We start from the raw sequence: 72089 nt of genomic DNA on the forward strand, positions 1-72089 counted from the left end.
TTGTATGGAAACACAGAAGATCCCAAATAGCCAAGGCAATCTTGAGAAAGAAAAACGGAGCTGGAGGAATCAGGCTCCGTGACTTCAGACTATACTACAAACCTACAGTAATCAAGATAGTATGGTACTGGCACAAAAACAGAAATATAGATCAATGGAGCAGGACGGAAAGCCTAGAATTAAACCCATGCACATGTGGTCACCTTATCTTTGACAAAGGAGGCAAAAATATACAATGGAGAAAAGACAGCCTCTTCAGTAAGTGGTTCTGGGAAAACTGGACAGCTACATGTAAAAGAATGAAATTAGAACACTCCCTAACACCATACACAAAAATAAACTCAAAATGGATTAAAGAACTAAATGTAAGGCCAGACAGTATAAAACTCTTAGAGGAAAACATAGGCAGGACACTCTATGACATAAACCACAGCAAGATCCTTTTTGACCCACCTCCTAGAGAAATGGAAATAAAACCAAAAATAAGCAAATGGGACCTAATGAAACTTAAAAGCTTTTACACAGCAAAGGAAACCATAAACAAGACAAAAAGACAACCCTCAGAATGGGAGAAAATATTTGCAAATGAAGCAACTGACAAAGGATTAATCTCCAAAATATACAAGCAGCTCAGTATCAAAAAAACAAACAACCCAATCCAAAAGTGGGCAGAAGATCTAAATAGACATTTCTCCAAAGAAGATGTACAGATTGCCAACAAACACATGAAAGGATGCTCAACATCACTAATCATTAGAGAAATGCAACTCAAAACTACAATGAGGCATCACCTCGCACCAGTCAGAATGGCCATCATCAAAAATCTACAAACAATAAATGCTGGAGAGGGTGTGGAGAAAAGGGAACCCTCTCGCACTGTTGGTGGGAACGTAAATTGATACAGCCACTATGGAGAACAGTATGGAAGTTCCTTAAAAAACTAAAAATAGAACTACCATATGACCCAGCAATCCCACTACTGGGCATATTCCCTGTGAAAACCATAATTCAAAAAGAGTCATGTACCACAGTGTTCATTTCCAGCACTATTTACAATAGCCAGGGCATGGAAGCAGCGTAAGTGTCCATTGACAGATGAATGGAAAAAGAAGATGTGACACATATATACAATGGAATATTACTCAGCCATAAAAAGAAACGAAATTGAGTTATTTGTAGTGAGGTAGTTGGACCTAGAGTCTGTCATACAGAGTGAAGTAAGTCAGAAAGAGAAAAGCAAATACCGTATGCTAACCCATATATATGGAATCTGAAAAAAAAAAAGTGGTTCTGAAGAACGTAGGGCCAGGACAGGAATAAAGATGCAGACATAGAGAATGGATTTGAGGACAAGGGGAGAGGCAAGGGTAAGCTGGGAAGCAGCACGAGAGTGGCATTGACATATATACACTACCAAATGTAAAGTAGATAGCTAGTGGGAAGCAGGCGCATAGCACAGGGAGATCAACTTGGTGCTTTGTGACCACCTAGAAGGGTGGGATAGGGAATGTGGGAGGGAGACGCAAGAGGGGGGAGGATAAGGGGATATATGTATACGTATAGCTGATTCAGTTTGTTATACAGCAGCAACTAACACAACAATGTGAAGCAGTTATACTCCAATAAAGATGTTAAAAAATAGTATGAGTATGTTTTCTACAGATGAGGAGGAGGGATGTCAAGGGCACGAACATATGAAATTCAGGCAGGCTGTTAGGGAACGAGAAATGACAAGAAGTGGGAGGAGAGATTAGAGAGGTACCCCAGGAAGAGAACTGAAGGCCCTCAATGCTGTTCTAAAATATCCCGCGAAGGTGATATGTATATTAAAACAATTCTGCCAGATGAAAAATTTTTTACCCTTCTCTATATGATTGACTTCAGAGAAAGTAAAAAAACCAGATTCACCGTTTTTCATTTGGAGTTTGTAACCCCAAGTGGGCCATCCATCTACATTATCCAGCTTGGTCCTCCTTTTTATTCTCTGGATATCTGACTATTTTCAGACATCTGATTCATTTCTGAAGAATAAAGATTTATTGCAATTAGAAATACTCAGAGGAACGTACTGAGGACTCTGGACAATCTGAAAAAAAATATTTTCAGCATTATAGAATTGATAGTCTTTCTAGGTAACTGTTAGGAAGAGGATAGCATTCATCTGTATGTAAAGGCTCTGGTTTGTGTAATCAAAAGCCAGCTTAAATAGATGAAATTGTTCCTTAGTCAAGATAAATTGTATTCTACCACTTCTTGATGAAAGGATGCATTACAGTTCTATATGATTAATTGTTCTGAAATGAATTATTTCAGAATGGCTTTGGTCTATGTATATTACACAAATATGTGAATATGCATGTGTATGTGTAAACAATTCAGAAACCTGAAAATATTAGCTTTATATATATATGCACATACATACATGTATACATATGTATGTGTATGTATATATTTATTATAAGGATTTGGCTCCTGTGATTATGGAGGCTGACAAGTCCCCAGATCTGCAGTCAGCAGCCCCAGGAGAGCTGATGGTGTGGTTCCAGTGCAAAGGCCAATTGGCTTGAGACCCAAAAGAGTCACTGTTTCACTTCGAGTCCAAAGGCAGGAGAAAATGGATTTTTCAGCTTGAAGACCATCAGGCAGGAGAAATTCTCTCTTATTTGGGGGAGTGTCAGCCTATTGTCCTACTCAGGCCTTCACCTGATTGGATGAGGCCCACCCACTAGGGAGGGCAATTTGCTTCCCTCAGTCTATTGATTGAAATATTAAAAACATCCAAAATCACCCTCACAGAAACACTCAGAATAATGTTTGACCAAGCATGAACCTTGTGACCTATTCAAGTTGACGCATGAAGTTAACCATCATATCCACTTAGAAAAATGTGACCTAGATGGAAGTCAGACCACCTCTATAGGACCTGAGCTTTTCCTGAATTACTTACTTTTTGCTCCCAACAAATTTGCTTTCCAGGTTGTTCACCTGAGCCAGTCCTGCCTGCTCCGTTAACAGAGTCTGAAGGGCTTGAGGCCAACCAGAAGACTCTTCATGGTGAATCATCACCCTCTGTTGTCATCTGGGGTTCCAGGATCTGGCACCATCATAAAGGTACCCAGAAAGATAGGGTGTTCACCGCTGTCTGGCAGTGGCTTCCCTGTGCTCCCCTCCATGGCTAGCCTGCTGCTTTGAGAAACGTGGTCCTTTGGGTGTAGAGGAAAGATGAGTGAGGCTGGAATCAGTAGACTTAAACCCCAGTTCTGCTCCAATTCTTTGTTTCCTTAGACAAATAACTTTGTAGTCTCTTTTTCTCTATCTGTAAAATGGGAATACCCACAGCCCTCATAAAATTTTGTGAATCTTAAATTAGCACAAATCATCAAAAACTATACAAATGGCACTTCCTGTTATTAATTTTTAGTAGCTAGAACTAAAAGCATTTGAAAGAGTCATCAACTTATCACTATTTTTACATTGTAATGACTGTTTGGACTGTGAACTCCTGGAGGGCAGAAGCCAGACCACACAGTTGTATAGTAGCTAGGCAGGCATCATCCACAGATATACGCTTAGTACAAATGTAACTGATGACAAAAGAGTAGTTCTCTGATCTTTTTCAATTGGCTTAAAATTTCCTTATTTATGGCACACTAAATATATCTTCCAGAAATAGGACTGCCAGATAAAATTCAGGATGCCCAGTTAAATTTGAATTTCAGATAAATAATGAATACTTTTTTAGTACAAGTATGCCCCATGCAAATCATTTGCTTTTTATCTGAAATTCAAATTTAACTAGGCATTCTGTATTTTTATTTGTTAAATCTGGCAACCTATCCAGAAAGGGAGTTGGCAAAATTTATGTTAAAATTGAACATTAACATTTTCTTAGGTGATGAATATTTGAAATATATGATATGAAAAATATTATATTTAAGAGTTTTTAGTTGTTCATACATCTGTTTGGCATTTACTTAAAAAGCTAATGGACCTAAGTATATGTTATAGCCTTATTAGTTTCATTCATACGATGAGGACCATAATATTTAATGTACAGGGCTGTTTTGAAGTTTACCGGGGATTACATGTGAGAAAGTTCTTGGTAAACAGACCCAAAAACAGAGTCTCAGAGAAGCACGAACGTTGTTGTCTTTGATTGAGTTTCACTGTTGCCATTTATTGCTGTGTGAGCTTGGAAAAGCTACTTAACCTCTCGGTGCCTTGTTTTCTCATCCATAATATGAGGATAATAATAAAAGTGACCAATAAGATTTTTATGAGAAGGAAAAAAGAAAATGCATATGTAGTGTGTAGTGCATAATAAAGCACTTCATATAAACGTTAGATTGTATTAAAAATCTAGAAACTGTCCCTTTCTAGAAAGTCGCTAATACGCGGTAATGGGAAGTTATGGACCTGACTCCAAGTATAAGCTCCTCCTGTGTCTGAGGGTTCCTTAAAGCAGGGCACGTGTTGCTCTTGCGCCATCAAGTGCCCAGGCTGTGCTGTTGGCGGGAAGCGCTAATACAATGGCGCTCGTGCTTGAGGTTCTCACCGCCAGTCTTCTTCATGAATACTAAGGATGGTGACTCTCTTCCTACTCTGCACGCGTCATTACAGGCTTTCATGAAAATGCAGCAAGCCCCCAAAGGTTTACATCAGTTCAGATCATTGTTGTTTTAACTTCGTAAAGAGCATTAACATCATCATCAAGAAAAATACGGCAAGTTTTACAATTGCTGCCTTAACCTTAGAAATCAGCCTGGTGGGGCAATAACAGTGGCGGTGCAGCCATGCTCTTTCTTATCACTGTCTTGGGTGTGCTCCTTCTGCAGAAAGAAGCTGAAAGAAATCATTAAGCATGAGAGGTCCACCTGTTAGGTCAGGATCTCAGACCGCTAGGCGGAGCTTAGTGAGGCACTGGGTACTGTAATGGGCTTGTCTGTCTCGGAAGGGGGTTGAAAGGTCAGGTTTTTTGTTTTTGTTTTTGTTTTTGCGGTACGCGGGCCTCACTGTTGTGGCCTCTCCCGTTGCGGAACACAGGCCTCCGGACGCGCACGCTCAGCGGCCATGGCTCACGGGCCCAGCCGCTCCGCGGCACGTGGGATCCTTCTAGACCGGGGCACGAACCCATGTTCCCTGCATCGGCAGGCGGACTCTCAACCACTGTGCCACCAGGGAAGCCCGAAAGGTCAGGTTTAAGAACAAAGATTACATGGTGAAAGGCTATACGTCTTTTTTTTTTTTTTTTTTTTAAATCAGCACAGCCTTGCTTTTACTGTGTTGGAAAGTTCTAGGTTCCTCACGGCTGATGCATATTTACATTAAACTCATGGCCAATGAATATATGCTCTCGAATGGTCTCTCTGGAATTATTCAGCTTTTCCTGGTGCTTCATGAATACAAGGAATGATTGGGTCACAGTCCACCTATTTTTCTCCCAAGGTTCAAGTTTATTTGGTTAATTAGGTGATCAACAGCCGTTTGTTCCATTAATTATGTTCTCTCTGTTGACCCTGTTATCTTAAATCCCACATTTTAAAAAGTAAATATTACTACTTGGGCATAGAGGCATGCTTTATTGGATGAATTGCCAAGTTTTTAAAATGGGACTTTTTTAAAAAAAGAAAGGAAGATGAAATTGATAAAGTTAAGACAAAAAGGGGTGTTGGACTCTCTAACTCGTTTTTTATGGCTAGCTCTGCCTGATGGCATCCTGCCTTCTCACACCCCCTCACCCCCGCCCACTCACATTTCTCTGAGCAGCTGTGCCAGGATTTCATACAGGAAAGGCTTTATGCCACACGGCCCTTTCAGACGTCACATCTAAATCATCTTCATTAGCCTTGAAAACTTGGATCCCTAGCGGGGTTCCTGGCACCCCAAACAGCGGAAGCCCTGTATGTGAGCTGGAGGCATGAGGCCCCAGAGGCCATGGCATCCTCTGGTTGAAATGCATTTTCAACAACTTGTGTGCCACTGAGCTGCTGCTTCTCTCCTTTTGGTGAAAGGAAACTTCAAAAGATTTGGTTATATGAGATTTACAATGCATGTTGAACAGAGGAAATCATGCATCCTTTAGACGTTTCCCTGTGTTTAAGGACACGTGCGGTGGTCATGGTTTCTAATGTAAATATCAGAACGCTTGACTGTATATGTTGACGTAAAGGGACAGAATATCTAAAATCAGAATTATACGTGGTAAGCACGCCTCTCAGGAATCACTAGACCAATGATCTTTCTTTGCTTCAGGATCGGCTAGGAACTCAGTCCTCTCGTCTCTTCCCAGTTCTCTCCTGATTTTCCTAGTCTCTCTTCAGTGCTTTACGTTTAGAGAGACTCTTCTGTTTTTTTTTTTTCTTTTCCCCCTGAATTATTTGTCTATAACCCAGGCCACAGGGAGAAACATCAAGATATCAGCATCCATCATGCTGCTGGGAACCTTACTAGTTAAAAAACTCATATGGCTCCCAAACATAAATGTGGCTAATTTGAGCAGATTCTATATTCCATGAGAAGCACTCTCTAATCCTAGACTCAACTCTCTGTTCCTCATTCAATGCCAACTCTACTTTTACCCTAAAAGTATTCCTTCTTCAGAATAATAGTAGTAATAATAATACTGATAATGTTAACAATTGGTATTTAGCCAGAGCTTCCTAAGTTCTGGGGGACTTACTAACTCATTTAAATGTCCACATAGCTTCCTTTAAAGTCTTCCTGGGAGTCTTGAGAGCTTCCCTCTAAGGATAATCTTTTTTTAAATTTAGGATAAAACTGTATTTTATTATTAGAAACAATACTTAGAATTTTGAGAGAAAAAAATCAGAAAATACGAATAACCAAGACAAAAGGAAGTGTTGAAAGCACCCTCCACAGAATTCACCAGCAAAGTCCCCAGGGAAGCAGTGCTCCTCCAGGGCAGAGGTCAGGAGGAGACGCCCTTCTGGGCAGTGGGTCCACGGGTCCCCATGGGCTCTGAGCTTCCCAGGCTTTGAGCACTGAAACCTGAAATCCTAGCCTTTGAGCTTAATCCTCCATCCCCTGCACTCATCCTGCCCCCCACCCCCAGAAACCTGGAAAAGTTAGGGAAGGGGCAGTGTGCCAGATGTTTGCACAGGAGGAGTTCAGGTATAGGAGGCTAAAATGTATTTGCAATGGGCAGCTGGGGAGCTTGTCTTGAAGCTGCATTTGCACACAGGCATACTACGTTTACTCAGAATATTTAAGAAATGGACATAACTGATGTTGGATGCTGACAGACTGGTGGGGCAAAAATCCTCCTATGATAAACCTTGACATTGGCTTGTGATTGACCCCACTAGGGAAAGAAACTTGAAAGCACTTATGCCCAGTGAGCCAAGAGAGAAAGGGCAGCTGGGGCAGAGAAAGGGGCCCAAGACAAAGGCTGTTGTCATCTGCTTGCCTGGGGCTGGTTCCCCCAGGACCCAAGCAGTGCAAACTCAGCTTGCTTTCTTTGTCTTTATTGAATTAGAAGGAAGTCAAGGAAGCCTGTATGATTGTAAGTCAGGGAAATGCGAGTGGCTATGAAAATCTTGCAACATCAAACTTTCCCATTGGAACTGAGCCAACCCAGGGCAGATGTGTCAAACGTCTACTTTGGCTGCTTTGCTTGCTCACTCCAGGAAGTGGCGGGGTGGGGGGGTGAAGCAGGAAGGGGGTGCAGAAAGATGCAAATATCGTCAGTAATGTTGCATTCAGTCCTAGGGTGGGAGACCTGCAGGTAAACAGAGCCCCACTTATTGCAGAGAACTGTCTGGAAAACAAGAACAAAGACAGAAAACCAAACAGTTCTCTGCACAGGAATGAGGGAGGAAGGGGGCGAACTTGGTGGAACGTCAGGGCTGCCTAGAGGCAGAACAAATAACCACAGGCTGGAAAAGTACAGTGGAGGGGAAATGTGGGCCAGGCAGATTCCTCACAGGGCTCAGCGCAATTTTCCTTGGCATTCTATCAGTTCTGTTGCTGTTGCCTCTAGGAATTGGACCATCTCGTGCTCTAAGTAAGCACATTCTCCATATTTTCACAAACGGGGAGTGGGGAGAGCCTTCTGAGGTCCACAGGAGGCCCAGAAACCATAAAGGAAAAAGGCCGACAGATTGGAATAATTAAGCCAAAACTTCTGCTTGGCAAAATCAGCTCACATGAACAAATTTAAAAGTCAGATGAAGACTGTGGGAAAATATTTGCAACACATAGAAAAGACAGAGCTAATATCTATCATAGCTAAAAAGCTCCTCCAAAACAGTACAAAAAGACAAAAGGGGGAAAAATGGGCAAATGATAAGAGGCATTTTAGAGAATAAATTACAAATAGACAATAACATTTGAAAAATCCCCAAACAGACTAACAGGTACAGTAATTGAAATTAAAACAATAGTTCTTTTTTTGGGAGGGGTAAGTCGGCAAAAATTGAGTAAGATTTTGATGACATATACGATAAGAAGACAAAGCCCTTTATAGTTTTGTTAATGGATGTGACCTTTTTTGAAAGACAATTTGGTAGATTTTATCAAGTTTAAAATAAACACATTTTCCAACCAAGTAGTCCCACATACAAGATTCTGTTTCAGAAAAGCTCTGACTCTAGAGGGAAAGGTATGTGTGTGTGTGTGTGTGTGTGTGTGTGTATGTGTGTGTGTGTGTGTGTGTGTGTGTACACATTGTAAGCAAAAAACTGGAGACAAACTAAATACCATCAATAGGGAAATGGACAAATAAGTCATAGAGCATTCACGCCAAGGAATATTCCAGGACCACTGAAAAGATGAGATGGATCTGAATGTACTGACATACTAATATGTTAAGTGAAAAAAAGACTCAGAAATATATTACATATATATTATATATATAAAACACATGTATAATATATATGTGTGTATATAGAGACATATATAATATAACTCTATTTTATGAAAATGAAAGCAAATATATTATCTCTGTATGTACAGTGAAAAAAAAAGTATGTACGTAGAAGACACACACACACACACATACACACTCCAAACCAATAAAAGTGGTTGAATGTCAGTGGATGAGTCAATTAAGTAACAGAAAATTGGTTTTTATTTGTTATATTTCTGTGTTGCTTGAATTTGTTGCTACAGTCTCTGTTACTCTCATAGTGAAAAAGTACAACGAAGCGATGTAAACAGAGACACACATGCATTCCTATTACTCTCCTGTTGTAAGCAACATGCTAGTTGTAGCGTAAGAGTGTGGTGTACAGACAGGTTGCCAACAAACACATGGAAGGATGTTCAACATCACTAATCATTAGAGAAATGCAATCAAAACTACAATGAGGTATCACCTCACACCGGTCAGAATGGCCATCATCAAAAAATCTACAGACAATAAATGCTGGAGAGGGTGTGGAGAAAAGGGAACCCTCTTGCACTGCTGGTGGGAATGTAAATTGATACAGCCACTATGGAGAACAGTATGGAGGTTCCTTAAAAAACTAAAAATAGAATTACCATATGATCCAGCAATCCCACTACTGGGCATATACCCTGAGAAAACCATAATTCAAAAAGGGTCATGTACCATAATGTTCAGTGCCGCTCTATTTACAATAGCCAGGGCATGGAAACAGCCTAAGTGTCCATCAACAGATGAATGGGTAAAGAAGATGTGGCACATATATACAATGGAATATTACTCAGCCATAAAAAGAAATGAAATTGAGTTATTTGTAGTGAGGTGGATGGACCTAGAGTCTGTCATACAGAGTGAAGTAAGTCAGAAAGAGAAAAACAAATACCGTATGCTAACACATATATATGGAATCCAAAAAAAAGAAAAATGGTTCTGAAGAACCTAGGGGTAGGACGGGAACAAAGACACAGACGTAGAGAATTGGCTTGAGGACATGGGGAGAGGGAAGAATAAGATGGGACGAAGTGAGAGAGTGGCATGGACATATATACACTACCAAACGTAAAATAGATAGCTAGTGGGAAGCAGTCGTGTAGCACAGGGAGATCAGCTCGGTGCTTTGTGATGGCCTACAGGGGTGGGATAGGGAAGATGGGAGGGAGACGCAAGAGGGAGGGGATGTGGGGATATGTGTATATGTATATCTGATTCACTTTGTTATAAAGCAGCAACTAACACAACAATGTAAAGCAATTATACTCCAATAAAGATGTTAAAAAAAAAAAAGTATACAGAACAAAACCCTTTCCTGCTCCTTCAAGTTTGCTGACTGGAAGTAACGGGTAATTGTGGAGACAGTTCTAAACTGAGGACAAAAGAAACTGGATGCCCTCCCCCTGGGATGTTAAGATGAGGCACTTTAGCAGAACCTCTGAAGCAGCATTCTCCACATCCCCATCTCAGTGTCTCTAAAGCAACAACAAAAAAGTCACCTTCTTTAGAACTCCCACCTCATTAGTGTCCTTGTGAGGATTCACCGAGATAATATGTAGAGCATTTGAAAAGCAGTTGGCACACAGTAGGTGATAAGTAGATTTTATTATTACTGAAGTGGTCAGTATCCCTTTCTATCTCACCTCCCAGTGTGGAAGGAGGGGGATTTCAACTGCTTTCCCAAAGCTGAAGTCGTCTAAGTCTTCCCTAGTGAAATGTGGGAAGATGAGCTAAAGGGGAGCCTGGCATCTCCTTCCTCCTGGATGGTTGCAGGTGGTGTTCCTGGAGTGTGGGAAGGGGTTTTAGGGAGAGTCAGAGAAGGGGAGGGAATGGCAAAAGGCAAGGCTCAATCCCCTGGTTTCTCATGAAATCAATCCAAAGTGACTCAAGAGATTTTTCGCTTTCCTAAACCCGGACCAGCTGCAGAATAAGAGGACACAGCAACCCACTGGTCATTCCGTGGAATTTCCGATTTAAGTAACAAATACAAGATGAGAGGGAGAAAATGGCACTGAGAAGTGGGATCCCCAACATAGTGAGGACCAGCGGGGCCCCTGATTATCCACGATGGAACTGGCCAGTGGCTATGACGGATGTAGAGTCTGGCAACCTGAGCTTCTGGTTGCCCTCCAGCTAGGAGTCATTATTCTAATAAGCCGGCAGATACCCTTTCCTTCCCAGCTTCTCACCAAAAGGTTAAAACTAGGTGGTGGAGAATAGGGAAGGAATCTTGAAATAAGAATATTAGGGGGTTGAAATTATGAAGTAGAATTTTTATAACTGGATTGGACTAAAAAATATCACCATACTAGACTAAGTTTAAACTGGAATGAGAAAAAGTTAAGGACTCTGTTCCAGGCTGATTTTGCAGCCTGTGTCTATTCCTAGGAGGAGGAGGGCTTGCAGAAAAAAAGGGTTAGGGGTTTGGGGCCAAGAAAGGTACATGGAGTTCCTGAAATAAGAAGGCGATATGCTCGCACTTTTTTCCCCTTCTTCCATCTGCCATTCTCTATTCCTTCCTTTTGCTCCTAAGGAGACATTTCCCTCCCCCTTTCATGGACTCATATAGATTGAAGGGGTCCCAGAGAAAGGAATCAGCTCACCTTTAAGGTAAAAAGAATCAGGAGGCCTTTTTGTTATTGTTGTTGGTTTGTTTGTTTAAGGCAATATACTAGAAAGAGCACTGAAAATGGAATTCAGGAGATCTAAGGGATCTGGGATAAATATCTTAACCTCTCTTGGGCTCAGTTTCCTCATCTATAAAGTCTGGCATTTGGTACAGTTAGATGGACTCTAAGATTTCCTCTAGTCCTTATGTTATTTCAGCTTTACTTCATAGAACTGAAAGGGACCCAGGCTGGCATCTAGTCAAACCTTTACCCTAAGTAAGTATATTCGATGGGAAAACTCAAGAGATATATTGAATTTCATGACTTGAGTGTCTTTCTGTCTTCGAATAAATTGGTACTTTCCTTGAAATATAAATTATCTAGATTCAAACAGTGGTTTCCTCCAGCCATGTTACCCATTCCTTTTGTGTGTGACCATAGCATTTATTCATCAAGGACACAGCTGGAGCCCCAGGCTGAGTTTCCCAAAAGTTCCCTAAAGAGGAATATAATGGCTATGGACCATTGACACACTTTAGCAGAGACCAGGGATGCTCGAGGATAAACACTATTAGGGTTAGGTTATGCTAGTGGCAGCAATGGACACACCCCTAAATCTCAGGGGCTTAACAAACACAAAAGTGTATTTCTTGCTCATGTGAAGTATGTGGGTCAGCAGGGCTGTCTGTTATCCAACGGCTCAAGGGTCCAGGCTCTCTCCATCTTGTGCTGCCAGCATCTCAATATGTGACTCCGAGTTCATCCTTCAGGGGTGGAGACGGATGGAGAACGCACACTGACAGTTCAGAACCTAGGGTCAGAAGTACCATATCCCTTCTGCTCTCATTCTTAACTGCCAGGACTCAATCATAAGTCCCCAACCCAAGTGAAAGCCCCCCGGAAAGTGTCAGAGAGCATGTGGATAGTCAGTGAGCACCAGCTGTCTCTGGATAAAGTGATGACTCAATCAGGACATAAAATCACCAAGTGAGGAGCTGTTCCCTGCCTTGTGTGTTTGGAATGGGTGACCAAAAGCCTTGGTTTTTCATCTGTGGCTTCTTGAAACTATTTATTTTTCTTCTCAGAAAAAGATTTTAGCTTGGGAAAACTGCAGCATCTTGCTAGGAAGGAGGTCTTCTCACCTCTACCTCATCCTCCCTAGAGGTGGGGCTGCATTCAAGTGGTGGCATCACACTGTTGATTCACAACATCTTTAAGACAACTAAAATCCTCATGTCGTTGTTCTGAGGAGCTGCTGCCAAGCCAGGCCTTCACATTTTCTAATTGTGCTCTTCACTTTACTTTAAACCTAAATGTAGGACTTTCCATTTATTCTGTTCAGTGTCATCCTTTTATGTTCAAACACTTGCTTCAGGCTTCTGAGTTTTTCATTGTATCATTTATTGTAATAGCTATTTCTTCAGAATTTGCATCCTACACCAATTTGATGAGTATGTCTTCGGTGTCTACATCCAAGTTCTCGAAAAAAATAGGCCAAGGGCAGAGCCTCCAGTGGAACCCCAGAGACCACCCTGAGAGGCATCACAATTCATTAATAAGCACTAGCTTCAGATTTGTTCCACTAGCTTCAGATTCTCCTTACCATACCATTAAGCAGTTCACATTTCTCTGAGTTCTCAAGGATTTCTTGAGATTTCACGACCTGCCTGGGTGACACTGAATTCCTCAACTCACTCGTACTCCTTAATAGTCTGCTGGTTGATGGCACCGTCCAGCCCACATGCCGGAATCCTGGGAACAATCCCCAATCCTCCCCCTACTTCACCTCCCTCAGAAGTGAACTGGTGTAAAGCAGGAAGGTGCTGCCACTTCTGGACTGGCTGCTCCCCTCTTGTGCCTGGGCAATGGCCTCTAAGCATCTCCCCAAGTCTCTGGTCTTTCCTCCTCCCGTCCTTCCTCTTCATCCTCACTGGAGTTCTTTCAAAACTGCAGGTCATATTCTATGACACCCCTGAATAAAACCACCCAAATTCTCCAGTGTAAGGACAATATTAAAAAGATTTAACAAGTAGTTGAGCATGGACAGTGACCAAAGAGAAGGCCAGCAGGGCTACTCCAGATAGAAAGCAGGGTACCTTCCATCCTCAGATCCCTAATGTCTCCCAGCCCCCCACCCCCAGGCAGGGGTTTCAGCAGACCCCACATCTGCATCTCAACACTCTAGTTCTCCTTTCTCCATCCTTTCAAAGCTCCTTCTCCTTCTCAGAAAAGGCCTTGTCTCCTCTGAGGCTGTAAAGCTGTTTTTGCGTCATCATGCATTTTGTCCCACTCCCTGGCTTTTGGTAGAAACTGGCTAGTGTTTCAGGCTTTACTCTGTTGAGTCAGAGCCAAGGTTTTAGCATTCAAAAATAAATAAATAAATACAACAAGAGCTACCCCCCATCTCCTCCCTCCCTCAAACTCCAGGCTCTTAGAAGTGAAAGCTTTCAAGGCTTTCTTTTTATATTCTCAGCCAGAAATTCGATGCTGTTCTGACTGGATCCTTTTGTGTCTTTTCTTTGCGGGCAGTCAGCCTTCGTCTCTCGGCCTGGTTAAATGGTGAAAGAGTCACAAGGTAAAAAAAAGATTTTCTGAGAAAGAAAAAGACTTCTCATAGTATTTCCAAATATTATCACAATTCTTTGTTGATATGGCCACCAACTCTACTAAATTCAGCTCCATGTGGGCAGGGACCAGTGTTTGATTGACCTCTGCTTTCCCAGTGCCTGAGACATACTAGACGCTCATTAAATGCCTATTGACTGAGTGGTTAAACCAGTGAACAAAGGGTAGACCATATCTATGGCATTTTGCTAATCTGCCAGTATATTAATTTTATAAAAGAGGAAATGGAATGATTTGACTTAGTTCCTGTTTTTGCTTGGCTCAAACTACAGGAGTAGGAAAATGTATTGCGTCCTTTGAACAGGATTTCAGAAACCACAGGGATTTCAGGACCACATCCGTGGCAATCAATTTTTGTAGGAAAAAAAAAAAAGGATGTGTGCATAAGGAAAGAGAAAATTTAATAACATAGTATTTGCAGATAATAGCTAATTCCTGTGTACTGGGGATGCATAATTTTTCAAAGAGAAAAAAATACATTTTATTGTCTTCTCACCTTTATGGCTGTTTTCTCCTATTATTATTTAATTAATGTAACTTTATAAAAGCAAATCAGTGATTTTGTCTGGATCCCTCTTTTCAAAGCCTGCCCAGCTTACTGGACTCCCTAGCCCAGAACCAGGCCTTAATAATGGGTATATGAACATAACAAAAAGTAAAATTATATTTCTAAGGTGCTAAGTATTAGACCTTCTTAATTGTTTGTTTCTAGAGGGCCTATTTTTCTCCTTTATGTGATTCCCTCCTTCCTTTTATGTGACATTTAAAACTAAATTACCATTGACCTTGCATAGTCATTAACAGATTACAGTGGCTTAGTGCCACTGATGGGTGTCCACAGCTGGTGCCACATCTGTGGAATGCATGTGAAAGCCATCATTGCTGTGCTCGTAGAAAGCCATATAACAAAGAGGAGGTGAGTCGGTGAGTTCTGGATCCAGAGAGCCTGCTTTGAATTACTGCTCTACAACTTGCTCGGAGGGAATTACTTCTTACTCAGAATATGACTGGAATATTTTATAATAATGATGAAGATAACAGCAAATCTGTTGATTACACTGGTGACTCACTACATCCCTTTGATCTCACCGAAAGAAGAGCTGGATGAGAAAGTGGGTGTGAGACTAGCCCATGGCACGAGCTGTCCAGATGGCCAGGGCTGCCCTAGCCAACCTGGCCTGCTGGGGCAGTGACCTCCTCTTTCCCTCCGCTCTGTGTGCTTTTCTCAAAAAGGTGCAGCCTTTGCAGCCAGAAGCCCTTCCTGAACCCCCTGAGTGGTTATGCTTCCCCATCAGATGGGCCTACAGGCTCTTAGGGTCCATCCCTGGGTCAGGAGGCCTTTTGTTTCCCCGTCTCCAAATGCTGGATCATCACACAACCAGGCAAGTTATGAAAAGTACAGGGGGAGATTTTCTTAATGCATTGCATGGCTACTATATTAGCTGTGTGTGCATGTGTGTGAACAACTAAATATAGTGGGTTTTCTTTATCTCCTGGTTCCATTTTTATACCCGGTTCTTGAAAAGACATTTTACTCATTCTTAGTTCAGAAAAAATTAGGCCCACTTCGCAGTTCAGCTGTTTTCAGTTATGTTACTCCACCCACTCTCTGTTTTTCTGGGCACTCGTTTACCCACTAAAGGATTTATAAGGCAGCCCTGTGCTCTCTCCCAGCCACGGTGGTCACCCTGCCTCCATGCACCTAATATGTACCCCCGGGAGCTTGCTGGTTCCGCCTCAGAGACTGTGCCAGGTAGAATATCAGCCCCTCTTCTTCCCCTACCCCGCCACTCCCAGACATTTGTTGGTACATGAATATCAGCCCACGGATGCTATGTTGCAAGAATCATTCTGTTTCTTCATATCTTTAAATCAGTTTAAATCTGCCCTGGGTCCTCCTCCCTCAAGGCTGGAGGGAAACGTAATTTCAGTCATTATTGGGACTCCCCACTTTCAAGGCCTGTGCAAAGGAACTTAGGTATTGCCCAGGCAACAGGTTGGTCCCTCTGGTCACAGGCTATGGTGCTTGCTGGCTACTGCTGAGATGCATGTGGTTTCAGTCCAACTGGGGCCATCAGCCCGAGCATCCATCTTCAGATTCCAGATTTCACCCTGGAATCTTAGGGATAGAGCCTCGTCTACCTAGGGCCATCTTTCCTAGATGCCCTCTACAGTTGTTCTTGGGGTCTCTTCCCCTCCTCAGGCTTCTGTCAAGGAGCAGTGTGTGATCCCCACCATTAGAGAGACTCTCTGACCTTCATCCTTCACCATCTTGGGAAATCTCTCTCCCCCTTGAGAGTTGCCATCTTTTCTCTCTTTCCTCTCTGGGACACCTGGCAAAATTTCTTCAGAGGGTTTAAGCTTTCACAAAAGGCAGGAAAGACCTTTGATGTCAAGTTTTCTGTTGTGCAAAATCCTGATGCAAGCAAAGTGTTAGGATGCTTGAAGTGAGAAGATGGAAAAATACTGCGAGTCAATTATTTGCTCAAATACAATCCTGTTTGCTCTTTTTTAAATGAATAAACTCTAGTTAGGAGAACCACCTAGGCGAGACCTGGAAGTGAGGAGAAAGGCAGGGGTGACACACAGACATCTGTAGGGGGTCCTGGGGAACAGGGATGGCTGTAATGGACCCTGGGACAGGGATGGTAGTTGCTATAGCATGTGAATTCTCACAGTTCTCCTGAAGTGAATGCTCCCATGAGGCATCTGGACTCTACTTCTATGGTGCTCCACTAGCATTTCTTCCTTTGTACCTTTCTTGTCATGTCTCTTCTTTTATTCATTGCATTTTTCTTCTTTTTCTTTCCTCAACATAATTTTAAGAGGTGCTCACAGCTATAATATGACTACCATACAGTTTGATATTCTTTGTTAAGGTATCCAGATACCACGAAGGCCTGGTTTCTGAGCGGTTAGTCACTGAGCCAACTTCATAAGGAAAACAGCCCATAATCCAGTCATTGCACTGTAATATTCAGATGACCAGATCGGGTCAAATGTGATTTGAAGGTTGAGAAATCACCCAAGTGTTTGAGCCATTTTAATGCATAACTGTCTCCTTAATTATGGAGTCAATAGCGGCATTAGCTGTTTGCTACAACCTGGGCTTCTCATGCTGTTTGCATGATTGCCATCTTCTTGCCTTCTTTCAACTTGTAGCAAAAGGGAATTTCTGGGCCATTGTTTTCCCTTTCACTTACTTTCCATATTTATGCCAGTTAAATATTTATAAATGTTTAAGCTTGTAAAAGCTGTTTATTGTATTTCTATTATCTACCTTTGTTGTAGAATATCTGTTTTTTTTCTTATGCTCATTACAGAAAAAGTTTTTGAGCTAAAAAAATATACCATAAGCTTATACAATTTTGCAGCACATCATTTCCTGTGTCCTTTTTCTATCACAAATTGCTTTTCAGTTCTTTTCTCCACATTTTTTTATTCTATGGAACAGAGGTCAGCACACTACTACTTCCCATGGGCCAAATCTAGGCCATGGATTTAGTTTTGTAAATAATGTTTTGTTGGAAGACAACCATGCCTGTTATTTTAAGTGTTGTCTATGGCTGCTTTCACATTACAGTGCCAGAGTTGGGTAGTCATGATGAAGACTGTATGACATGAAAAGCCTAAACTATTACTACCTATATTTTTACAGAAAATGTCTACTGACCCTAGCTGTGAAACAATAACCAAAAATCATTTTCATCGCAGAATCTTAAGAGTTTTAGAGCTGGAAAAGATATGAGCCCAATAACTTCCTTTTACAAAAGATAAAACAGGTCTATGCAAGAGTCAACCATTACTGAATGCTCATTATATGCCAAGCACTGTGCCTTAGCAAATACTATCTCACTTAGTGCCTACAACCAATACTATTATTTCTGGTTATTATAGGTGAGTAAATCAGGACATGAGAGCTTAAATAACTCTCCTGTGGTCACAGAGCTATAATAATAAGTGGAGATGGATTGGACTCAAGAAATAAGACTTTAGAGTCTAAGAAGAAAGCCATTGCACAATTCAGCCTCTAAGTGAAGGAATTTTCTGGAAGTCCCACAGAAAGTAAATGTCAGAACTAAAGCTAGTGCCTGGCTTCCTGTTCTCCCATGCCATCTATTAAAAGTAAAGATGTTTATTGACCTCTGTGTTCTGTGACCGAGGGAAGAAGAGGTCTTCTTCACATGTCTTTTCTGAGCCTTGACTGAAAATATACTACCCATTGGCTGGGGGTAAGACGTCTGTTCTAGCAAGACTGGCATCAGTTTTTTCCTGGGTGAGTCACACAGCTATGGCTCTGTTCCCTGGGAACTTGCTTGGGCTTTGACTTAAACTGTTAAAAGTCTTTGTAAAGTGGAATGGACCACCCATTAGAGGCCCCTCTGTTCCCATGAGGAAATAGGACTCTTCCTCCTCAAGTCAACCTGTTATGGCTTAGCATTTCCTGTGTTCAAATAGTAGAACAGGAACTGCTATTTGAGGTCATAAAATTCATAACTAACATTTCCAATAGGAACAACCTGGGGCAACAGGCTGTAAGAATGATCGATTCTGCATTAAATTAAGCTTTTGTTGATTATACTAATGCTTGCAGCTTTATGATCACTGGGGTTCCATGTGGTCAGGACCCCCAGGGCCTCAACATCCACAGCCTGGCCCCACTGCCTTAGGAACATATACTTCTCACTTTTTAGTCAGTCTTACCTTCATGTTTTAATGCCTTAGTCTTTGTAAGTTTGTTCTCTCTTCAGGTTTCTGATATTGTTCTTCCTAATTATTTTCTCCTGAAATGAAGGCCTTCCCAGTGCTAAGCCCAGCCTGCTCCACTTCTAGACAAAATGCCCCAGCTGGGCAGATTGCTGTTTCCCTAGAAGTATGGTCATTATCTTCACCTGGGTGCTTGATGTGGAACAGCCTAGCAATCTTCACTGTTTCCCTGGTCAATTCACATTCCCATTTCTCCCTCAAAATTCCCCCCAAACTTCTGACTCTCTCACTTACCTCATCAAATTGGAACTCTCCAATTTGAGTTCTACGCTGATCTGCTCTCACACCCGTTTCCTGCTTCGCACCTTGCATTTGAAAAGGAGGCCCTGGGACTTCCCTGGTGGTGCCAGGGTTAGAATCCGCCTGCCAACAATGCAGGGGACACAGGTTCAATCCCTGGTCCAGGAAGATCCCACATGCCGTGGAGCAACTAAACGTGTGTGCCACAATTACTGAGCCTGAGTTCTAGAGCCCATGAGCCACAACTACTGAGCCCGCGTGCCACAACTACTGAGCCTGTGCTCTGCAACAAGAGAAGCCTCTGCAATGAGAAGCCCCCACACCGCAATGAAGAGTAGCCCCTGCTCACCACAACTAGAGAAAGCCCGCGTGCAGCAATGAAGACCCAATGCAGCCAAAAATAAATTTTAAAATGTCTTTAAAAAAAAAAAGGAAAAAGAAAAGGAGGCCCTCCTCCTATGAAAGGTCAGATGTTCTGTAGGTTTTACCCATCACATCATGTCTCAACATCTCACGGAACCTGCACTGACCATTTCCCTATCTTCAGGTTACCTGAGCAAGCGTGCCACTTTGTAAGAGGTGAAAAAGCATCCCTGGAAAAAGTTACTGTAGAAATATAGTATCAGTTAATCCAGGTTTCCATGTGTAACCATAAAGTATAAATTGGTTCCCCTCCTACTGAATAGAAATTGAAACCAAACAAAATAAAACAAACAATAAACAAGCAAATTCTCCTCCAACTGTGAGCCACCACACATAAGTTCTTGTGATCTTTCATGTTGCGGGATGCAACCTCAGTGTTGCCACCGACACAGAAATCAGTCGGCTGACTATTGTTTGGAGTCAGCTGAACTCCTTATACCCCAAACAGTGGAAAAGCATAAATGTGTATTTGACTTCCATGAAATCAATGATAGATGAGCCATTAAAGAGAGAGCAAGAAGAAAAGTTAGAGCTGAGAAAATAACACTTCAAATATTATGAGCCATTCTGCCTGCCAGTCTCTTCACTGCTCACATGACCTACAATTGTGTTGTCAGGGAGGAGGAAAACGAATCCCTGGAGTGTGTACTGCGCACATCTTCATGATCTCATTCCTCATCACACAGACGCTGAACTCATCATTATTGTCAGCATCAGTCATCATGGTGAGTCAACATTATTACCATCAGAGCCAGGCAAGGATACCCAGGATGCATGGTGAATATTCAGTAGTATTGTTTCCCCTGCTTTGTTAAATGTGTCTTTCTCTTTATCTTGTTATCCCATAGTTTAATATACTGTAGTGTTATATTTTGCATGTGTACACTGTGTTATATCCTCTGTTTGTTTTACACATGTATATATACATGCTGTCTTAGAGGAGCATATATACCAAACCACATATATTCTATTATATGTTCAATTTAAAGGATTCTCAAGGATTACTTTGAGAAAACATGATTATCATTTTGCTCTTTGACTTTACAGCTTAACTCCCTACATATGCTGTGGCCAACTACAATCTAGAGAGTCATGCTGTTTTCTAGGAGAGAGTGACTTATTACCTAATAATTGTACCTAAAGATGTTATCTAATTTAAAAAGATCACAGTAGAAGGCAAGAATTGGAGAATAACTGGGAAACTTTTTGCCAATATGAAATCCAGGAGAAAGAACTTTAAAACATATTTTGGACAAAACCTGTGGCTAACATGTTTATTTCCATCCTTAGAGAGTTAGAGTGACCTAATAACCTAACCCTAACCCTAATCCTACCCCTAATCCTAATACTCTATCGAATCTAAAGGCCAAGAAAAGAATAGACAATAAATTATATAAAATGTTTAATCCTATATGGAAGAAGATGTCATAAACAAAGTCAATAAACAGATCAGGAAACATATCTGTAATATATAATCCAATAAAAATTTAACATATGTAATTGTATTAGTTATCTAATTCTGCAAAATAAATAACACCCAAACTTAGCAGCTTAAAACAATACACATTTACTACTCACAGTTTCTGTGTGTCAGGAATCCAGGCACAAATTAACTAGGTCCTCTGCTTTAGGGTCCCTCACAAGATTGCAGTCGAGATGTCAGCCAGGCTGCAGTGTCATCTGAAGGCTCGAAGGGGGAAAAATCTGCTGCCCAGCTTATGTGAATGTTTGCAGGATTCATTTCCTTGAGAACTGTTGGAATAAGGGCCTCAGCTTCTTATGGGCTGTTGACTGGAGGTCACCTCAGTTCCATGCCAGGTGGCCCTCTCTATCAGAGCAAGCACATGAGAAGAGCCACAGAGAGAACACTAGCAAACTGGAAGTCATGGTCTTTGTGACCTAATCACAGAAGTGGTATCCCATCACTTTGCTGTATACTAATCTCTAGAAGCAAATCACTAGATCCAGCCCACACTCAGGGAGGGGGATTATGCAAGAGCATGAATACCAGGATGTGAAATCACTGGGAGACTTTTTGGAAGGCTGCCTACCACAGTGATATACAGATTGCTTGTACATATTGGTTAGAAAAAGATAACACAGTATAAATGTGAGCAAAGGATAGGAATAGGCAATTCAGATAAGAGAAATACAAATTACATTCTACACGTGAAGAGATTCTGATTCTCTACAGTAGTCGTGGAAATGCAAATTAAAATGGCAGTGAGAGAATCACATTAACTCTCAGATAAGACTCAAATTAATTATGAACATGAGGAAACAGCACTCATACATCTATTGCTAATGGAAATATGAATTCTACAGCCTTTTTTAAAGCAATTTGTTAATATCAATGAAAATTTTAAAAATACGTTCCCTTTGACTTAGAAATCTAATCCATCAAATTAAAATCAAGAATTCACACACACACAAAACCCACACACACGCCTTCTTACTGTAGTATTGTCTTCGTGCAAACAAACTGGAAACAAAATGGATAGCCATCAACAAAGAACTAGTAAAATAAACTGTGGCATGTGTATATGTATTGAATAATATCATGCAGCCATTAAAAAGGATGAATTAGAGGAAGAGAATGCATGCCAAAAAAAAAAAAGGGAAGACAGAGGGGAAAAAAGAGAGGAACAAAAGGCAAATAAAGATGGCATAAAAGAGTATAACTATGAGAACAAGCATGTATTTATATAAAGTTATGTTTATTTGTGGCTATGTGAACAAAGAAAATAGACAGAATAACTTTTAATGGGTTAATTCTGTGTTCAGTGGAGGAATTTCAATCATATGTTTATGAGTCTACTTTGAACATTAATCAATAACATAAAGTACACATAGGATGACATAAGCATAAGGAAAGATATGGGAAAATATGCAGCAAGTTTTTAACATTGATCACCTGGGCTGAGTTTGTTAGAGAAAATGGTGGAAGAAGAAGATAGGGAGGAACCTATTTAATAAACAAAAACCAAATTTTATTTATACCTAACAGTGAATATGATTTAAAAAGCAGGTATAATCTTATGTCACTTATATACTAAGATAAATATATGTGTATATTTGTACACATAGAAGTGCAAGAAAGTCACCAGAATGTTCATAGTGGTTGTCTCAAGATTGAGAGTCCAACTAATTTTTATTTTCTTTCTTATAATTTTATATGTTGACTTAATTTTTAAAAATAGCCTGTATTTATATAATTGGAATGAAATGAAATTTATTTATAGATATATATACTTGCACACATATGGATACACGCACATATGTTATGTATAAATATAAGCTATGACTGTGAATGAGCCCGAATTGGCAGACAAGATTTCTGTCGGCATGAGAGGAGAAAGAGGGCATTTTATGTCACATACGCAGTACAAAGAGAGATGCCGACTCAGGAAAGCAAAAAGTCATACGAAGGGAAAACAAAAGATTTGATTGGCTTATACGGAATGGGTAAGAAAGTAGTAAGATTCTACGTGTAAGCTGGAACCAAATTGCGAAGGACTTTAAAGACAGTTCAGACCTTATCTAGTAAGCCTTGGGGAGCAGCATCTGAGTTTAAGGTGACATGATAAAAATCTGTTGGAAGATGAATCTGGTCCTGGTGTTCTGGACAAAATGGTGAAGAGGGCCCGGAGACAGGGAGAGCGTTACTGAAGTTAATTATATAGACGGCTTGAGGCAGTCAGGGCCGGAAGTGGATTGTGTCGGGGGAAGAAAAGGACACGTTGAGCACTACAAAAAGTGGCTTAATGATGGGGTTCCTGGCAAGGAGATTTTGAGGAACAAAGCATCTACAAGCACCAATTACACCAACACACTGCCCTTGTCCTTCTGCTTGTGTAACGGAAGATATGCTGGCATTTCTGAAATAAGTAAGAATAGCACATTGTGTATACATAGACCTTTACCATTTATTAAGGACTTATACATTTACTGTCTAGCTCTTATCGTCACAACAATCAAGCAAGAGGTGGAAAGAAGATGTGATGTCCCCCTTTCTCAGATGAAGAAGAGAAAATTTCAATATAAGCCATGTAAGCTATGTAAGCTTGCCCAGCCTTACATAGCTTAATATCAACCTAAAGACTTGACCAATATTTTCTCTTTGAGTTGGTCTTCAGCCTTAGTCTTTGGAAGGCCTTCATATAGTGTTTCTGACAGTATTTCTGATCAACAATAATTTGAACCACCAGGGTACAATAAAATCTAATCTGTGTAATGACAGTTAAACAAACAGTCCACACTAGTTGAGTTTACTATTAATAACTGAATATTCACTTTCAAATATAAGGAAGCATCCCAGACACAAAGAGAAAACCTACTTATGTGCTTTACATGTTGAAATTCTTGCAGTTTGTAAAATTCTGCCATAGCTCATTATGACTGTGAAAATCGTTAATTTTATGTAGAATAATTTGAAGTTGATTTCTAAAAATACTTAGAAAGCATTTTCTTAAAGCAGTGCACAAAGCTTCAGTTTGTGGCATTGTTTCAATAAAATTATATCTTCTATATGATAAGAGAAGAGAAGTCTTTACCTTAGTATATTACTACTAAATAGAAAAAAAAAATTAAATTCTAGGTGGCAACATCACTATTAGCAGTCTCTGAGACTAGCAGAACTGTCCAATATATATATGTATATATTGCTCCTCAACCTAAATGGAAAGTGACTACTTGGTATTACAGATGTACAGTGTAATGACCATAGGAGCAATCCAGTGGCTGACATTACTGAGAAATTGTTGTTCCTCTAACATAATGTCCAGTTTAAAAAAAATTGTCAACTAAAAACTTTAATAACAAAATTATCATACTAATTAAATTGTTGTTGGACTAGAAGCATCCATTCTATGATGAACTGAAGTTTAGAGTAGCCTTAGCTTTGTTGAAATTTGACGTGAACACTTGTCCACAGAATACTTTGTGTCCCACTGAACTACCTACTATAACCAGCTAGTAACTGTGAGAACCAGGTTCAAACCCAGTCACTGGCTTCTAGCCTTGTGCTCTTCCTTGCTAGAACACTTGCCCCCACCAGCCAGGAAAGGGATGAACACAGAGAAGCCCTTAGCTTTCCAAATTATTTGGACAGTACTGTTTCTCTTATTATCACTGTCTCCTCAAAGCCTTAGCGTTAGTAGTGAGATCATGGCCAGTTCAAGCCACTCAGAAATATAATTTGTATCACCTCCTGGAACTTTCAGTAGCTTTCATGCCCTGAGCAAAAAAGCCTAAGCGTTATGTCAGTATTAACAGACTTGGGTCTGGAAGAGGAGTCGATTCTGACTTAGATTCTTGCACAGCAACCAATAGTATTATCCAGAATAAACTCTGATTGACCTAAATTAATTTCTTGGAAAGTGTTCTAGGTATTTTCCAAAAAAGACTAAAGAAGTATAGGACGTTAGCCAGCTTGGCATTGTTTATCCAAGAAACCTGCCAAAAAACCTGCCAAAAGTCTGGTCCCATTTGCCAGTGTCAATATTCTAGTGTGCAAACATATTCTTGTGCAAGCGACATTATGTAAGCTAGAAATTAATCTAGTCATTCATTGTCCAAGGATGGATGCTACAGAAGGAAGCCCAAGTAGTTCCAGAATCAGTGTTACTCCATGGTCTCTGGTGAAGCTATGCTTTATTGACTTTTCAACAAGGGAGGGAAGCCCTTGGAGAGCTTGTCTGAAACAGTGTTGAGGACAGTGGTGTGGGGAACTGCTGGTGGAACTAGGTGGGGACCCATTGTTTTCTTCATATCTTTGTCCAAAGCACTAGAACTGAATATGTGATCAAAGACCTTTTGCTTTCAGCCAAGGTGGACTTTATTCCAGTTATTCTCTGTCTATATCACAGCAGCAATGACTAGAATGAAAGTCGATCTGAAAATGTCAGTCCTAGTCCAGCATTATTGAGCAGGAGAATATCTTCATCTCTAAGACCTTATAATTTGAATTTAGTCACAAATAGCTATATGGAGGTAAGGATAATACCATACTATCAACTCATGTCAAGACATATCATGATGTCAAACATGATCTACCAAGATGTCACTGTGAAATGTTTAGGATGATAACGTCTCAGTACTGTCAGTTACTAAGCAGTAGAATTGAATCTTCCACTTTAATGGCTATTTGGGCAAGTCACTGACTGGGGCTCAGCTGCCTTACCATCAAGTCAAGGGGTTGGGGTGAGGCTGGTCACAAATCCTAAAGTTTTGTGTGGATCATTGAATAAGAGTTTGTCCAGCTTACTTTGTTGAAAAAGGCCCCTTCCTATCCACTGCCCTTCCTTCAGGCATTGGAGTAAATATAATCCATCTCTCTCTTTATGGCTCACATTCAAAACTTAGAGACCAGAGAAGAGAAATGAGAAAAGATGGGAAAATATCTTCCCAAGGCCACAGCCTCATTTCCTTCTGGTTTGGCTCCTGGTCTTTGAGCTCCAAGGAATGTGGGCAAATGTTTGTGCTTGTGATTGACTTAATAGGAATAAAAAAAGATGAGGCAGTTCAGGTTGCTCTTGTCAATCCAGAGATCAGTTTCCAACTCCACTTTTCTACATTCTCTAATGTAATGGGCCTGCCCAAGAGAGAAGAGAACAAAGAAACTTGTATGGGAGATCATGATCTCTGTCAAGACAAGACCACCCAGTGGACTAATGGAAGGACAGAGGCCAGGCAGGGCCACAGGATAAGTATTGAAAAGGATATCTACTGAGACATAAGAAGTGCTACTCTCAATGTCTCATTTCTCCAAATACTCCATCACTTATATAACCAGAAACTCTCTTTCCCTTCATTTGTTCTACTTCTGCAGCTTCTTCTGAAACTGATCACTTGTTCCTTTGCAATTTTGTATCTTGTTATGGGTCTTTTTTCTAACACTAGACATGGTAAAAGCTGCAAATTCTGCCAGAGAGTGACTCATAAATCTCATTTGCATTAAAAATTTAAAAACTCACGGAGTTTGAGCCAAACACAAAACTACTCTTCTCGGGATGTTTGAAATCCTTTGAAAATGAAAACAAAGACTTTAAGTAGATAGCATAGTGACTAAAGAAATTAGTCATAGTAATAGCTGTCACTTATTGTGGACCTACTATTCACTTAAAGTCACCAATGACCAAGTTTCATTAGAACAGCATCTGTTAAAAGATAAAAAGATGGTCTTCAAAGCAAAAGTCTGGGTCTTTTCAAAGTGGCTTCTGTAAGTTACCTAGGGAACTGAGGAATATATTTGTGTGTGTGTGAGTCTTCACCCTGGCACTAGAGATGGAATCATAGGGGTTTTGAGTCCTTCAAAAAGTGTTGATGGTGGCCAGTTGATAGTGAGCCATGGTGACCGTTGCCAGATAGTGGTGTGGAGGGGCTGAGAGGGAGAAGAGTTGGCCCAGCTCTGCCACCATGACCTTGTGGGTTTTCACGGCCCTTAACTTCACAGTGGGGGCTGGACTTGAGAGTCCAGAATCAGCTAAGTCAGAGTTGGTAGACAATTGGATAATAACAGGCTTGAGCTCCAAGGAGGGATGGCAAGGTGCCTTTTTAGATGCTTCCAGCAACCAACCACATTTGCCATTTTGCCTCCCCTTCACTTCTAGAATAATTTTAAATAATAATGTTTAGCGTATACTCAGTGCTTGTTTTGTTCCAGGCTCCATTTAAGTAATTTACATGTACAGTAAGTCCCATACATATGAACGAGTTCCGTTCTGAGAGCACGTTCATAAGTCCAATTTGTTCGTAAGTCCAACAAAGTTAGCCTAGGTACCCAGCTAACACAATCGGCTATATAGTACTGTACTGTAATAGGTTTATAATACTTTTCACATAAATGATACATAAAAAACAAACAAACACAAAACATAAAGCAAACTTAAAATCTTACATTACAGTACCGTGAAAAGTACAGTAGTGCAGTACCACAGCTGGCATCCAGGGGCTGGCATCGAGTGAACAGGCAAGAAGAGTTACTGACTGGAGGAGGGAGAGGAGGTGGGAGATGGTAGAGCCAAAGGATTGCCAGCAGTAGGAGATGGAGGGCAAGCTGCAATTTCACTCATGTCTGTCGTTGATGGAGCGAAAGTTTGCAACTCAAAGGTTGGTATGTAGGGGACTTACTGTATTAGCTCATCCAAATAACAACTTATGAGGTAGCTAATATTATCATTCTATATTCACAGATACGAAAACTGATGTTCAGAGAGGTTTAGTAACTTGCCCAAGGTTACACAATTAGTAGGTGGTGAATCTACAATGCCTAACTTCTGGTTATGCTATGATTACACCCCCTTCTAAGAATAATTCCTTTCTTGCTCTACCACCCTGCATTCTGCCCTTTTTCCTATGTGCCTACACTATTTCTTGTGCAATTTCACCCTCTCTCGCAAGTTAACAAGTAATTGTACAATTTTTAAAGATTGTATCCCACTCGAAAAGGTCGGACAGATTATTTGAATATTTTGTGCTCCGAGTAGAGATGTCCCCTTCCCCCAGGGTGGGAGCACATAAAGTATAAACTCTTTCCTATAATCAGGCCAATCCACAATGTTTGTGAGAGTAAGAAACCCAGGTTATCCAACAATCCGGCAGAGAGTTCAACTGTAATAGATACAGTGAAACAAGATAGGTTACAATTATGACAAGAGGCACTGCAAGATCCCAGACTATCTCCTCAGTTACCAGTCTTGCTACTTATCAGGGTACTAATAATGCACATGTATTAATATAGTTCTGGTTCCAGTGACATGGTAGGTCGAGCTAACTAATGTTTAATGTTCTAATGCAGTTATATAGAAATGCTGAACAAAGAGTACAGAAATTTTGTATTACAGCAGAGCTCAGAAAAGGAAAATTTCCATGTGCCAGAAATGAAGAGTGAACCCAAAGTCAGAGCTGTGAGCAACTGATTGGCTACTTTTCTATGAGCCTTGATGCAGGGACCCAGACTCTCTGTGTCTTATGGCTCCACCATCTTCGTTATGTAATTTCCGAGGTCACTGTGCTTATTTTCGTCAAGCTGATGGAGGATAAAAGAGCACAGAGGATGGCCTGTTGGAAAGTCTTATAGGCCAGGCCTAGAAATAGCCTATACTACTTCCACTAACCTTCTGTTGAACTCACATCACAGTGGCTGGGAATGCAGGCTAGCTGTGTACCAGGAGGAGGAGGAACGGTGTTTGGAGATTATAAGTCTGTGTCATGTAAGCTAAATAGCCTTACCTTCTAAATATTCTGAATAACTGGGACTTGGAAAAAAAGATACAAACTCTTTAAGTCTCAGTGGCTTACACTTTCAGGAAGAACAGATTGAGGAACTTTTAAATAAATTAATTAAAAGTTAAAACTCTTTGTCTGTGGGTACATTCTCTTTTTACCTTGCCGTGGCTGTAGATGGATTCCATGTCTTTACACTTCTCTTTCAACAGGTGAAAGTATGATATCCAATTTTACAGCTAAGGAGGATGCTTTACTTTTCTGTTAATAAGTTCTTATATGCCTAATAAAGTTATTTCTCAATTCAGGGAAACATGTTTTCCTTTCAGTACTCAAAATTGGCATGTATTTGTTGCCTTCTGTAGCGAACTATGAAGGCATACAAATCAGGAGGTTGAAATATCTGCACATGTTTTTAGAGATAACTGAGTTCAAGGCCAAATCCACTGAATTATAGATGTATTCAGTCAGATGAAAACAGTTTTTATATTTCTGAGCATTTGCTTTATAGTCATCTCACATAAGAGTTTAGTTTTGCACAAAGCTTGAAGGTTGGCTTGATTTTTCTTAGTTTGCCCTGAAATATATAGCTCATTGGCTAGAGATGTCAATATGTAGCTCACTGGCTAGAGAGGTAAGGAGCAAGAAAGAAGAGAGTATGCATTTAGTTTTCTTCCCCCTATCTGGAAGCTTTTGCAAGGTTCTCTTTATCCATGTGATGTGGAAGTCCTTAAGACAGCCTGCCAGCCCCCTCAGGCTCAAGTAGGGATAGTCACTGCTCACTGCGCTCCAGAATCACTGTTTTCTTTCCTTCCTCCCTCCCTCCTTCCTTCCTTCCTTCCTCTTTTTTAAATTAATTGACATAAAAGATTGTATTAGTTTCAGGTGTACAACATAATGATTTGATATATGTAGATATCGCAAAATGATCACTACAGTAAGTTTAGTTAACATCCATTACCACACGTAGTTACAAGTTCTTTTTCTTGTGAGGAGAAGTTTTAAGATCTATCCTCTTAGCAACTTTCAAACATACAGTACAGTATTGTTAACTTTAGTCACCATGCTGTACCTTACACCCCCAGGAGTTACTTATCTCATAACTGGATGCTTGTGACCTTTGACCACCTTCACCTATTTCACCCACCCCACCCCGCTGCCTCTGACAACCACCAGTCTGTTCCCTGAGTCTATGAGTTTGTTGTCTGAAGATTTTTTAGATTCCACACATACATGATTACATACAGTATTTATCTTTCTGCCCAACTTACTTCACCTAGCATAAAGCCCTAAAGGTCCATCCGTGTTGTCACAAATGGCAGGATTTCCTTCTTCTTTATGGCTGAAAAATATTCCATATCTATCTATCTATATCTATCTATCTATCTATCTATATAGATATATATATCACGTTTTCCTTCTTATTACCATGTTTCCCCCTCTTCCTTGGGCCTCCCACCTGCTTTTCCCTCTGCCAGGAGCACCATCTTTGCTAATTAACACCTGTTCATCCTTCAGATATCAATTTAAACTTCATTACACAAACACACAGCCCCAGGAAGCCTTTCCTGAACCATAGGTTGGGTCAGTGCCCTTATAATATACTCTGTAAAACTGGGTATGTCCCTGTAGCAATTTAGCACACTTGCAGTTAATTACTTTGTCATGGTTTCCCCCGTGAGAATATAAGTCCTGTGATGGGAGGGGCCATCTGTCTTGTTCACCATTGTATCCCTGGTTGCTAGTTTAGTGTCTGGTTAAGATGGGCATCCATAGATGTTAACTGAACAAATGAATATTACGATTATCCACAAAAAGTTTGGAAAGCCTTGCCTGTGTCCCTTTTATGGAACTCTATGGCTTTTTATGAAGAGAGGGCTAGAATGCACCTTCACAGACCTTCACAGTTGAGAACGTCTCCTCTCAGTGGTCTCTCTCTGCTGCAGCTCACTGGTGGCTCCCATCTACTTGTCAGTGTTCCAAACACAGCTTGGTGGAATCTGCAAGAGGATGGGCAGGTATTGTCTTTGGCCAGCCATGGGCAGGTATTGTCTTTGGCCAGCCACGGGCAGGTGGTTTAAGAGCTGTGGCATATCAAACCTCTTTAATTCTGCCTAGACATGTTATTAGAGTAGGACGAAACCTAGGAAACCAGAAACTGTATCGGAAAGGCTTGAGATCCAGAGGTAGATTTGGGGGCGGGGGGCAGGCAGTCAGCCTCCTACAATAGTGTTAATAATATACGTGGTCTGAATCTCAATACTGTTCTCTTCGTAGATGGGGAGTAAAGCCATTGGGTCAGGCTTCAGGGTAGCTCAGGTCTGAGGAGAAGCATGACCCCTCATTCTCTGCACTTGGCTTCCACTCAACCTCCTGAGAGGACTTTGGGATCTCAGGCAAGGGAACGTCTCTGATTCTTTCATGATTCCATTTCTGTCTTCGCCAGAGGGCTTATGGAGGATTTTTCTCAAGACTGCAAAGGGGTTGTTTCAGGTCAGTGAGAAAGACGGATCCACTCCTTGGAGTGAGACTAAATAAAAACTGTAAAGTCAATAAGGTTGCATTTTTCACAGGGATCCCTGAGAAGACTCAGGCCATCCAGGGCCACTGGACTACCGTCAGCAACACGTGGTGTGGACCTGACCCAGGATTCCCTTACAGCTGGAGTGGAGAACAAAAGACCACAAGAGAGGTATCTTTTCTGAGATCCACAAGTCAGTGTCTGTGATTCTGCCCTTTGTTTTACATTTAAATTTTCATCATTTGGCTTTTATGGACTGACAGATGTGACACTGATCCTTGCTTTAACTTTTTCTGCAGCAACAGGTGAATAAATTGCATGTCTTTTCTGTTAAGCCTTGAGAGGGGTTCGAAACTAACCTTGTGAGGAGAGAAGGAACTAGCAGACCCTCAGCTAGTGTGAATCCTCCACTTGGCATCTGGGCTGGAACCTTCTCTCAACCAGACTCTCAGTACTGTAACTCCACAGGCCTTTCCTCCTGAGTTCTAGCTTCATCTATTGCTTTTGCCCTGTGCCTCTCCAGCATTCATTGGCTTTTATCACAGTATTCTGCAAAATTGCTTTTCACAGATGTGTTATTCTTAATACAAGCTTTCTCTTAAGCTATCTAGGAAATAGGTTTTTTTCCATGAACTGAGCAGCAGTTCTAAAGCCACCTATTTGGTTGTGTTAGGTGGATGGGTCTCCCCTGCACCTAGAATTACCTTGATCTTGCATATACCCTTGTCTTTTGTTCGTAGTGGAATCTGAAAGGGGTTGTCTGTGCATAATGCCCACAATATAATGGCATGTAACTTATAGAGTGTCAGCTGATGGGTGGTCTGGGAACAATATTAGGTCTGACTCTTGGCTTAATTCTCATATGTCCTTCTTTTCCTATGATCAGCTTTTGCAAGTCCCGCATTATCAATACATGAATTCGATAACACAACCTGTATATATTACATGCATTACCCATAGAAATAGAAAACTTAGAGAATACAAACATAGGTTCCTCAAAAGTTAGGCATTATTTCACAGAATCTTTTCAATTTCTCTCTAACATTTTCCTCTAAAATGAATTTACTGCAATATTCTGCACAGAAACTGCTAGCCACTTCCCATTACCTATGTTCTGCTTCTTGACCATAAGTTGGGTATATTGCTGCCCAGCTAAAGGCACATTTCTCAGCCTTTCCTGCAGCCAACTTTGGCTATGACATTAAGTTTCAGCCAGTGAGTTGTAAATGTAATTTTTTAAAATAGATATCACATACATGTTTATTCATTCATTTATGCTTTCAGTATATAGTTAATTTTTAAAAATTAATTTATTTATTTTTGGCTGCGTTGGGTCTTCATTGCTGCACGTGGGCTTTCTCTAGTTGCGGTGAGAGGGGGCTACTCTTCGTTAGGGTGCGCGGATTTCTCATTGCGGTGGCTTCTCTTGTTGTGGAGCACGGGCTCTAGGCACATGGGCTTCAGTAGTTGTGGCACGCAGGCTCAGTAGTTGTGGCACACGGGCCCAGTTGCCCCGCGGCATGTGGGATCTTCCCAGACCAGGGCTTGTCCCCTGCACTGGCAGGAGGATTCCCAACCACTGCATCACCAGGGAAGTTCCGTAGATGTAATTGTTAAGTGGGGTTTGGGGGTAGAATTCCCTTAAAAGAGAGTCTCTTCCATTTGCTGTCTGGTACATAGATATAATTAGAAGACTTGTGGGGGCTTTCACGAACAAGGACCACATCATAGGGATGATGCTGGGTTCCTGATGACTCTGTAGAGCCACCTCATCAGCTCTAGACTTTGTACTCCTTTTGTGTGTGAGAGAAATAAGACACACCTATTTTTTTTAAGCCACTGTCATTTTGAGATTTTCTGTTATATATTGCTGATCCTAATCCTAACTCATAGAACCATCTCCCATCCACTTAATACCATTGATTCAGGGATCCCTGAATGAGTATAGTAAGTATTTTCAATCTATGACTTTAAGGATAAAATGGCAAAAGTGAGTATGATGACCCCAATTTCAGGGGCTAAAGTAATTGCTAAGATTCAGGAATAAATAGACCTCAGAACCTTATTTTCTTTCTTGCCCTTTCTGTCAAGTGTAGGATTATTAAAGCCATTACCCAAGAGAAATATCCACTGCTACGTAGAATCTGTAGCTTCACATCCCTCATTTCATTTCCATCCTTACATCGCCCTACTTCTCTTCTTAGTACATATGAAATTAAATGGTTACTCAGTCAAGATTAGAGAACTTTTGCCATCAAAGTGTGGTTCCTGGGCTTGAACGAAAGAAATTAATTAGCATTTGTGTGTATGATTACTGGGTTCTAGAAAGGAGTATTTGTTCAAATCATAAATCAGTTCATGAAACAAAATGCCAAAAGTGTGTTTATTGTAAGAATGACATCAGAATCCTCCATTGTTTTCCAACCAGACACAACAAATCTTAAACTCTGTTCTTAGTGGTGATTGTTTGAATTATGGATACTAAAGTCACCAGGATGCCAGAAAGGAAAAGACAGAGCAGAGGCTATGGCACCTTTTCAGAAAGGTGAATAAAGAAAGAGGCATATATGTTCAATTAAGTATGATCTGTTTCTTTAATATGCCCAACTCAGTTCTCCTTTTCTGTTTACATAGAGTTGATATTAGAAACATTCCGTAGATCAGTGAATCTATTTTAACTAAAAAATATAAGGAGAAGATACTATATAAGGAATGTCTGACTCCCTCTTGGTAATATTGACAGGCATTGAAATATGTTAATTCTCTTGAGTCCATTTGTCCCCAAATTGTGTTTCTCTCATTGCAAGCATATGTGGTACCATATTATTGGCAAAGATTATCTTGTTAGAGTCAAAAACCTATAAAGAACTAAATATGTATGGAAGGAGCTTGGAATATCCTTTTTTCTAGAGTGAACTGCGTTTGAATTATAATAGTTGATAGTTTCATGATCATTCACTTCTAACCCAATTCCCAATAGCTCTGAAAGAATTGACAGAACACATGTCACCATTATATCTCAGGCCACTTAATTGATCATTATAAAATTATACTCAGTCAACTCTCCTTTCTCATTATGGAGAGAAAGGGGACAAAGATAATTCCCAATTAGAATGAAAACCAAGGTATAGTCAACTATTGATTATGTGAGATGACTTAACTGTGGTTAAGAAGAACCTTTATGCCCAAGCTTTGGTCTTTTCAGTCCAGCCAATGTCAACAGTCATCATTACTCAGCCAGTGCCCAATCATGAGCCCTACTCCTCACCTCAACCAGGGTGCACAAGTTATTCCAAAGCAACATAATGTAACAACAGCAATGATCATCCTAGGTAACACAGTATTCTACTCAGTAGCACTCAACAGGATTCTTTCAAGCCAGGTATTCACTCATTTGTTCTTTGTAATAACTCTCTGAGATTCTATTTTAGAGATAACTTCACTGAGGCAAGAGATTAAATAACTTGCTCAAGGTCACTCAGCTACTAACGGTACATCACAGGTAGTCTCACTTCAGATTCTGTGGTCCTAACCACTCTAGTGAAGCAAATAAAACAAGGAACACATGTTGGAGAACATTCTAGTAAAACCTGATCTCATCCTGCATAGAGCCTGTCTATTCTCAATGTGCAGAGGTATTAGTATCTGATTAACAATTGCCCTCAGGTGATAATTCTTAAAGGGAATACTAACAAACCTCTTTGGCCATGTATTCTACTTAGGAACTTTGCTTAGTGAAAGCAAGTGTGAGTCATGCATTTAGAATTATGTCATCCTCAGATGACTATCTCTCTCCCAATCTCCTCTCCGCCCCAAGTTCAGCCTTTGAAGGAACTTTAGTATTTATCATTCTTTGGAAATGCTCCCATCCTCTCCAAGTGTCACTGCTTGGACATTTCAAATGCATTTATCTGCTCTTTAAATGAATACACTATATGCTAATAACTCAAGGAAATATTCTATCATCTTTCTCAAAGCAAAAAAAGTCTTTGACTCTGGTGTTTTCAATCTCCTGTTCTTTCTTAGTGTAATAGTTTATAAATTATTAAAATTCAACTTTTTTCCTAGGAAGACTAAATTAACAAAAAAATGGTTCATTTGTTTTTATATAGGAATAGTAATTAGATAAGCTTAGTAAATCACCAGCGTAATGAACCTGAACCTGGAAACCAGCCTGACTTGAGTGTCATGTGGTAAACTCAGCCTCTGAAAACCCTGTCTATGAAGATGCAAAATGCTTTATAAATATTGAGTCTGATTCTATCCTTTGTTTCATAGATTGTTAGGCTCAGGGGGCTTCTACAACATAGAATCTATGTTAATCTTTTCATTTCCAAATGGGGATAGTGAAACCCAGGAAGTATGAGTGACTTGTCTAAGGTTACACAGTTATTGGCAGAGCCAGGGTTCAGCCTATGTCTCCTAGCTTTCTGCCAGTGATCTTGCCATTTCATTGTCTCTCTCAGTTAATTTAGAGTCATAGAAAAGGCCTCTTCTGAAATCGTCAAGGGGTGTTCAGGGTGAGATGAATGTTAGGAAAGTGTCATGTGCTCTGGCTCAGGAATCTCAAGCCCAATTTTCAGGAGCTAAGACAGGCATTTATTATCATTCTCTCAAGAGCAGCTGTAGTTTCTACTACTTTACCTTTTCTAGAATTCCCAGGAGAAGGGGTGGGGGTGGGTGGGAATACAGAGCGTGTTACTATGCATCATGGTTCTACTGCAGAGACACGTTGATTAAAGATAGTACCTTTTCTCTGCAGATCTCAGTTGTGCTACTTTTTGGTTTGCCGCTTTTGTTCTAGCTCAGCTGTAGTTCTTCTCAAAGCACCCTAGCCTCTGACCCTTAGAATTCCCCCAAGTCCCTGGGCCCATCCTCCTTACCCTTGCGTATTGTGACCCCTAGGCCCTACCTCCATCCCTTGCCTTGTGAACCTTTCTTCCAAAATTCTGCTTTCAATTTTTAAAAATATTTATTTATTTTTAATTAATTAATTATTACTTTTTTGGCCATGTCAAGTCTTAGTTGCTGCACGCGGTATCTTCACTGAGGCACGTGGGATCTTTTGTTGCAACGCGTGAGCTCTTTGTTGCGGCACGCGGCGTTCTCTCTAGTTATGGCGTGTGGGTTTTCTCTCTGTAGTTATGGCGTGCGGGCTCCAGGGCGCGTGGGCTCTGTAGTTGTGGCACATGGGCTCTCTGGTTGAGGTGCGTGAGCTCAGTAGTTGTGGTGCGTGGGCTTAGTTGCCCCGCGGCATGTGGGATCTTAGTTTCCCGACCAGGGATCGAATCCACGTCCCCTGCATTGGAAGGCGAATTCTTTACCACTGGACCACCAGGGAACTCCCTGCTTTCAATTTTTACAGCTACTCTATTTCTTAGCATCATCCCTTCCAAACCAATAGCTGGCTTCCTGAGGAAGCCCTAAGAAGCCCCTCTCCTTGTAGCCCCTGACATCCTCCAGCTGACCTCTCTAGACCCTCACTGGATTCATGCTGTGGATGAAACCCCAACTTCTCCAGCAATAGAAAATTAGGAATTCATCCATTTCCCTGGAAGTCTTGCTCAAATTACCTTAGGTTCCTTCTCCTCCATTTCTCTTTCTTTGGTATAGTAGGCAGAACACTGGATTTGGAATAAAAATAACTGGGTTATGGTTCCAATGCAGTAATCTCGCAGTCTTTAGTTCTGGGTGGGGGTGGGGGGCATTTACTCTTTTTGAGACTCAGTTTCCTCATCTACGAATGAGAGTGGATGACAACAGCCCCAGCTACTTCAGTGGATGATTGTGATGTCAAGTGAAATGACAGATTCTTTGTTCATAAATCAACAGATGTTGGCACCTATTTACTGTCAGGATGTCGCTGTAGTTGGGGGTAACCAACTGTGACCAAACAGGCAGACTCATTGCCATCTCAGATATGGAAACTGTTTGTAAACTGGGAATCAGCATACCATTATTATTCTGTACAAATTCCACCTCCTGGAATTTCCTTGCCCCTTCAGGCTTATTGATGAAAACCCCAGGTTCCAAGGAAGGCTTGACACTCATGACATACCTTAGAGCCCCAGGACATGTTTGGCCAGAGGAATGAAGATGCAGGCACACAGGAGAGAACTTATACAGAGGGTACCAACCCTACATCTACTCTGAGAAGCCAGAGAGAGACTTCTCAAAAGTGCTTGCAAATGGTAATGGGGTGGGGTGGGCTGATGTGGTGATGCAAGCTGCCGTCTGGCTTTGTATCTCAACCAGCCCAGTCTTGGCTTCATGCGCTGTTATTTGGATCCCACCTTGCTGCATGTTTCAGCTAGCACAGACTTGGGGGTAGAGGGAAGCAGCATCAGCCATCCTAACTACCTCAGTCTGTTTCCCAGACATCACCTTTTGGTTTATCTTAGAATACCTCAGAGAGTCTCTTTCTCTCCATTCCTGATGGTCCCTGAAAGATTTTTATTGGGAAGTATGAGCATAAGAGCAGGACTCTCATCTTCCACACCCCAGAAGAGTAAACAAGAGAAACAGCTTAGCAGCTGTCTGTCTATAACGTGCATTCCCCTGGATTTTCTAATCAATGCTAATTTCCTTGCTGCCAACACAGTCTCTATACATTTAGACACTATATGTTGAAGTTCACTTCCAAAATATAATATTAAAGGTTTTCACTGATTTTCCTGAGCCCCGTTTACAGTGAACCAATCTGTCTCAGCAAATTTTGGGACTCATAGCAAAATTCAGACTTTGAGAAATATCTTTGCAGGGAACTAGTTATATATAAGTTAAGGACCTGTTAAACTGACTGAGTAATCTTTCCTTATCCTCCAGCTTTATCTAGTGCCAGGATATTCTGAAATAAACACTTAGCTTGAAGCTGATTTTGAAGAGGAAGCATCGCTGCAATTCAGGGTTTTGCCGTGAGGAAGTCTATATCATTCCTTCTTATAAATAAATCCAATACTTATATAATCAACTGAGATCATTCTTGGAGCCGATACAGATAGTAGTGACAACAGCTGATGAAACAAATGTTTTTAAAAGGTGAGAGATGTATCAAAAGCATCCTCGTGTTATAGGCTGGCAGTGAAGGATCTGGTAATACAAAAGGTCAGAAGTATAGGCACATTCCATGCTCCAAGAAAACTAGAATCTTTCTGAGTCAAAAAAAAAGGGGGAAAAGTAACTGCAGTGGCTTTTCATTGTCTACCTCATTTCCCAGCAGAATATGCCACCTGTGCTAAGAGCTGAAGTCTTCTTGTTGTTGACAGGTTGCCAAGAAACCTAAGGTTGTGTGGTGAGGGCCCACCAGGCATGGAATAGGTTCCAGTGAAAGCTGAACTATTCTTTCCAAGGTGCTGCTGGCCTTTAAGCCAGCATATCTCAAAGGAAGAGCCTTAGGTAAAACAGGTGTAAAGCATGTAAACAACAAAGTCTTATGCTGTATCCAACCTCATGGGGTCTGTGTCAAGCTGTGGTAGTATCAACGTCCATGCTCTGACATGTGTTTTTGTAGCAGGAAAGATTATCCAAATTTTTCATATTCAGAGTCAGTAAGATATTTCAGAGAAAGGCAATGAACTCCCACATTGTTTATTGACCTTACTTAAGCATTCTTACCAGTGTGTCTGGCAGCTTTGGGAACTATTGTGTAAGTGGGGTTACCCAGAAGTGATTGCCAACATTCTGAGAATATTTCATGATCAAGGATTTGGCAAATTCAGTGTGAATGGCATTACCTCTAACCCTTTCTTTTATAAACCAGATTTCAGCTCTGAAACAGACCTTGGATAATTATCCCTTTTGAAAATGCAGCCCTGCTTGGCAACCCAAGCAATGCACGTCAATGCGAGGACCCATTTCCAACCCTCCAATCAGCTCTCCTGTTCCCACAGGCTGCCATCTCTCACTGATACCTTTGAGAAGAGTAAATCTGGGCTGATGACGAAACATTCTTTGCACACAAAGGAAAAGCTGCACAATCAACTACCTGTATGGGCTCAGGAAAGCATCACAGGTTGAAAATTAGGCTGAAGAGTGTGTATCAAGTATCAAGCCCTTTTGGGAAAACCCCAGACCTGGCCAAAATCCCTTGGCAAGAGCACAGGGCAGAGAGCCTGAGGCTTGGGCCGCCTGAGCGGCTGACTGATATTTGATTCTTTAAATAGACAAAGAATTCAAATCGAATCAGCAGACACGTCTCTAGACAGATAGACGGAGAGAGCAAGCTATGTGCCTAAGAGCGCAGGATGGGTCAGGGCAAGTTTTAGGCGGGATACCTTAAAGCCTGCGGCTGAAATGGCCAGAGATGAAATCGCTGGCCATCACTGTGGAAGGTGTTTCGGCTTCAGAGGAGAATGTAGGGCAGACTGTGGAAAGTCGGCTTTGTTGCAAACCAGCTGGCCACCTTGGGCAAGTTACTCAACCTTTGAACCACCTTGGATAACAATGAGAGCACCCTCATAGGGTTATGATGGAGACTAAATGAAAATTGGCTGTTAGAGAGTCTCAGACATAGGAAATGCTCAAGAATGGGGAGCTAGAACAATCAGGGGCTTAAGGTAATGAACGAACTCGTAAAGTGTCTCTTTAAAGCCGGATAAATAAATTCAGGACTTATAGACAGATATTGATTTATGCAGCACACTGAAGATAGGCTTTTTAATAGATGGTGAATATGGGGCAATTGAGGATCCAAATGAGAAAAAAAAATGTTGGCTGTGTACCTCATTTCATACACAAAAATCTGCTCAGCATTGATTATAATCCTAAACGTAAAAGGCAAAATTATAAAGCTTTTAGAAGAATCTAAGATAATATCTTCCTGAGCTCAGGGGAGGGAGTGTGGTGGTGAGAAGCAAGGCCATCGAGGGAGCTTCTGGGTCCTGGCAAAGTTCAGGTTCTTGACCTGGGAGATGGGTCTGTGGTTGTGCACTTTGTAATTATTCTTTAAGCTGTACGTAGATGCTTCATGCACTCTTTTCTCTGTATGATCTCTCTTTTCTTTCACATTCTCTATGGTTTCCATGCTTCCTATATGTCCCTTTAGCACGTACCATGGTCAGGCCATTTAGAGGACAAACACCATTTTTAGTGGAAAAAAAAAAAAGAAATGAAATATAATAAATATTTAAGCACAGTAAAATACAGATATTTTATATGTATGGTTGCACAGATAGGCAGGCTATAAATACACAGGGACTTTTATTTTTTGTAATTTACTATTTTATTTATAGCATTGTCATAAGTGTATTTTCATCTTTTTTTTTTTGACACAGTTCACAGTTCCATATCAGTCAGGCACACAACAAGATGTTAGCACTCTCTTCTTCTTCCTTTTTTTTTTTTTTTAATTTCATCGGTTCCTTGTGCACACATTCTGCCCAAGCTCTTTATCATGCTACAGTCCCCAGGCCTTTCCTGCTTGCACTGACTATTTCCCCTAAGTCACTACCTCTTTCCTGCTTCAAGTCTTTGTAGCCAAGTTACATCTTCCTGTTGGTGGATAAATTTCTAACTACTCTGCTTCATGATACAGTTTCTCAAATGATTCCTCTTCTTTCTTCAAATTTGCCCCTCTTTGTAGATCACCAGGCCAAAATATTGATTTAGGGACTACATTCCCATCTTGTGGCCTTATCTAACCCTCATGTGCCTATCCGTTTTAAAGCAGCAGATCTAAAATCCACATTTACCTATTTACCAGAGTCCCTTTGGGGCCTACATTAAGAAAGATTGAAATAGAATTCACAGAAAAATTGGCAAAAGAGTAGTTCTTTGTATTACCAATGTTAAACACAAAGTATATGCTTCATAAACACTTACAATACAAATTTAGGAAACTCAGCATCAGATGAAGTATTTAAAGTATCAATATGTTAATGTTCGAATAGAGACAATACCAACTGGAATCTAGGAGCCCTAAATTGATCTGCCTGATACATTGATTGGTAATTAGTGTTTTGTATGAATGCCCTTATTTTAAATAGCTTAGTTTTTAATAGAAATGCTTAAGTTACTGGATAAACATTGTATTATCTTTGTTAACTGCCCCCCTGCCTAGGAGAAACCTACTCAGTTACTTGGTCCCACTACACCATACTGACCACTGTCCAGTTTGTAGCAAAACTGTCTAGAAGGAAATCATCCATTTCTCAGTGCCTAGAAGGAAGTAAAGAGACAGCAGATGACATGCTGCTTCTTGTGACTTCCCCTCCACATAATGTCCAAAGCACACCTTTCCTGACATTATTCCTCTCACATCAGTGTCTGATCTTTTCTGTAATCCTGCTCGTAACCTCAATAACCTGAATCCTGGCTCCTCTGGAATTGATTTTTCAACCTACTCTAGTCCTGTATCCTTCTCCAGGGGGTGTAGGTTCTGGATTCATCCTGAAGACGTGGGAAAGGGCTGCCTCCAAGGTGCCCTGCTTCCCCTACCCTGGGACAGAAAGCAAACCAGAGGGATGAGAGGAGAGACACAACTCAGACAGTGCTCCGTGAAGTCAGAACTATAATACTCATACTTCAGGCAATATGATGACGCTTACAGATGTTTCTAATGCCTACAGGTCAGCTGCTATGTGTCCTCCTAGAAAAAAGTAGCCGGATAAGATGGCACTCCAGAGAGGACAGTAGATCGCAGAGTCATTTATTCATTCACTTGTTTTTTCAGCATCTACATTGTTCCCAGATTAGACAAAAATCAATCAATAAATAAAAGGAGTATAAATTGTGGTCTAATAACAGCATGAGAGAGAACAACAATAACTACTATATGAGGGTTTTTTGTTGTTGGTTTTTTTTTTGCCTTTGTTTTTGTTTTTAGGAGAAGAAAGAATTCTAAAGGGACCAGAATGGTCCAAAAATGCCTTGTGGAGAGGTGATACCCAAACTGGGACTTAAAACTAAGGATTATTAAGGAAGGTAGGGAGGAGAGGACATTTCGGAGAGAGGAAAAAGCAGAAACAAAACTAGGATGCAGGGATGTGGCTTGATTATTTGGGAACAGTAAAGGGACCAGGAGAGTTAATGATTTTAGAAGGAAGCAATGGGAAATAAAGTTGGGCTTGAGGGTGGTCTTCCAGGTAAAAACACATGGGACTTTTTCTGTGGGTAGCATGGAATCTTGGAAAGTTTTATCTGACAGCACAGGGCAACAAGACTCAAGAAGAGAGACAGAGAGACAAGCTAGGATGCCAGGCAAAGACCAGGTGAAAGAAGGTGCCAAGGAACAGAGGGAACCCTGGGAGAACTGGATCATCCATTGCCTATCCATTCCATTGTAGACTGGAAAACTGAGAAAGAAAACAAAATATAAATGGATATGAAGCTGGGGCAGTGAGACAGGAGGAGCAGGGCCTGTGGTGTGAGGCTCATTGAAGGACTGTGTACAGATGAAAGATTCCGATCATACTTAGTGCAAGAGAGCAGCCTGCTCTCTGTTTGACCACTGGTGGCTCTGCTTTCCTCAAATGCAAGTTCTAAGGTAACTGCCTTACTCTGAGGTAAACCATATGTACTATCATTCATGAAAATCCTTGCCCTAACTGATTGTCTTTTGCTAGATTCATGCCATCTTTTCAAGATGAATGATATCAGGAAGCTATCAAGATTAGTAAGAAATTTTAAAATAGTATTTATTTCATTTATCCCATCTTTATCCCATCTTTTTATTTCCATTTTATAATGTTTTATCATGTGCAAAATATATTAGAACATTTGTGTGCCTGGGTGTGTGAAATTTATAAATAAATACATATACATATATTGGAAATGCTCACCCATATATTTATATTTTTAGCTCATAAGGGTGTGTGATCAAAAAGTGTGGAGACAGCTAATGTGAAATAACCCTTGAGGTCAGTTCACATCAGCTTGAGCTATAACCACTATCTAAAATACAGCGTATATGGGAAGGTGACTCCTGTCAGTAACAAGAACAGAGCCAGGAGGGATTCTCCTCTCCTGCTCTCCAGATGAGGAGTCTAGAGGTTGAAGTGGAGCCCTCACCACCAGCAACACCAGGGCCAAAGAAAATCTTTGTTCACGGAGGCACCAGCCTGGACTCAAATATCAATTCATGAAAATCTCTGGTGAAGGAAACTTTAGTTTCTATTTGATACAAATCATTTTTTAAAACATGTTTTTCACTTTTCTTATGAAGTTTTTATGGGACACACATTTTGCATTTTTTATTATAAAAATTTTCATGTATATACGCATATATATAAAAGAGAGTTTACTTTAGTGGATTCCTTCTTATCTGTTACCTAGATTCAACAAATATCAACATATTGCTATACTTCATCCAGCCCTTCTTTTTCCCTTCTTTACTTTTTTTAGTTGCTTGCATTTTAAAGCAAGTCCCTACCATCATATTACCTTGCCCAAATATTTTCCAGATAGGAATAAAAATAAAGACATTTTCTTATATAACCAGGACAGCTTTGTCACCCAGACAAAATGATCAATAATTCTTTGATATCATCTGTCTGTCTGTCCATTTCATTTTCATATTTCTCTGATTGCCTAAAAAATGTTTTACTGTCAGGTTTTGTTTGGTATTGGGGTCTAAATAGGGTCCACATATTGATGATAATGTATTTTACTCTTCATCTCCATTCTTTTAAATATATAATGAAAAGCACAAATCTTGAGTGTACACTTCAATTAATTTTTGACAAACGCATACACTTGTGTGACTCATACCCTGATCAAGATATAGAACATTTCCATCACTCAAAAGAGTTTTCTTAAGTCCCCTCCCAGTCAGTTACTACCTCCTACCCCAGAGGCAGTCACCGTTCACAGGTTGGCTTTGACTGTTCTAGAACTTCATATGAATGTTACTATAGAGTATATACCCCTTTTGTGTCTGGCTCTTTTTGCTCCGCTTAATGTTTTTGGGATTCACCCATATTTTTGCTCCTGTTAGTTATATATTGCTTCTTATTGCTAAATTATTATATTATTCCATTGTATGGGATACCATGGTTTGCTTATCCATTTACCTATTGATTAGGTTGTTTCTAGTTTGAGACGATTATAAATAAAGGTGCAGCAAACATTCTCTTTTAAGTCCTTTTATGGATGTAAGTTTTTATTTTTCTAGGGTAAATACCTGGGATTGAAATTGCTAGTCCATAATATGGTAAAATGTATATAAACATACATTATATAAAACTACAAAGGAGTTTTTCAAAGTGTCTGTACCTTTTACACTCTCATCAGCAATGCATGAGAGTTTTGGTTGAATCACATCCTTGCCAATATTTTGCATTTTCAGTGTTTTAAAATTTTAGCCATTCTAGTAGGTGTAAGAGGTTATCGCTGACTCTTTTAATCATCAGTTCACATTCTAGCCATTATTTTTTCATTTGTTTGTTTTGTTTCTTAAAGAAATTAATTGAGGAGATCTGAAAAATGTCCCAATGTTCTGGATTTGGCTGATTGCTTTTTCATGGTGTAGTTTAACTTGTTCCTCTATTCCCTTCATTTCCTTCAGACTCCAATTATACTTATCTTTGGCTACTTCAGGTTGTCCCTCAGTTCACTGATGCCCTGTTCACTTTTTTGTAAGTCCTTTTATCTCTGTTTCATTTCAGATAGTTTGTATTTCTGTCTTTAAGTTCATTTGTCTTTTCTTCTGCAATGTTAAATGTAATCAATTCCATCTAGTATATTCTTCATCTCAGACATTATAGTTTTCATCTCTAGAATCTTTATTTCTATATACACTATGTCTCTCTTAGCATGTTCAACCTTTCCTCTAGCTTGTTGACCATGTGGAATAGTGTTATAGTAACTCTGTTAATGTCTTTGACTACTAATTCTATCATCTCCCTCATTTCTGAGTTAGTTTCAATGGACTTATTTTTTCCCTCATTATGGGTTGTATTTTCCTGTCTCTTAAGATGCCTGGTAACATTAGATTGGATGCCAGACATTGTTAATTTTGCCTTAGGTTCCTGAAAATATTCATGAGCTTTGTTCTGGGACACAATTACGTTACTGGAAACACTTTGATTATTTAGGTCTTGGTTTTAAGCTTTTTCAGTGGGACCCAAGCAACATTTAGTCAAAGGCTAATTATGCCTCACTACTCAGACAAGACCTTTATTAGTGATATATCCAGTGCCCCATGAATTATGAGGTCTTCCATTCTGACTGATGGGAATCAACACTATTTCCAGCCCTGTGTGAGTTCCAGACATTCTTCCCTTGAATCCTTTTAGTGATTCTTTCCTTGGGCTCAGGTAGTTTTCCTACATAGATGCTTTGATCCATACTTAACTGAATACTCAAGGGGGACCCTCTCACGATCTTCCAATTTCTCTCTCTGATTATGTCTCCCTTCTTTTGTACCCTACCTCATGAACTCCAGCATGGAGTCATTGGCTATTTCAAGCACCCAAGTCCATCTCCACAACTCAGACCTCTAATCTCTAAACTGCAGCCTGGAGACTTTCTCCAGGCAGTAATTTGGGCAATTGTAGAGCTCATTTCGTTTGATTTTTTTCCAATGTCATGAGACCCATTTTTCATGTATTTTGTCCATTTTTTAAATTGTTCAAAGCAGGAGGATAAATCCATGCCTGTTACACCATCTTGATCAGAAACATAAACCTCTGTTTATGTTTGTTTAATTTGTTTTAAGTCAGCTTTATGGGAGGAGCTTCTGAGACACAGAGAAGGCAAAAAACAGAACCCAAACCACACAGGCCAGTTGAAGAGGAAAACTGTAATACAGGACTCTTACCCAGAAAAGTAGCCTCATACACTTTCTCCAACACAATGTGGACTTGGAAAGAGCTTCACACATTTCACTCTAGCAAGGGCTGGGAGATAAGGATGTGACGGTTAGACTGAATCCTAGGGAAGAGAAAAGAAAGATTAAAGCAATGGCATAGACCTCAGCCTTGGGTTATGCAATTTGTATTGTCTACTCTGTCCTTCCTACTTCCAAAGCCTCTGGAAGCTTACCTTGATTTCTTTACCTTCTAGGGAGAACAGCACCTAAGTCCATCTCAGTGTGATCTTTCTGTAAATTCAGTGTTCATGCCGCAGCACAGAACATATATAAAGGCACCTGCAAAGGTGTGGTTCTCAGAGCAGGTTGTTGAATGACTTGCAAAGTGCACCCAGAGGCATGTAGCAGTTGCTGTCATAACATATGACCCAATTCAGCCAATCCATGGCAAATATTTTTATTTCTAAGTCTTTGGAAACTAATATGGGCAGTGGCGTGACTTGACAGCACACTGAACATAAAAAGGTTAACATCTATCCCCTGCCTTCACAAGGCTGAGCACAGTTAATACCACCAAAATCTAGAGATTCAGCCAGGATGGTTTCTGGTATAGAGAGGAGATGGAGACAAAAACATAGGGTGAGAGAGCCCTAGACAGAAGATTGTTAAGAAGCATGGTCTTTTTCTCAATGGTAGATATTTGTAGGATTTGTAAACTCCAAGTTAGTATGCAGATGTACTCATTATTGGGGGCTGGGGCATGAGGGTTATCCTGAATGACCAGGCTGGGGGCTGGGGCTCAGCTAGGCTGACGTGGGTGGACCATGTGAGAATATCCTGCCAGAATATCAGTTAGCTCCCAGGGAAACACAGAGAGTCTATCCTCACTTTGAGAAATCCTTTTTGGAATGTTTGTAATTACACAATTTTGTGCTATGAGAAAACCAAGTCTACCTTCAAAGTACCCCTCAGCTTACTAAGGAACAATTGGTTGTGCTTCGCTGTCTGCAGTGGTAGCTTAGAAAGCTGAAAGAATAATAGACAATCCTGGCAAAAAGCAGTTAGAGAAACTGACTCTGTTGGAGCTTAGCCACGATGCTGATTCTGAGAGGATCAAATAAAGCTACGGAGCTAAGGGCTTCCTTGGGGACCTTTCTTTTGCCCAGATCCTCAGCTAGGTCATGTCTGAAAGTGAGAGACAAATGATCATAAAAGTTCGAATTCTTCAATATCACTGTTTATACAGAAAAGGAGAGAAAGCTATGCCAATGGACTCTTTTTTCTCTCTAGAATTGTCAAACTAATCTTCCTAAAACATCTTTTGGATCAAGTCGCTCTCCAGTTCAAGATTTTACAGTGACTTGTCTCCTTACCACATGAAGGCTAGGTCATTCTAAGTCTCACTTTCAAAGTCGTGAAGAAGAGGTCTCGGCCCAACCTCTGCCTGTCTTATTGTTCACTCTCCCCAGACAGACGGAACACATCAAGTTGTGTTAAAAACCTACTACATGCAAAGCACTAGTTGACATTTACATACATGTTTTTACTTAATTTCCTTCATTTTAAGGGTGTATACATTCAAATGAAGGTTCAGAGAGCTTGAGTGACTTGCCTAAACTCACAGACCCAGCAAGAAAAAGCCAGGATTGTAAAAGCCAAGTTTGCTTAATTCCAAAACTCAGGGTCCTTTAATTGTATCTTACAGCCTCTGCACCATACTTCTTTCTTTTAATATATAAGTAATGAATGAATACATCTCATTATAAAACAGTCAAGAAATATATTACTATATAGGAAAACATGCGAGAGCCCTCACTCACCCTCGCGGAACTCTCAAATGCCTCCCACATGCAAACATTGCTAACAATTTGGTAATTCATCTTTCTAGCTTTGTTTTAGCATTTATAAATATGTATGCACAGGTACACATGGGATTTTTTTAACTTAAATGAAAAAGAAAAGTTCTCAGACTTACTGCTTTTAACTAATATCCTTTCACAGTGATATATTCCTAAGGCAGATATAACTCTATCCCAATATTTATAACACTTACACAGCATTTCATAGGTTGGATGTGTAACCTTTATTTAGTCACTGAGGGGCACTGAGGATTTCCAGATAAGCACCTTGGCAAACATGTATGAATCTTTTAGGATAGATAATCACAGGTAAAATGCTGGCTAAAGGTATATACATGTTTTGCTATCGCTGGCTGCATAGGCTAGTACTAGTTTATCTGTAGTCTGGTCTCACCTCATCGATTATTATAGAAGTTGATTATCTTCTTAACTTTATTCATCATTTGCATTTTTTTGCTCTGTGACTTGCTTGTTGATAAGTTTGGCTCACTTGAGAAGGGGGACGGTTCCTTGTCATTTTCTTATTGATTAGTAAATCCTCCCTTCATTATTATGAACATTATTCTTTGTTATATGGGCCCTAAACGTCTTCTCTCAAGTTGTCTCCTGTTTCTTGACATACCTTATAATGTCCTTTGTCAAGTCAATTTAAATTTGTAATTGTGAATGTGTAATGAGTTTAATTTAAATTTAAATAAGTTTAAATTTGTATGTGGTCAAGTTTATTAATCATTTTTCTTTATAGCATCTGGGTTTTGTGTCTTGCTTAGAAAAAAATTCTCTTCCTTTCATCCTAACCACTACCTTTGGTCAGGATAATGATATAGAAATTATTCATTTTTCCCCCAATATATATATATTTCATTTACAATTTATGTTTGTGTATGATATTTGAGGGCACTGAATTATTTGTTTCCAAGAACTGAAGGTTCCAGAGCCTCTGTTTCTAGGAACAGTAGGCTACATAATTTTGACCAGACTTTCTACTGAGAGTAACTAAAGAGAAAAAGGTTACAGTCTTAAAGGCACGAAACAACTAACTAATGGGTGGAGGAGACTATGACTTCCAAACCAATGAAGGAGGGGAAGTGGAGTGATAAAACAACATAAGTTATTACTCATTTTACATATTCTTGGAATTAATTTATTAATATATTATTTAGGACTTTCATGTCTTTGTTCAAAGGTGAGATTTGCTTCCCACTTCCCTTCTCCATGCCAGTCTTTTGTGCCTTGGGTATGAGGGTTATGCTAGCCTCAGCTTGTGTTAGGAAACCTTCCTTTTTTTCTACCTTTGCAAGAGTTTATAAAACAAAACTTATGTGTTCTTGAAAAGTTTGGCAGCTATAATCTATGGAAGAGCAGAAATTATTGCCTTTTATGGTATAGATCTTTGGGAATCTTTTCTAGTTTTCCACAGGTTTATGCATTTTTTTCTATTCTTCTTTAGCCAGTTTGGGTAATGTGTTCCCATAAAATTTTCATTTCATAAGGATTTTTCATATAGCATTTTCTCATAATTAAAAAATTTTATACCTAATTATAATTATATCTTATTTCTCATTTCTGCTTTATTATTCTAGGATCCAGTGTGTCAGTGGAACATCTTATGCCAAATTGATTCTTATTTCTTTGAGGTAACTCTAGCTCTAACCCTAAGAAAATTGTAAGATTCTCCTCTGTGAGTTTTAAGATTTTCTATCATTAGTGTCTTACATTTCATCAAAATGTGTAGAAACAAGACGCTTTCCCTATTTATCCTGCTCAGCACTCAACCTGCTCACCATTTAATGTAAAGCTCCTTTCTTCCTCCTTAGATTTTCCCCAGATCCCATCTCCATCTTGTTCTTTATATTCTCTTTTGGGATGGAAATGGAAGCTTTTAATGTACCCTTCATACCACGTAAATTTTCTGCCGTACTTCCCAAATCCTTTCCATTTTGAAGTGTTTTCTGGGAGTATTTTTACTTACTCTCTTTTACCAACGTACATTCATCTTTTGCTTTTTATGATCACATTTTTAAAATTTTCCATGCTTTTATAGAGTAATAAACTCTTGTTTGCTGAATGCAATACCTTCTCTTAAGCTTCTATAGATGTTAATTATGCTAACTTTAAGGTATTTGTCTGTTTGTTCTGACAATTTTTTTCTTTATTTTATTTTCTATGTATCTTGATTTTTTTGTACTTAGTTTTCGTCCAATGTTTTGTGATTATTAGTAGCACCCTCATCTTTCCATTTGAGACCCTCATTCATGTCTCTGTGGAAGCTGTTTCTGTTCTTGTAGCCTGTTTCTGGTGAGAGAGGAGAATGCACTGATTAGTAGGGGATGCCATGGTTTCGTTTTTGGTTCTAGGTCTGGATTCCTTTTCCTTCTGAGGGCTAAATAAGTATCTAGTCCAGTGGTTAGCAAACTTATACTATAAAAGGGCAGATAATAAATATTTCAGCTTTGTTCAGGGCCACATGGACTCTGTCTCCAAGATTCAGTTCTGTGGCTGTAGCACAAAAATAACTATAAACACTGTGTAAACTAGTGGGCATGACTGCATTCCAAAAAACATTATTAACAAAAATTGATGTCCAGCCGACAAGTTTGTCTGCCCCTGACTTAGACCGTGACTTCAAAGATGGCAGTGATGGGCCTTCTGTTATCTAGTCCTGAGTGTGATATGTGCTGACTTGTGGTGTCAGGGAATTTTAGCTAGAGAAGCCCCAGCATGGTTGGGCATTGTTTGGGGCTGTGTAACTCTGTAATTTGATTGTACTTTTCCTTCTCTATCCTGGGAGGTGGTTAAAAATATTCCTTCAGAAATTTCTTTTCTGCTTAAAATAGACAGTGAATTCTGTTGTTTGAAACTTAAAGTCTGATTTATACACTGTCCTCCTTACATTATAGTAACTCCTCTAAATTTCTGTTCAGTAAAGGTGCTTATTTTCTTATACGAGTATAAATTAATTCTATCTTTAAAATTGTTTTCTGTCGTCTTATGCATTGTACTCATTCTGTCACCTTGCTTCATTATCGCTCAGCTAGTTTGGGTGGAATTTTAAACAGTGAGTGTTTTTTCTCTTCAGCTTTTGCCTGAGGATCTTGCAACTTTGACTCTTGTAGCACGTATTCCTCAGCCTCCTCCTAATGTGTAATGCTCAACTCATTCATATATCTAAGACATGGCAGGTGTTATTCCCTTACCTTGAAAGTCCCACCTGTATACAAAACTGAGTGTCACCACCTCCATGAAGCCAACTCAGATTTCATCAGTATATCTGTGCTCTGAGTTCTCAACATGGCTAATATTGCATGAGTTGGTTCTGAATTAACCTACTGTTTAAGGTAGTTAATATAATAACAAGATCTAACATTTACTGAGCCCTTACTATGGCCTTGACATTATTCAGAACACTTCAAAGTATTAATTCATTTAACCCTCATTACTCTCTGAGGCAGACACCACTATTATCATCCAGTTTTACAGGTATAGCATAGATTAAGAGAATTGTCCACGGTCTTAGAGCTAGTAAGGAGCACAATCAGGATTCAAATCCAGAGAGTCTGGCTCCAGAGCCTTGGTTTTATTCTTTATACTATGTTATCTGCTGTGGGTTAGTTTTTTTCCCCTGTTGAATTGCAAATCTTCTCACTGCCCTCTAGTGAGCCTCGTTAGCATGATGGATCAGAATGGATATAACTTGGTTCTTGCAGATTAATTATATCACCGTGTGACGGCCATGTAGCCACTGTGATATACTATCAGTCAAAATTACTCTAATCCACCTGGTTCCTCCAAGTCTAAGCAAGAAAAATTGTCACTATTCTCCTGAGAAGTTCCTAAGACATCTGAAGTCTTATATGGCTGTGCCTGTCAGGGAGCAGCCCTGGGTCTGAAGGTATCCAGCAGTTATCAGAGGTGGCCCTCGGTCCCAGGTAAAAGACACAGCTCCCCTTTGACAACTCCCTGTTCTAACCAGTTAGTGGGCTTTGGTAGAGACCATGAGCATAAGATCACAATACTCATTGGGTGATCCTGTTTCTGCTCATTTTCAAAAGACTATGAGTGACTTGAAACTAGAAAATTGTATACTCATTCCCTTTCAACTTGCCACTTTCCGGAGCAAAAATAACACACAGTAAGTATTTAATAAATGCTAATAGAAATCGAAAAGAATCCCACTTTATTTCAGTGACCACAGAAAGATGAAAATGGTTTGAAGAACTAGCTAAAAGTCATGTGTGGCACAGTGACAGCTGCAAACCAGAAGGTTTTGGTTCCTGGGATTGATGGATGTTACACGCATCATCTCTAAGTAAACAAATGCAGACAGAGGGATTTCTGTCAAGAAACATGACTGCTCCCATTTACAGTGTGTAAATGGGAGCAATCATAAATATTAGAGACAAAGGACCAGATCATCCCTTGCCTCCTTTGGGAAATTATTAAATTTTTTGCTGCCACTTATTACCAGACTGCATTTGTTGTCAAGTTGAGGTGTGTGTATGTGGGGAGAAGGGGAGGTGAGATGATTAGGGAAAGGAGTATTACAGGGAATGGTGGACGAGCAGAGACTTCCTACAGATTTTTGTCTTCTCTCTTTCTAACCAGTCTTTTAAATTTCCAAATCTGCCTCTAATTTGTAAACATTTCACTTTTAAGCCACCATGATGCTTCCCCTTTAATTTCTTTCTATCTTAGAGGATAAATCTTGCATTTTCTTGGTATATATATATTCCTGTTTCTTGTCTTACTGTCTCCATTGACTCCTCATTGCTTTCCCTGAGGTTTTAGAAGGAAAAAGATATGGTGATAGAGGCAAAGGTCCAATAGCATAGAGTCAACAGGGACATCTCTGCTCTTGAGGATGGAAGAAAGCTCATGACACTCAGCTATCAAAACCAAGTGTAGACCTCAGGAAGACAGAAAATAGATCCACAGACACAGAAAACAAACTTATGGTTACCAAAAGGGAAAGAGGAGGAGGGGTAAATTAGGAGTTTGGTATTAACATATACACACTACTATATATAAAATAGATAATCAACAAGGACCTACTGTATAGCACAGGGAACTCTACTCAATATGTTGTAATAACCTATAAGGGAAAAGAATCTGAAAAAGAATATATATATTCATAAATATACATATATTCGTATATATGTATATATATGAATCAATTTGCTGAACACCTGAAGCTAACATAACATTGTAAATTAACCATACTTCAATTAAAAAAAAAAGAATTGTGTTACATTTGAAGACACCCCCTCCCCGCCCAAAAAAAAAGAAGATTGATTCTTCCAGGCTGCAAAACCAGAAGTCTCAAAGGCATGCCTCTGAGCATAGGCTTCTAATAAACACAATTTTGGAATTATTTCCCACGCCAGTGAAAAAAATCCTCTTCTTTGTCCAGTCTAAGAGAAGGCCTTGAGAAGAAACAAGCTACCTCATAAAGGGCCAGATGTGTACCCACATCAAGGAGCCCAGCCTCCCTGTAATCCATAGGGGTGAAATGTTTGCATTGTTTTCAAGATGGAAAATTGCCGTTAATCTTGACCTCTGAGGGAAAGGAGAAACAGGAAGCCACTGGGAACAAAACAACATGCTGAACTTTGAAATTATAACAGGAAAATTCGCTGCCTGACTTGCCCTCTGAGAGCAGCTTTCATCGTCCCTTGTAGAAAATAAAAGGAATCTCTGAAAGAGACGCTAAGGCATATATGTTTGCTCACAACGTTTACTGTAACTTGAGAGTCTGATCTCAGAGATGTTCGCTCAAGTAAGAGGGTCTGATTTAAAAAGGAAGTTTCAAATACCACTTCTTGCTTTTCCTTCTCTTCCATGTACCTTGTGTTCTTTTATTCCAAGATCGATAGCAATGTCTACTAACATCTCATAAATGGTTCCGTAACTATGAGAAGCTATATTAATTCATGTCATGCCTGCCAGTTCAAAGGACTTCTCAAACCTTTTCCATTAGCACAGTGTGGCGGAAAGGAAACTGGGAATCTAAGACCTGGGATCCATTTTAGCTTTACTAGGGATCGATTCTGAACAAGTCAAGTGATCCTTCTGTTCTACAACTTTATTTTTTTAAAAAAATAGAGGGGGTGGACTTCACCAGAAAATATAAAGTCCCTTTCAAATGACCTGATCCCAAAGTTCAAGCTTGTTGATGCTCAAATTACATAAACTTCACTGGAATATAAACCGTGAGCATAGGGTCTTAGTCTGTTTTGTTCACTACAGTATCCCCAGAACCTAGAGCAGTGCCTGACTTTTAATAACTTTGTTAAATGAGGGATGGATGAACAGATAACTAGGAGGCATTACTTCATAAAGAGTTGTGATTCGAGCAAAATTATTATGTTGCACATAGGAGCAAGGAGGATTCAGATTCCTTCATCTCAAAGGGAAGAGCCCAGCAGGAGCTGAGAATTTAAGACAAGGTTCAGTCCAGAGAAAGAGGCCCTTCTCCCAGCCTCTGAAAAATATGTGCTGGTTCTATGGAACCAAAATGGAGAAATGAGTAAGAAGAGTATGATAAGCAAGAAAGAAAGCCTCCATTTCAGGGGCCAGATGAGCACCAAATTTAAGTGTTGGTATGTAGAGTGATGGGTATAAATATGGAAAACCACAAACAGAGGAGAGCGATTAACGCAACTTACACAAGTATGACAGGAAAAGACCTGAGGGTCAAAGTGACTGTAGATATAACTAAGAAAGCAATATGTCCTGTCACTAGGAAAGCAGTCTTTTGTAACTGCTGGCATTGGTGAGATCCTTTTTAGATCCTTCATTTTTAAATGAAGAAAGGGTCTATAATGGAATAGGAGAAATAAAATATCTGGAGGAAAGAAAATAAGCCAAAGAATTCATTATTGCTTTATTTGGAAGAAACTTTCAAGTATAGAAATATAAGGAAAAAGGTTTTATAAAATTCATTGTAGAGAAAAACTTCCTGGTCCTGAAGATAACTTAAGAAATGCACAGTCAGGGAGCAGGGTGAAATCTCTTGCATTGTGCATACAGTATTTTCAAAAAGTATAAATTCATGTGGAAACAGTCTGGCAGTTCCTCAGACAATTAAATATAGACTCTCTGCATGATCCAGCAATTCCGTTCCTAGGTATGTATCCAAGAGAAATGAATACACACGTCCACAAAAACTTATACATGTATGTTCATAGCAGCATTATTCATAATGGCCAAAAAAGTAGAAATAATAGAAACAACACAAATATCTATCAACTGATGAATGGATAAGCAAAAGTTGGTATAGCCATATAATAGAACTTTATTCATCGGTAAAAAGAAAGTACTGATTTATGCTGCAACATGAATCAACCTTGAAAACATTATGCAAAGTGAAAGAATCCAGCCATAAAAGGGCACATATTGTATGACTGCACCTACATAAAATGTATGGAATAAGCAAATTCATGAAAACAGAAAGTAGGTTAGTGTTTGCCTAGGTGGGGGGGAGGGGAAACGGGGAATGGAGAGTGGCTGCTAACGGGACAAGACTTCTTTTTGGAGTGATGAAAGATACTTTAAAAATAGATCATGGTGATGGTTGCACAACTCAGTGAATATACTAAAACCCACTGACTTCTACACTTTAAATAGGTAAATTTTGTGGTATGTACATTTCATCTCAATAAAACTGTTAATTTTTTTCAAAGCGTAGACATTCATCTGGACTGAAAGGGTCTATGTGTAGCTAGGCTGAGGCCAAGAATGTACCATATGACCTCTTACCAGCTCTAGATACTATTATCCTCTGACTTTGACCCACAAAGATACCAGACTTAGATGTGATCCAAAGGATAAGTAAACTGGATTTTTCAAAAGGGTCACAAAAATCTCTTCATATAGATCATAAGGGAAGATGCTTTACTCTGAATGCCTGCACTTAGATGCTACTGGAAACCAGTTAAGACTCAACTTTTACTGTCCGGAAGTGAAAAGTCCTATATGTAGAGTCCAAGCCACATACTCTCTTTCCTAAATGACTGTCCTTTGTTCCAAACTACCCTTCCTCCTCTCACTCTTGCAATCCTCTACAAAGAGAAGACAATGTGACCTTTTAAAATGTAAATCAGAATGTAGATTCTTCCTATTTTACTGAACTTGAAATCCAAATACTTACCCTGACCTGCAAGTCTCACATGAACTGATCCCTGCTTCCCTCCCCACTCTCACTTTTACCCACAAGCTCCAGCCACACTGGCCATTTTCTGGTTTCCTGGGGGCGCAAGACTTGTTTCCAGCTTAGGGCCTTTGCCTCAGCTCTGCCCTCTCCCAAGAATGCTCTTCCTTCTGACTCTGTGTGGCTGGAGTCTTCCTTCTTTGTCCTCTAGCCTCAGCTTCTCCTTTGCATGTCAATTCCGTAAGAGGATACTGCTTTATCCTTGGGTCTTATCGTATATTAGACACTCAATAGTATGTGTGGGAAGAATGAATTACCGATTTCTTCATTTTGAGGAGCTATGATATTTACCTCCTGGAACAAGCCTAGGAGGGTCCCCATTTTATATAGAGACATGGCCTGTAAGAGGCTGCCTAGCAAGTAGAGGTGGATTTTGTTGTGAGTGAGGATAATTTATCGGGAGAGTAATTTAATGATTCTCCCTGTATTTCCCGTCTCCCACTCTGTCGAGCAGGTTGTCAGGCTTTTCATTTCCTTATGTCAGAGATTGCTGCTGGGTTGTTTGAAGGCAGCTGCTCTTCCTGTATTTGGATATCCTTCCTGTATTTCTTCCCGTTGAAGAGCTGATGCTGGTGTGCTGGCGGGGTGAGGGAGGAGGAGTATGACTTTGAAAAGAACTGATCTGAGAAGGAAAATTCCAGCAGACCGAGGATGAGACCTGGAGCCATGGAGAAGCGTGCCCAGCTCATTGCAATGGCAGGAGAAATCAAGACCTCAAAGGGACACGGTCCCAAGTATGAGTCAGAAGGCCAGGGCTTTCCTGCCCCAGCACAGTTTCACTTCCCTGGGCAGGTTACAGGGGCAGAAAGTTGGATATTAAGAGCTTTCTAGGTTTAGACCATGATGATGTCAGTGGGCCCATCATGTATGGAGATGAGAAAGCCTTATTCTGTAAACTATGCTATGTCATCTCCCCTTGAGGTTGCAAAAATCAAGCGAAAATGAAAATCATCCATTTCTCTGAACGAAAGATCACACATTTGGATAAATATTTGACCAAACTGACATGTCCATTAGGAATCTATTCAAACCAGCCAGGGCAAAGCAAACACCTGCTCCAGGCCTGAAGGAGAGAAAGACAGCAGAAGGAGTGAGGCGTCCCAAGGCATCCTGCAGGGAAAATCAGAGCCAGTGCCTTTTACAGAGCGCATCGAGGGAGGGCAGACGGGCGTGTATTTTTAAATAAGAGGGTAATTTGGTCCTCTTAGCTGTTGGCTCAGAGGTGCCCAGCTAAAGATAAATCATTGCCACTTTCAAAAGTTTACCTGAAGGGAATTGGCTAAGTCAGTCAGTGAGCTGTTGAGGGTTCAGCTGCCCTGGGTGCTATCTTTTTAGTGAGGTTCACTGGGCAGTTGATGAAGTTCTGATTCCATGGTTTGTCCTCCCGAGGCATGTGAGGACCTGCTCTAGGGAGCCGGCTCTTTCCCCTCGTTCACCACGGCCTCCATACCAGGGACCACGTGGTCCTTACCCAGGAGTGTAGAGAGGTTCCACTCACACCACCAGCCCTCTGGAGAAGGCACCAAATCTCCTTCACTGAGTGGTGGGAAAACAGGTCTCTGCCAATATTTAACTGGTGAAACTGCTTAAGTGGACTCCCAGCTAGGGTGACATGAGAGCAGTAAGTATTTAAGCAAGATTTATGAGGTAGCGCATTCCTGGGCAGTTAAGGTTCTGCAGCCATCCAGTTATCAGTGGGCTTAAAGCTGCAGATTGTCTCAATCACTCGTGAAACTGGAATGTCTATAAAATGGCATTTTCCTCTCTTCAGAAATCCCTAATAAGTCCCAAACTTTCTTATCAACATGAAAAAACATACACTCTTGGGACTTCCCCGGTGGTCCAGTGGTTAAGACTCCATGCTCCTACTGCAGGGGGCCCGGGTTCGAGCCCTGGTCGGGGAACTAAGATCCCGCATGCTGTATGGCGCTACCAAAAAAACACTACACTCTTGCTCTTGCTTTGCTGGGTTGGCTGTCTCTGCCTTCCACCCCACTCAGCACTTCACTAGAAGGACCCGCATTTGCCCTCTCCCAGCACGCCAAGCTCCAAGCATGCTGCCTTTCAAGCAGGACACCTCATCTAATTATTTTCTAAGCTAAGCTGGACACCCAGCCCGCCTGAGTATTAGACTGTGGCCCAAAAGAGTGCACGAGACTCCTGCCCATCTTATAGGCTTAGTCTCTGCCCTTCACCCTGAGAGAAGCCTCCAAGTGGATGTTTTGTAGACACATCAGATACAGTCTAACCAAACACTGAGCCCATATTCTCCTCCAAAGTGGTCCTCTATACCAGCATCTTTCTGTTCGTGGCACTCACATTCCCATTTCCCTAAAAATTATCACATCACCAGACTCTTTTTTTACCTTCATTTCCAATATTCATTCTACCATATCTAAGATGTTCCCGTTGCAGACTTCTTTCATGCTGTCTCTCCTTTCCCACGTTCCCTGATCCAAAAATCTGGGCTTTTAGCTCAGTCTCCTGGATGGTTCTATAGTCTGCATTCTGTATCCACCTCACTCTTCCAAAGCCCACCCCCAAGTGACACTTCCTCATCTATTTCCCGTTGTTAATTCATTCACTCAACAAAGATTAAGTTCTTGCTACATGCTGGGTACTGTTCTAAGCAGGGTGTACATTGCAAAAAATATGCACAGTCACTAGTAATTTGGAGCTTACATTTCTAGTGGAATAAACAAATATATAGTAAATCAGATGAGGGTGAATGCTGCGGGGGGAAAGGAAAGCCTTTAGTAAGAGGCATAGGGAATGCTGGGGATGGGGTGTTGTTGTATATTGGGTGGTGAAGGAGGGTGCTTCTGGGAAAGTGATATTTTAGCAGAGACCTGAAAAAAAGAATGAATGGGTGAATGCACGAGTCATTTGAACGTCTGGGAAAAGAGCAGTCCGTGGAGTGAGAGCTGTAAGTACCTCAGAGGCAGGCTTGGCGTGTTCAAAAAGCAGTTAAGGAGACCAGTGTGGCTGGAGCAGAGCTTGACATGAGGGAATAGTGGGCTATGATGGCAGAGAAGGGGGCAGGGGGCAAGGCCAGCTAGTATAAGCATTTGTATGCTGTTGTAAGGACTTCAGCTTTTATTCTAAGTAAGATGCAGAGCCACTTGGGGGTTTTGAGCAGGGATCTCATTAGAATTTTAAAAGGAATACTCTGGGGACTTCCCTGGTGGCACAGTCATTAAGAATCCACCCGCCAATGCAGGGGACATGGGTTCGATCCCTGGTCTGGGAGCATCCTATATGCCTCGGAGCAACTAAGCCTGTGCACCACAACTACTGAGCCTGTGCTCTAGAGCCCAAGAGCCACAACTACTGAGCCCACGTGCCACAACTACTGAAGCCCGGGTGCCTAGAGCCTGTGCTCCACAACAAAGAGTAGCCCCTGCTTGCTGCAACTAGAGAAAGACTACGCGAAGCAACGAAGACCCAACACAGACAAAAATAAATAAATACATTTATAAAAAAGAAAGAATACTCTGGCTACTTTATTGAGAATCAAGGGGAGGTGGTGAAATGAGGGAGCCCAGCTAGGAAGCCATTTCAGTCATACTGGTTGAACCAAGGCTTAATGGCAGGGGTGCCATTAAGAAGTAGTTGAATTCTGGAAATATCTTAAAGGTAGAGTGGTTAGGATTTGCCGATGGGTTGAATGTGGGGTGTGAGAGCAGACTCCAAGGTCCTCTACCCAAACCATTGAAAGTCTGGAATATCCATTTATTAAGATGTGGAAGACTGGGGAAAGAGAAAGTTGGTGTTGAGGAATGAGGGTGAAAATCAGGAGTTTGGTTTTGGACACGCGAAGGTTGGAATGCTTTTTAGATACCTGCGTGACAATGTCAAATAGGCACTTGGATGTGTGAATGTGGAGGTAAGAGGAGAGGTTAGGTCTGGATACGTACACTTGACAGGTATCAGCATATGGAGGCATTGATGAAACCAGATGAGATCACCAAGGGAGTGAGTGTTGGGAGCAGCGTCATGTAGGGTGTGCAGTGGCTCTGGGGATTTCTCACTGACTATAGAGAACAAAAGCCCTTTGCACCTTAGGCTCCTCCCCAAGGCTGTCTGGAATCCAGCCTGAGCTGGCTGTTCAAAAACCCAGTCTTGCCTTTTGTGAATCCTCTACACAGTCATTACTTTCATCTTCTCTTCCCTGAGTCCCTGGCATACCTTGCACATTTTTTATTCTAAGCCTTAAATGCTACCCATCTTAAGAGGTCCAATTCAAATCCCACCTTCATTTATTCATTTATTCCCCAAATATTCTTTGAAAATCGACAGTGTTAGGTGCCAGACATACAGCAGTAACAAAACAATCACTTTCCAGAAAGCCTTTCCTGACCTCTTGTCTCATTGCCCTTTCCCTTATTTTCTATAGCAAACAAACCCATAAATATTAATTGGCAGTATGGTACAGGCTCCATGGAAGGCACTGGGACAAAACTGGAAACAAGAGATGGTCACAGTCTATTGCAAAAGCAGGCAATTAACACGAAATTACAAAAAAGTATGTTCCTTGCTCTCACAGGAGAATGCAATGTGTTAGGCAGAACAATGCGTCTCCCAACCTCTGGCAGCAAGACGTCCACACCCTAATGCCCAGAACCTGTGAGTGTGTTAGTTTGCATGGCAAAAGAGGAATTAAGGTTGCGGGTGAAATTGAGTTTGCTAATCAGCTGACTTTAAGATGGGGACATTATCCGGGCTATCCAGATGGGCCCAGTGTAATCACAAGGGTGCTTAAAGGTGGATGAAGTAGCAGAAGGGAAGAGTCAGAGAAAGATATGTGACGATGGATGTTATGTTGTTGGCTTTTTTTTTTTTTCACAACTTTAAAATTTACTTTTTTTTAAAATTGAAGTATAATTGACATATAGCATTTCAGGTGCACAACACGATTCAATATTTGTGTACATTGCAAAATGCTGACCATAATAAGTCTAGTTAACATTTGTCAGCATACAGTTACAGGTTTTTTTTCTTTTTTCTTTTTTATGATGAGGACTTTTAAGACTTACTCTTAGCAACTTTCAAATATGCAATACGGTATTTTTAACTATAGTCACTATGCTTTTGACCTCCCTGTTCACTTGTTTTGTCCATCTCCCCCTGCCACCTGACAACAACCAATCTGTTCTCTGTATCTGTGAGCTTAAGTTTTGTTGTTTGGTTGGTTTTGTTTTTAGATTCCACATATAAGTGAGAGCATATGGTATTTGTCTTTCTCTTTCTGACTTACTTCACTTGTATGATAATCTCTAGGTCCATCCATGTAGCTGCAAATGACATTATTTCATTCTATTTTTTTTAACATCTTTATTGGAGTATAATTGCTTTACAATGGTGTGTTAGTTTCTGCTTTATAACAAAGTGAATCAGCTATACATTTACATATATCCCCATATCTCCTCCTTCTTGCGTCTCCCTCCCACCCTCCCTCTCCCACCCTCCCTCTCCCACCCCTCTAGGTGGTCACAAAGCACCGAGCTGATCTCCCTGTGCTATGCGGCTGCTTCCCACTCGCTATCTATTTTACATTTGGTAGTGTATATATGTCCATGTCACTCTCTCACTTCGTCCCATCTTATTCTTCCCTCTCCCCGTGTCCTCAAGTCCATTCTCTACATCTGCATCTATATTCCTGTCCTGCCCCTAGGTTCTTCATAACCATTTTTCCCCCTAGATTCCATATATATGTGTTAGCATATGGTATTTGTTTTTCTCTTTCTAACTTACTTCACTCTGTATGACAGACTCTAGGTCCATCCACCTCACTACAAATAACTCAGTTTTGTTTCTTTTTATGGCTGAGTAATATTCCATTGTGTATATGTGCCACATCTTTAACCATTCATCTGTTGATGGACACTTAGGTTGCTTCCATGTCCTGGCTATTGTAAATAGAGCTGCTATGAACATTGTGGTACATGACTCTTTTTGAATTATGGTTTTCTCAGGGTATATGCCCAGTAGTGGGATTGCTGGGTCATATGGTGTTGCTGGCTTTGCAGGTGGAGGAAGGAAGGCACAAACCACAGAATGTGGGTGACTTCTAGAAGCTTGAAAAAGCCAGGGAATGGATCCTCCCCTAGAGCCTCCAGAAAGGAATGCAGCCCTGCTGGCATCTTGATTTTAGCCTGATGAGACCTGGGTTGAACTTCTGAACTTCAGAACTGTAAGGTAATAATACATGTGTCTTGTTTTAAGACCCTACATTTGCAATAATCTGTTATGGTAGCAATAGAAGACAGCACTTGATGGTGATGTAGCTCTTTCACAGCTTTGTGTGATCTCCCCCAATATAAATTGCCAGTTTCCAAAGATCAGCAACAGCATAAATATCTTTAAAAATTCCCTCTTTTAATGCTCATATTAATCAGGGTTCTTTGGGTTGAAAGTAAGAGGAAACTTAGCAAAAATTTTCTTAAGGTGCAAAACTGGCTCCATCAATGACAAGTTCTGGAGTAGGTCTAGCTTCAGGCATAGCAGAAGAGATGATGAAATGAGTTTGACATTGCCAGAAATCCACCTCTCCTCTGTGCTTTCCTCTGTGCTCACTTTCTACTGATTGGCTGTTCTTCAGTGCGGGCAGCTCCAGGCTTACTTTCCACGGGCTTAGCAACCCCCAAATAAAGAAGGAAGCTTTTCCTCAGCTCTAGGAGTTGAAACTCATTAGATTTACTTGTGTCATCTGCCTGACCCTGCTCTAATCATGGTGGCCAAGGAAGGACCATGGTCTCACCACCGGGCCAGGGTCAAGTGCCCAGCCCTGGAGACCAGGAGTAGGGTCAACACCCTCTCTCTCCAGTGTGTGGAGAGAACAGGGGAGGGTCCACCGTGACCTCCCTTTCCCTGTAATGCCAGAGCAAGGAATAAGTGTCCGAAGCAGGCTACAGAGAAGTGTACGAACTGTGAAGTCAAATAGATTTAGTTTCAAATTCCATCCTTGTCTTTTCCTAACTGGGTGTCGATCAGCAGTCTTACAACCTTTCTGAGCCTCAGTTTCATCATAAGCAGTTACGTGATAGTGTCTGACTTGCTGAGCAGTGCTTAAGCCAGATTATCTGCATAAAATTGCCTAGCACTGTGCTTGGCATGGACAAGGTACTCAGAAACGTAGTTCCTTTCCCTCTTCCCATTTAGTGAAGGAGAGAGTCCTGTAGCCCGGCAGCTTCCTACCAGACACCTCTTCCTGGCCCACATTCCTCTCATCTCCAGAAAGCCTTACTCTTCTCTCCCTGCTGCCAACTTGAATCTACCAGCTCTGCAGGGGAGTTCTTGGCCATCTCAGAATCCTTCATGCTTCTCTAGCTAAAAGGGAATGCTCTTCAGTTACTTATTTAGAAGCAATGACCCCCCGTGCTCCTGCAAGAGGGATCCCTTGCACGAGATCGCTGCTAGGACCTTAAATCTACAGCGGAAGGAAAATACAAGTGCTAGCATGCACAAAGAACTGCTTTCACTTCCCTCACAAGTGCCATGGAGAAAGGGGGCTGCCGCTTATACTTCAAGGTGGAGCAAGCAAAAACAGGATTTGTTGGATGTTCAGCAGATCAATAGTGAAGCTGGGAGCAGATATTAAGAACTAAATGGAGCCAAACTTGGGTGGTTCTCAAAATTATCAACTTAAGAAAAAAATCTATCTGGCACTGTCCCCAGAGCTATCCCGTTCACTATCTCACATCTTACCTCAAGCTATCACTACCCACGTCAAGCGCTAAAACAGGATTGGCAGAGCCTTGCACAGAATTCCAACCAGTGCTAGTTCATTTCCATGAGGACTCAGTACAGAAAGACTAGGAAGGGGTGAAGAGAGTATCTCTAAATCCTTAAGACCGGTCATTAGTTCCTTACTTCCTCAGTTGTTTTAGGTCTGGCCTTATTTTAGAGACTGGCTTAAACACTCTCAACTCCAGACCTCAACCATTTCTGGTAGGTAAGTATTGTTAGAGCTTCTGAGCTTGGATGAAGAGGGTTTTCCTCATCACCCACATGCAGCCAGAAGATAGAAAAACTTCTAAAAATTCCATTCCACTAGAAACCAAGTGGAAAATCACATTGCAGCCCAGTTTCCAAGCCAATAAAGATGAACAATCCAACAGTGGGTAGGGTAGGGCAAGAGAGGGGAGAGTGTGGGAGAAAATGAATAGAGGGAAAGAGAAAAGAAAACCCTAAAGCTATCTTCAAATGTCAGGGGACAAAATGAAATTAAGTTGCCCAGATGCACAGAATGAAAACATTTAGTCATTCCCCCAAATCTTCAAGCATGAATAATAGGCTCTGTATTAGCCTACCCAAACTAGGCAAAAATCCCATTAGCAGGTCTACTTTTTAAGAAAACAACAAAATCTCTGCAAATATGGTTAACTCACCCTAAATCTACTGCCAGAGGAAAATGTCAAGGAATGAAATGAGATTAATAGGAAGATGAGGGTCACAAATAAGAGAGGGTGGTAGAGTTAATGGCATCTTTGGGATCTGAGAGGAGACTATGAAAATGGCTGCCTTTGGTTTCACAGAGACAAAATAATCAGCTTGCTTACTGCACCAGTTTTCATATTCTGCATTTTCTTCCTGAGGCAGCAGGAGGATTTGCAGTCTTATTTTGCATACTCAGCTTCACAGAAGGAAAGCAATATGGTGTACCATTGTGGGGGAAATGACAGTAGCCTGAACATTTAAAGCAAAAATTGAATCAAAGTACTGCCATCTTAGCCTCCCATCAGAACCTGAGTTAGATTTATGTTCACACTGGTTGATTGTTGGGCAGAGAGGGTCACAACCTTACTTCCTTCTTTCTGAGCCAAGGAAGGTTTTATGGCCGTTCTTAACATTATTGACCCATTTCCTTCAGGGACATTCTTTTCTCTGAGCTTTGCAAATACCACACTTTTTTCTGCTCCACTTCCTTGACAGTCTTCTTAATCTACTATGGAGGTGACTCTTCTCTTTTTGATGTTCCCCGGGGTTTGATCTGGGCCTCTCCCCTTTACTGTGCTCTCTCTCCTCAGGCATTCTGATCTGCTCCCACAACCTCAGTTACCATCCTTCTGTTAAGGGCTGTCTTCCCTTTTGAGCTCCACAGCTATGTAATAGCTGCTTCACTGGACATCTCCACTCTCGTTCCTCAATGCAGTGTATCCTTCAAATTCTTTAACTTTCCTTCCAGAATTGCTGTGTTCTTGGCCCTCCTGCCCCAGTGAATAGTTCAACTATACTAATAGAAAACTGGGCAACATCCTTAACACCTTTCTCTTACCCATTCCCCACATCCACTCAATCCTCAGGTCTGTCTATTCTACCTTCTAAATATTTCTTGAATCAATCCACCTTATTATAATCATCTTGCCACCGCCTTCAACCTAACCGACATCGGGAGGGAGTGTAGAGGTTAAGAAAACTGTCCCTGAGCCCAGGTTTAAATTCCAACTCTATCTTATATTCCTCTTGAGCAAGTTATTTAATTGGTTTATCTTTCAGTTTTCTCATCTATAAATTGGTATGACAACACAACAACCTCATTGAGCTGTTGCAAAAGTTAATGACAACACTGTATGGCTGAGTCACTTTGCTGTGCACCTAAAACTATCACAACATTGTTAATCAGCTATACTCCAATATAAACTAAAACGTTGAAAAAATTAATGACAATACATGTGGAGTGCTGAGAAGTGGGCCCAGCATACAGTTAGCTCAAGATAGTGTTAGTTGTGGCTATATATTGTTACTATTATTATTACTGTAATTATTATTGCCCATCTCTCACCTAACTTCATCTCCTTATATTCACTAATACTTCTCTCCAATCCCTTCTGCACATAACATCAAGAGTTACGGTTTCTAAAGGCAAATCCTATTGTGATACCACCTTGATTATTCAATTTCCCTCAGGATAAAGTCCGAATTCCTTCACATAACTTAAGAGGCTCTTCATTACCTGGATTTTCCCTGCACCTCTCTTGCATCAAGTCCTTTCTGACATCTCTGGTCTTTTATTATTATTTTTATGTATGTATGTATTTATTTATTTTTGGCTGTGTTGGGTCTTTGTTGCTGCGCACGGGCTTTCTCTAGTTGTGGGAGAGGGGGCTACTCTTCGTTGTAGAGCATGGGCTTCTCATTGTGGTGACTTCTCTTGTGGAGCACGGGCTCCAGGTGCACGGGCTTCAGTAGTTGTGGTGCGTGGGCTCAGTAGCTGTGGCTCGTGGGCTCTAGAGCGCAGGCTCAGTAGTTGCTTAGCTGCTCTGCGGCATGTGGGATCTTCCCCGACCAGGGCTCGAAGCCGTGTTCCCTGCATTGGCAGGCAGATTCTTAACCACTGCGCCACCAGGGGAGTCCCATCTGGTCTTTTTCACATGACAAACATGCTTCCCTCTCTTCACACGGATAACTTCTGCTCTCATATAAATTCTCCATTGATTGTCCCTGGCCTGTATTGGGGAAATAAAATCAGAAACAAAATCTCCCAATCCAGAAAACCTCCCCACAAAGGTAGTAGAGAAAGGAAGCAGGTTTATTATTGAATAAACATAAAATCAGAATGTGATGTATATATCACAGGCAATCCACTAAAAGATGGTGAAGACAAAGAAATCTCTCACCCTTTTTTGTAACCAAGTAGATACAGCCTATTACATACATGTTTTCAAGATAGATAATAACTAGTCCACAAGTAAGAGGACTTGATAACATCATTTTTTACACATAGTTCATTCCTAGTTTACCTGGTAATTGGGGTGACCATCTGTGTTAGCTAATTGGCTTTATCCAGAAGAAAAGCAAACTTCTCATACTTGTATGACAGGAGGCAGTTTTGCAACTTGGAGCAAGGTACCCACCCAAGGTAGGCTCCTATTCTGCCTTAGAAACTGGGAGGTAGGCGTGCTATCTCTCTTGATATTTATGTTTTGAAAAGATAGCTCCCACGTCTTTGAGAAAGACATTCTCTAAAGCTGACAAAAGGCCTACTTAGTTTTCAAAAGGATTTATATACATTTCAAAGAGAGGAGAAAGTACTTTACAATCACAAGGTTTCTATAGTAAATGCTCTGAGTAAAAAAAGAAAAAAAAAAAGAGAGAGAGGGGGGAATCTTTTCCTTTCTTTCCAACAGGGAGAATGGAGCCTCTTAATTTGTATTTATTCTTACACTTGCACCAGAAGAGGTTACGAGCCGCCATTTCTGCCCACAGCACCCTTTTCTTCCTCTGTATTACACTTGAAGCACCATTCAGTATTTCCTTCATTTACTCTTTAATGAGTGCCTACCTGGTGCTGGATACCGGCTACACTATGGTAAACAAACTGACATGGTCTTATCTGAATGAAACTTCCAGTTAATGAGAGAGCTAGACAAATAATCAAACAACTATATGTTTATTTATCTATTTTATCCTTTCAAGCACAATTTCATTAGATTACTTAAATATGCTTTCTTTTTAAAAACTTTATAAAATTAGTAAAAGTTACTTTCCATTTACAGTCATTACAAAATACTGGTTCTGTTCCGTTTTGTACCATACATCTTTGAGCCTATCTTACATCCAATAGCTTATGCTTCCACTCCCCCAACCCTGTATCGCCCCTCCCCACCTCTCCCCACTAGTAACCACTAGTTTTTTCTCTGTATCTGGGAGTCTGCTTCTTCTTTTTTTTTTCTTACATCTTTATTGGAGTATAATTGCTTTACAATGGTGTGTTAGTTTCTGCTCTATAACAAAGTGAATCAGTTATACATATACATATGTTCCCATATCTCTTCCCTCTTGCATCTCCTCCCTCCCACCCTCCCTATCCCACCCCTCTAGGTGGTCACAAAGCACCAATCTGATCTCCCTGTGCTATGCGGCTGCTTGCCACTAGCTATCTATTTTACATTTGGTAGTGTATATATGTCCATGCCACTCTCTCACTTTGTCACAGCTTACCCTTCCCCCTCCCCATGTCCTCAAGTCCATTCTCTAGTAGGGCTGTGTCTTTATTCCTGTCTTACCGCTAGGTTCTTCACGACATTTTTTTTTCTTAAATTCCATATATATGTGTTAGCATACGGTATTTCTCTTTTTCTTTCTGACTTACTTCACTCTGTATGACAGACTCTAGGTCTATCCACCTCATTACAAATAGCTCAATTTCGTTTCTTTTTATGGCTGAGTAATATTCCATTGTATATATCTGCCACATCTTCTTTATCCATTCATCTGATGATGGACACTTAGGTTGTTTCCATCTCCAGGCTATTGTAAATAGAGCTGCAATGAACATTTTGGTACATGACTCTTTGAATTATGGTTTTCTCAGGGTATATGCCCAGTAGTGGGATTGCTGCGTCATATGGTAGTTCTATTTGTAGTTTTTTAAGGAACCTCCATACTGTTCTCCACAGTGGCTGTATCAATTTACATTCCCACCAACAGTGCAAGAGGGTTTCCTTTTCTCCAAACCCTCTCCAGCATTTATTGTTTCCAGATCTTTTGATGATGGCCATTCTGACTGGTGTGAGATGATATCTCATTGTAGTATTGATTTGCATTTCTCTAATGATTAATGATGTTGAGCATTCTTTCATGTGTTTGTTGGCAGTCTGCATATCTTCTTTGGAGAAATGTCTAGTTAGGTCTTCTGCCCATTTTTGGATTGGGTTGTTTGTTTTTTTGTTATTGAGCTGCATGAGCTCCTTATAAATTTTGGAGATAAATCCTTTGTCAGTTGCTTCATTTGCAAATACTTTCTCCCATTCTAAGGGTTGTCTTTTGGTCTTGTTTATGGTTTCCTTTGCTGTGCAAATGCTTTGAAGTGTCATTAGGTCCCATTTGTTTATTATTGTTTTTATTTCCATTTCTCTAGGAGGTGGGTCAAAAAGGATCTTGCTGTGATTTATTTCATAGATTGTTCTGCCTATGTTTTCCTCTAAGAGTTTGATAGTTTCTGGCCTTACATTTAAGTCTTTAATCCATTCTGAGCTTATTTTTGTGTATGGTGTTAGGGAGTGTTCTAATTTTATACTTTTACATGTACCTGTCCAGTTTTCCCAGCACCACTTATTGAAAAGGCTGTCCTTTCTCCACTGTACATTCCTGCCTCCTTTATCAAAAATAAGGTGATCATATGTACGTGGGTTTATCTCTGGGCTTTCTATCCTGTTCCATTGATCTATCTTTCTGTTTTTGTGCCAGTACCATACTGTCTTGATTACTGTAGCTTTGTAGTATAGTCTGAAGCCAGGGAGCCTCATTCATCCAGCTCTGTTTTTCGTTCTCAAGATTGCTTTGGCTATTCGGGGTCTTTTGTGTTTCCAAAGAAATTGTGAAATTTTTTGTTCTAGTTCTGTGAAAAATGCCAGTGGTAGTTTGATAGGGATTGCATTGAATCTGTAGATTGCTTTGGGTAGTAGAGTCATTTTCACAATGTTGACTCTTCCAATCCAAGAACATGGTATATCTCTCCATCTCTTTGTATCATCTTTAATTTCTTTCATCAGTGTCTTATAATTTTCTGCATACAGGTCTTTTGTCTCCTTAGGTAGGTTTATTCCTAGATATTTTATTCTTTTTCTTGCAATGGTAAATGGGAGTGTTTTCTTGATTTCACATTCAGATTTTTCATCATTAGTATATAGAAATGCCAGAGATTTCTTTGCATTAATTTTGTATCCTGCTATTTTACCAAATTCATTGATTAGCTCTAGTAGTTTTCTGGTAGCATCTTTAGGATTCTCTATGTATAATATCATGTCATCTGCAAACAGTGACAGCTTTACTTCTTTTCCAATTTGGATTCCTTTTATTTCCTTTTCTTCTCTGATTGCTGTGGCTAAAAATTCCAAAACTATGTTGAATAAGAGTGGTGAGAGTGGGCAACCTTGTCTTGTTCCTGATCGTAGTTGAAATGCTTTCAGTTTTTCACCATTGAGGATGATGTTGGCTGTGGGTTTGTCATATATGGCCTGTATTATGTTGAGGAAAGTTCCCTCTATGCCTACTTTCTGCAGGGTTTTTATCATAAATGGGTGTTGAATTTTGTCGAAAGCTTTTTCTGCATCTATTGAGGTGATCATATGGTTTTTCTCCTTCAATTTGTTAATATGGTGTATCACGTTGATTGATTTGCATATAATGAAGAATCCTTGCATTCCTGGAATAAACCCCACTTGGTCATGATGTATGATCTGTTTAATGTGCTGTTGGATTCTGTTTGCTAGTATTTTGTTGAGGATTTTTGTGTCTATGTTCATCAGTGATATTAGCCTGTAGTTTTTTTCTTTTTGATATCTTTGTCTGGCTTTGGTATCAGGGTGATTGTGGCCTTGTAGAATGAGTTTGGGAGTGTGCCTCCCTCTGCTATATTTTGGAAGAGTTTGAGAAGGATAGGTGTTAGCTCTTCTCTAAGTGTTTGATAGAATTCGCCTGTGAAGCCATCTCATCCTGGGCTTTTGTTTGTTGGAAGATTTTTAATCACAGTTTCAATTTCGGTGCTTCTGATTGGTCTGTTCATATTTTCTATTTCTTCCTGATTCAGTCTTGGCAGGTTGTGAATTTCTAAGAATTTGTCTATTTCTTCCAGGTTGTCCATTTTATTGGCAGAGTTGCTTGTCGTAATCTCTCATGATCTTTTGTATTTCTGCAGTGTCAGTTGTTACTTCTCATTTTTCATTTCTAATTCTGTTGATTTGAGTCTTCTCCCTTTTATTCTTGGTGAGTCTGGCTAATGGTTTATTGATTTTGTTTATCTTCTCAAAGAACCAGCTTTTAGTTTTATTGATCTTTGCTATCGTTTCCTTCATTTCTTTTTCATTTATTTCTGATCTGATTTTTATGATTTCTTTCCTTCTGCTAACTTTGGGGTTTTTTGTTCTTCTTTCTCTAATTGCTTTAGGTGCAAGGTTAGGTTGTTTATTCGAGATGTTTCCTGTTTCTTACGGTAGGATTGTATTGCTATAAACTTCCCTCTTAGAACTGCTTTTGCTGCATCCCATAGGTTTTGGGTCATCGTGTCTCCATTGTCATTTGTTTCTAGGTATTTTTTGATTTCCTCTTTGATTTCTTCAGTGATCACTTCGTTATTAAGTAGTGTATTGTTTAGCCTCCATGTGTTTGTATATTTTACAGATCTTTTCCTGTAATTGATATCTAATCTTATAGCATTGTGTTCGGAAAAGATACTTGATACAATTTCAATTTTCTTAAATTTACCAAGGCTTGATTTGTGACCCAAGATATGATCTATCCTGGAGAATGTTCCATGAGCACTTGAGAAAAATGTGTATTCTGTTGATTTTGGATGGAATGTCCTATAAATATCAATCAAGTCTATCTTGTTTAATGTATCATTTAAAGCTTGTGTTTCCTTATTTATTTTCATTTTGGATGATCTCTCCATTGGTGAAAGTGGGGTGTTAAAGTCCCCTACTATGAATGTGTTACTATCGATTTCCCCTTTTATGGCTGTTAGTATTTGCCTTATGTATTGAGGTGCTGCTATGTTGGGTGCATAAATATTTACAATTGTTATATCTTCTTCTTGGATCGATCCCTTGATCATTATGTAGTGTCCTTCTTTGTCTCTTCTAATAGTCTTTATTTTAAAGTCTATTTTGTCTCATATGAGCATTGCTACTCCAGCTTTCTTCTGGTTTCCATTTGCATGATATATCTTTTTCCATCCCCTTACTTTCAGTCTGTATGTGTCTCTAGGTCTGAAGTGGGTCTCTTATAGACAACAAATATATGGGTCTTGTTTTTGTATCCATTCAGCCAATCTGTGTCTTTTGGTGGGAGCATTTATCCATTTACATTTAAGGTAATTATCAATATGTATGTTCCTATTTCCATTTTCTAAATTGTTTTGGGTTCATTATTATAGGTCCTTTCCTTCTCTTTTGTTTCTTGCCTAGAGAAGTTCCTGTAGCATTTGTTGTAAAGCTGGTTTGGTGCTGCTGAACTCTCTCAGCTTTT

Source organism: Monodon monoceros, unplaced genomic scaffold (genome assembly GCF_005190385.1).
Source record: "Monodon monoceros isolate NGI ecotype Baffin Bay Population unplaced genomic scaffold, NGI_Narwhal_1 Super_Scaffold_12, whole genome shotgun sequence".
Lineage (NCBI taxonomy): Eukaryota > Metazoa > Chordata > Mammalia > Artiodactyla > Monodontidae > Monodon > Monodon monoceros.